We start from the raw sequence: 72,089 nt of genomic DNA, 5'->3' as shown, positions 1-72,089 counted from the left end.
GATTTTTTCAAAGGGTGATTTCTCAGTGGAAGGTGTTGGTAACCTCCCCAAAACCTTCCCAACCTTATATAAACCATCCCATGATATACGAGAAGCTTCATTGTAAAAATGCAGAGGCGTCCAAGCTTTTTTTTTGGGAGGGGGTTAAAATTTTTTTAAGGGAGGGGTAATTCGTTTTTTGGGGGGGGTAAAATGGCGCGCGAAGCGTGCCGCAAATTTATTTTACACCCCCAAAATTTTTACCCCAGGGGTAAAATTAGCTTGGGAGGGGGGGGGGGAGTAATTACCCCCCCTGAAATCTGTTGGTAGGAGTAAATTTTGTTTACCCCCCCCAAAATTTACCCCCGAGGTAAAATTTCTGGGGGGGGGGTAATTTAAATTTTATTAGATATTAAGTATTAAAAATATATTTTTTTTTTGGGGGGGGGGGTGTTTACCCCCCCAAAATTGATTGTTGGGGGTAAATACCCCCTCATAAATGGTTGGGGTATATTTGAAATGGGGGGGGGGGGTAAAATGAAAAAAATGTTGGGGGTGCCTACGACACCCCCAAATTCGTTTGGGGGGGGGGAAATCCCCACTTTACCCCCCCTCCCCTGGACGTCTATGTGAAAATGAACCATATTGATTCATCAACTAGCAAGATCCTTTAGCAATAACAATCAGCCAATTGGATTAATGTTATTAAAATTTTAGGTATTTTAGTGAAAATATTTGATATTTTAGAATTAGGCATTTCAAGATTAGGCGTTTAGATAGTTTAAAATTAGGTATTTTTAAATTAGGCATTTTTAAAATTAGACATTTTTAAAATTAGGTATTTTTAGTTAGGCATTTTTAGTTAGGCGTTTTTAAATTAGGCATTTATAAATTAGGTGTTTTTAAATTAGGTGTTTTTAACGTAGGTGTTTTTAACATTAGGTATTTTTAAACTTAGGTGTTTTTAGTTAGGCATTTTTAGTTAGGCATTTTTAAATTAGGTGTTTTGTCCCCACTCCTACGGAGTGGGGACAAAACACCTAATTTAAAAATACCTAATTTAAAAATGCCTAATTTTATAAATGTCTAATGTGACAAAACACCTAATTTATAAATACCTAATTTAAAAATGTCTAATTTAAAAATACCTAATTTTAAAAATGTCTAATGTGACAAAACACCTAACTTTAAAATTGCCTAATTTTATAAACACCTAACTATAAATACCTAAGTTTAAAAATACCTAATTTTAAAATACCTAATATAAAAAAACCTAATTTTAAGTATATCTTAAAACTGTTGTTAAATACATTAAACCGGCGGCTACACCCCCTAGAGGCCTCTAGGGGCGATTGCAGTGCGGAGGGGAATTCAATTAAGTCTTTGGGGGGAGGGGGGGATTGAGGGTTCATGACCCCCCCCTCTAGAATTTCAAAGGTTGAAGGACAAGGAAACAAATGAATTTTGATTTTTTTTTGTTTCTTCCCTAACCTAAGTAGCTCTACTGCTCTAGCATCCCTTTTTTTTCTTGGGGGGAGATAGTTAATCATCTTCATTTTCGTTCTAGTTTGATAAAGTAAGATTGAAGAAATATTAAAAAACGGAGGGTGGGGTGATTTTTTCAAAGGGTGATTTCTCAGTGGAAGGTGTTGGTAACCTCCCCAAAACCTTCCCAACCTTATATAAACCATCCCATGATATACGAGAAGCTTCATTGTAAAAATGCAGAGGCGTCCAAGCTTTTTTTTTGGGAGGGGGGTAAAATTTTTTTAAGGGAGGGGTAATTCGTTTTTTGGGGGGGGTAAAATGGCGCGCGAAGCGTGCCGCAAATTTATTTTACACCCCCAAAATTTTTACCCCAGGGGTAAAATTAGCTTGGGAGGGGGGGGGGGAGTAATTACCCCCCCTGAAATCTGTTGGCAGGAGTAAATTTTGTTTACCCCCCCCAAAATTTACCCCCGAGGTAAAATTTCTGGGGGGGGGGGTAATTTAAATTTTATTAGATATTAAGTATTAAAAATATATTTTTTTTTTTGGGGGGGGGGTGTTTACCCCCCCAAAATTGATTGTTGGGGGTAAATACCCCCTCATAAATGGTTGGGGTATATTTGAAAGGGGGGGGGGGGGGTAAAATGAAAAAAATGTTGGGGGTGCCTACGACACCCCCAAATTCGTTTGGGGGGGGGGAAATCCCCACTTTACCCCCCCCCCCTGGACGTCTATGTGAAAATGAACCATATTGATTCATCAACTAGCAAGATCCTTTAGCAATAACAATCAGCCAATTGGATTAATGTTATTAAAATTTTAGGTATTTTAGTGAAAATATTTGATATTTTAGAATTAGGCATTTCAAGATTAGGCGTTTAGATAGTTTAAAATTAGGTATTTTTAAATTAGGCATTTTTAAAATTAGACATTTTTAAAATTAGGTATTTTTAGTTAGGCATTTTTAGTTAGGCGTTTTTAAATTAGGCATTTATAAATTAGGTGTTTTTAAATTAGGTGTTTTTAACGTAGGTGTTTTTAACATTAGGTATTTTTAAACTTAGGTGTTTTTAGTTAGGCATTTTTAGTTAGGCATTTTTAAATTAGGTGTTTTGTCCCCACTCCCTAATATACAGGCATTGTCTGTCTAACTAATGTTGAAAGTCAAAACAAATTTATGAATAATATTAAATAATTCGGCTTGACCTTTCGTCTTTGTGTTTGAAAAGAATACAATGTAAAGTATTTAGTTGTGATAAATACGGGCGGTTTCCTTCAAAGTGCCTAGTCAAGCACATAATCCCTCCTTAAATGTATTATAAATTGAAAGAAAAAAGGGGAGGAGAGGGTTTTCGTGTATTTCATTTTTTTACTTTAGGGCAAGTTTGGTTATATTGTGTACAGGTTAGTACAGCAGGGTTAGGACACCCTATAGGTCCTGCAGGGGTTAAGCATAAGAAAAAAACTACCTCTCCCTTCTTTTTCTAAATCTATTTTTTTTAAATCACAGAGAAAATCAAATAAAACTAATTAAAGAAAAAAGTTGATTTTATGCAAAATTTTCATTGAGACATAATTGCACCATGTGAAAGATATCAATACATGAAGAAAAAATTAATTATTGGTATCAATGATTGGCAAAATAGTTTTTCCCTTGCACAATATCTCTTCTTGCTGATATACAAAGACAAGGTCCGATTTTGTACAGTACATATTTGTACCAATGGATTTCTTTGAGTTTTACAAATATTTTTATTTTGAATAAGGAGTATTTAAAAATATAACCAAAGAATGATTCATTTTTAGAAGCAGTATTTTAGTGTATGTATATTCTTGGATTACTGGGTATTCGTCACAGTATGTAAATGTTGATTAATGTTACCGAGATCTTGTTCGTGACAGAAAAATCTGTGATTCTCTTGTCCTAAATATTGCCACTCATTTTTAGGGGTGTTTATACTTTACTGCAGATGTATTTAAAACAAAATACCTTATGTTTTCCGCCACAACTTTTACTGATACTTAATTTATTGGTCCTAAGTAGCAGTGTCTTTATTTGACAATTTCATTGTATTACAGAGTAATATGTTTATGATAATTTGGGTTATTCATCAATGGTTCTTTGTCTTATCCCTTCAGATTCATGGTTCTTCAGATCTAAATAAGCTGACAAAATTGTTATTAGTTTAATATGTTATTGTGGTTTTGTATAAATACTGAAATAATTTTATATTCTCTTTGTGTACTTTTACCATATATTTTTTTGAACAATATGACCGACTAAATTGATTTCAATGATTTGTACAATAATTTCTTTGTAAAATATGGCCGACTAAATTAATTTCTATGATTGGTACCACATATTTATTTGTAAAATATGGACGACTAAATTAATTTCTATGATTTTTACCACACGTTTCTTTGAACAATATAGTCGACTAAATTAATTTCTATGATTTGTACAGCACATTTCTTTGTAAAATAGGGAGACTAAATTAATTTCTATGATTTGTACCATACATTTCTTTTAACAATATGGACGACTGAATTAATTTCGACGATTTGTTTTGTCAGGTTGGTGCGCGAAGTGCATTTGAATATTTTGACATCCGCTTGAGATTTTGACAACCCCCCTTTAACCAAAATCGAGATGAATGTATTTCAGACAACAAGAGGTGTGTATTTTGGTTTCGTTTTTTCTTCTGTATCCTCCCTATCCCTTTAACTAAATAGCCCCTAATTAATATTCAATACTCCGTTGGCCATTTTTGAGATCTTACATATCTTGCTACTATAGTATGTAGAGTATACCTTACTTATTCTTTTCTAAACCTTATTCATTCATATTTGCTGTAAATGGGTTTACTAGCAGAGTCCAGTTACAAAAATGATAATAGAACCAACCAACAGAATGCAAAAGTCTGAAATAATATTCTAGAGACCTCGTCCTTTTTTCTTGCTGTAATAGGTATCAATAAAAAAAATGATATGATAGTTTTAGACAGAAAATGAGGGGACGAGACATGGAACCACAAATCATCCTGGTACCCAAAGTTTTCTAAGCACTTTATCGGTCGTTAGCTGAAAAACTCTTAAGACTTTTTATTTCTTAGTTCCAACTAACAGTGTCTAAACTTTTCGACAATTAAGTTTAATCCACAGAAGGGGTAATTTATTCATCATCATTGGAATGTTATCAATTTATCGTTTCTTGTCTTCCTCTTATCCCTTAACACATATAATAGACCTACACAGTGATATATCAACCCCCCCTTCCCTTAATCATCGTTCTAGAAGAATAGAATCTATTGTGTGTAACAGAGGCTCTTTTTTTCGGCATCAAGGGTCAAATTATTAAGCTGACAGTACACACACTTTTAGCAGATGAGCACACTCTAAAAAATAGGAATAATAACCTAAAGTAACAGAAAAAGGATAATATTACTCACTTTTAGTAATCTTCTTATATAAGATATAATTAAACTATTTGACAACAGAAGGACAACTTTGCATGCCTAATCACGAAAGCAATCTACTTACAGATGAACATACGGATACGCCCTAAATATAAAAATGCTTCACCTTTAAAAATGTCCTGAATGCACTGCAATGTTTTTCGCTAAACCGATGTTGTTCTCTTAAACGGTGAAGCTCTTTGTCCAAGGGGAAGTTTGTATCTATTTTTTGAGAAGATACCTCCACTCTCTAAAGAGAAATCGCCACCCCCCCCCCCAAAAAAAATGTAATTCACATTTTTGTTTATAAAATTTGAGGGTCCCCCTTTTCCTAATGGTTCTCTAGGGGCGTAGCCGCTAGTTTTACCAAAAGCAAAACCAAAAATTAAACTGATTAATGTTTACTGGTGTCTATAAAATTTGGTTTATAAAAAGTTATGGATATGGTTAACTTTTGCCCCTGTATACTTATCCTCTGTTGTGATTAGCATCTCTATAATTATTCTTTATAACAATGATATAACTAGTTTTTATGTCCCTAGAGGCCTTTAGGGGCGTATCCGCTAGTTTTAACTGAAAATAAAACTTAAACTGACAAAATAAAGTTTACTGGTGTCTATAAAGTTTGGTTTGTAAAAAGTTATGGATATGGTTAACTTTTGCCCCTGTATACTTATTATCCGTCGAGTAGCATCTATATAACATTTATTTTAAAACAATGAAATAACTAGTTTCTAAGTTCCTAGAGGCCTTTAGGGGCATATCCTCTAGTTTTAACCATAAGTAAACTTAAACTGATAAAATAAAGTTTACTGGTGCCTATAAAATTTGGTTTGTAAAAAGTTATAGATATGGTTAACTTTTGCCCTTTCTACTTACCATCCGTCGAGTAGCATCTCTATAACATTTATTTTTATAACAATGATATAACTAGGGTTGGGCCGGATATCCGGTGTGGCCGGATATCCGGCCATTTTCAATATCCGGTATCCGGCCGGATATTGAAACTATCCGGCCGGATATCTGGATCTATAATTTTTTATACTTTACACCAAAAATCTCTGCTTTTTAAAATCTTAAATGGCTATAATTTTCTTATTATTGAAGCTAGAAGAACATTTTTCTGAATAAATTTAACTTTATGTATATTTATATAAGATTTCTGAAGAAATTTTTTTTACTACTTTAATATCTGGTAATTTGGCCGGTTATCCGGCCTGATATCCGGTAATTTGGCCGGATAACCGGATATTTGCCGGATATCCGGCATTTGAAATCAGCCGGATATCCGGTATCCGGTATCCGGCCAAAAAAGTATCCGGCCTAACCCTAGATATAACTAGTTTTTATGTTTCTAGAGGTCTTTAGCGGCGTATCCTCTTAAAACTTAGACTGATAAAATAAAGTTTACTGGTGTCTATAAAATTTGGTTTGTAAAAAGTTATGGATATGGTTAACTTTTGCCCTTTCTACTTATAATCCGTCGAGTAGCATCTCTATAACTATTCTTTATAACAATAACATAACTAGTTTCTATGCCCCTAAAGGCATCAAGGGGCACATTAGAGGAAGTTAAAGAGGGTAAGGGTTTGAAAAAGTAAAGAGAAATAATTTTAGGTTGTTATTTATCTTTAAAGTGTTGATGTACCCTCCCCCAGAATTGTTCTTAACCTTCTCTGGATATATAAATGAGAACCATTTCGATCTTAGGCTACAGAAACACAGACATAGAGATATTTTGTTACTTTTATATAAAGATGATTTGTCGTTTTTTTCCTTTGTCTTTTGATTATTCTAACCCAAATAGTTTAAGTGTTTCTTTTTCCCTAAAGCTTTCCTTCTTAGAATAAATCATCCTTGTTTGTTTGATAATAAGTTTAAAATTGTATGGACAAGAAAGTCCTGAAATTCATCATCGTAAATCATTTATAGCTATGACTTCTAACATCTAAGCCAAGTACATCTTGGTTAAAGGAATAGTTAAATCATTTATAGCTATGACTTCTAACATCTAAGCCAAGTACACCATGAAGAAAGGATTACTTAAATGATATACGTTTTAATCGTATTTAACCAAGGTTACAAGAATATTTCATAGATTTGAATTGTATAATCCTGGTACGATTTGGCACTAATAAAGTTTCATTTAGAGGTATGACTTCTAAGTTTCTTGATTTTTTAGATGGGTCGAAACCAAGGGGGCTTTTTCTCCCCTCCTACCCTTAATAAATCTTATTATCTAACTCCCTTCGAATTTGGTTTAAAGGGGTTGTTTAAAATCGTAAGGAGGCGTGCCAGGTGTTCGCATACTCCCCTGGCAAAACCCTATGTATTTAGCCTAGTTTTTCTATCAATTCCACAAATCATAAACTAAGATCCTCTCTAAATGGCATATAACCAGCCATCTAAACTAAGCTTTCCTGATGATTTAGCTAACTTTTGTATTTAGAAAACATTCTCAGTTTTGATTTATGTATTCCATTTTCCCTGCAGATGCATATTTGCTATAAAGGATGCATCATCTTTTATATTTAAGTTTAAGAAGGGTATAAAGAAACTACGTGGTAGCACCTTACAGGATGCGAAGCATCTCTATAACTGATATTATGTGTCCAGTTTAAACAAGGATGATTCTGTTCGACAGGCCTTGACACTTTTATATTTGATATTAAGGTGGTTATAAAGAAACTATGTATGTAGTAGCACCTTACAAGATGCGAGTCTGCTCTATAAATAATGCCATGAATTTGATCCATAATAGATATTCAAAAATGTCGACGAACCCCAATCTGTCCTACTTTGAGAAAGACGATTCCAGTGACGTCATATACGTTTAGGGAAGGGGGGAAGAAAATCTCTTCCCTTTTCTACTTTTTGAAGAGATTTTCTTCCCCCCTTCCCTTTTTCTTTCCCAAAACGTATATGACGTCACTGGAATCGTCACTGGGGTTCGTCCTTAATGTCGGAAGAGAAAAGACAATTTGTTTGAAATTTTTATTATAAATTTGATTGTCAATAAAATTTTGAATCAATTTAAAAATGTAATTCTTTTCATAATACTTTGAAAGTCCATAAATAATATTTTCGTCATGATTCAAAGAAATATTACAAGTATTTTTTAGCTTGTTCATTAGTCCTTTGAAAGGGGTTTGTTACGAAATCCCACATGTAATTTTTTTTTGGTAGCGAAGCTACTCGATTAGTGGTTTATGACTGTATGTATGTCCTTCTGTCTGTCTGTAATGTAACAAAGTGGCAAATTTATACTAATTTATACCCCATATCACTCCAAACCCTTGGCTTCCATTCGTTTCACCTCTTCCTTATATGTTCCTTTAAATTCTAATGCTTTAATGATGCAGAAGGGAAGGGCTAACAAAACTGAATTTAATATTAGGATTTTACATTTTTATATTCATAGAAAAAACTTGATATAATACGATACAGTACTTGATTTTTCAGTTTGGCATAGAAAAAATTCTAAACCAGCGGAAATTAATCGGTTTCAAACCCATATAAATTCCCCCCCCCCTTGTTTATTACTATTGGACGGCATTATCCTTTTTTTAAAAACTAAAATGGCTAAAGAACTAGTATTTTCATAGAAAGCTCCTACCCATTGTAATTGCTGGAAAAATCATAAAAAAAATATAAAAAAAGATTGATTTTTTTGCTATAAATATTCGTCAATTTGAATTTGTATAGCTTTTATGAGAGCGTAAACAGCGTTTTTGATTTTGATCTACTCTATAAATTAAAAGTTCGCCTCTCCGTCATTCCGTCCAAAATGTAGTAGAATATTTGATTTTTGGAGAAATGGGATTTACTCCGCAAGGATCTTAAGGGCTAAGACGAAGGCTTGTAAAATGATGTATATCCTCAATTACGATAATCAAAATTAACTCTATTATATATTAGATTTTTTGTTTGTAGACTACATGATTGTATCAACCAATCAAGATTTTTTTATATAAGTTTTTTTCAGTCAACAAATAAGAGATCTTTTACTTAAGACAAGTGTAATGACTCCTCTCTCCTTGATTGACATAGAAGCTACTCTGTAAAAGGTTTGCTAATCATTGACATTTTTACCTCTGTTTGCCCCTAGCCTATAAAAAAAAACTTGGGGGGATTTTTTTCATGTTTTGGGGGGTTGGGAGAATCCCACCCCCAAGAAAATAGCATAAAACCACCACAGGACCAGTAGGTATATTTCCTGAAGAGTAGAATCCAATCGGTTCAGTGGTTATCGAGATCTCAAAGGAAGGACGGACAGACAGACATCAAGCTATTTTGCATTATAGATGATAAAATATGATTTATCTATTCTCTAATGGATTAAAATTACATATAAATCAATTATAATAATCACAAAAACTATAGTAATATAAATCAAATTGAAACTAATACTTATAGGGTTAAATGATTTACCCCTTAGGTTTTCTACAACAATCATATCAGAGTTGTTATCATTATTATATACATATATTATAATTTTCTCATAATGTTGTAGACAGCTTTCTGCGATTATTAAAATAAAAAATCAGGACTAACAAAACTGGTAATGATTTTATGATTTTTTCTCGTATTCATTCGAATCCGGTGGATAGGAACCGGTTCTCATCCATACGAAAAAACTATGTCTAGCATCGTATTATATCCAGCTTTCTACGAATATAAAAATGTACAATCATAAGATTAAAACCAGTTTTTTAGCCGGTGCCTTCGGCACCTCGGGGCTAAAAAAACTAGTTTTAATATCATAATTGTACATTCTATATCCGCGGATAGCCGTTTATAATACGATGTAAATAATAACTATTATTTCATTATTTGTAGAAAATTGTCTGTAATACGATGCTATACATTATTTTGCTGTATAAGAACTGGTTCTAATCCAGCGGATATTAAAAGTATATTTACTACATTTAGGCCTTTATTCAGAGTTTTTTTTTACAACTCCCTGTATTAACAACAAGGCACATTTTGTATTCTATGCCTACTTCTAGCGTATTACACTATACAATGGATATATTAGTACATGGATAAATATCTATTATAACTCCTAGTAATAAAGCTGACAAGGGTCTACATCCTTCTGATACACAGATGCTATTTTTCTAAAAATTATTCGTTGTTATTAGATCTAATATATAGAATTAGAATACTACAACTTTGTAACATTTTATTCTTCATTATTAGATCTAATATATAAAATTAGCCTACTACAACTATGTCACATTTTATTCATTATTATATCTAATATATAAAATTAGCTTACTACAACTATGTCACATTTTATTCATTATTAGATCTAATATCTAAAATTAGCTAACTATGGCATGCATATAATTCAGCACAAGGTATGTTATAATAATTTAACTAAATTTTCAATCACGAATAACACAACTTGCACACTCTAACAGAGCAGGGAAAAAGGATGACAACAATGGATTTAGAATATACGTGGATATAATGACAGGGGAAAATTTTTCGTTAATTTAGGTGGCAAACAAGGATATCACTTACTGGTCAGTTCATTCATCCAGTAGAATGGGAGGGGTAGAGGTAAAGATGTAGGATGTGGAGGAACTTTATTTTAGCCAATTGCAAGTTTTAATTTAAAAGAGAAAATAAGAATCTGGTCTAAGCTCCAGGTAATAATAAATCCAGTTGACAACATTTTAAAATGGCAAAACTTTGTAATAAAATCTAACTTATTATGATAGCATAACGGACAGACTGACAGACAATATGAATCATATGTTCATTAAGAACGAAATTATAAAAAAAACCATAAAGAAGCAGTATAAACTATATATCCCCTTTTGAATAATGCAAACATAGTGAATTATAGAGTAGATACACTAACAAAAGATAAAAAACTTTACTACTTCATACTAGAGTTACTTACTTTAATAGAACTTTGGAAAAAAACCTTCTTAATTTAACAACTATAAGCTATGGGCGTAGCCATTACTCTAAATTAGAATAATATCAAGATGGATATTTATCACTTCGTATAAAAGACAGCTTTCCGCGGATATTATAAGATTAAAACCAGTTTTTTACCCCGATTGGTTCGAAGGCCCGGGCTCACATAACTGGAATAAATTTTATGATTTTATTTAATGTTCGTGAAAAATTGGTTGTAATTCAATGCTATATATGATTTTTCAATATGGCTGAGAACCGGTTCTAATCCAGCAGATACCAAACAGTATTGAAGCCAAACTGCAAATATATTTGTCTGTTCCTTTGTGCCTGGCGTAGACCAGTCTAGATATTAATAAGTCTGGGGGCAAATTTAAAATCTAATTATTAAATCACAGCTGGAAAAATTTGCTAAATTTCTGCTTTACATATCATCTAATTTTGAATGTTATACCTAAAGTTTGAAAATTTTAAGTTTTCTAAGTTCAATTATAATTTTGTTTCTGAAATATAAAATAAGTTTTCTATATTGCCATTGAACAATTTTTTAAGTTTTCAAAAAGTTATTTTACAAAGGTCATTGTTTTTTAACTTTTAGAAAAAAAAATCTGTTTTGCGTATTGAATTCATTAATCCTTCGTACGTTTTCCTAAGGCTAAATTATTTAATTATCAAGTTAAGGTCATATTGCAATTTTTAAAGAAAAAAATTTAATATTACTTTATAATTATTAAATGATTTTAAAACAAGGAGAATACGATCCATAGCAACAAAAGTTAGAAATAGAAACAAACGAAATACAATAAAACAAGGATGACAACATCCATAAAAGCGAAGCACTGAAACGGTAGGACAAACGGACATTAAACTTGTATAGTGTCAGAACTGAATAATCATAATATAAATGTATAAGAGTCAAAGCAAAATTGTAAGTAAATTTGTTTAAAAACTGCTTGATTCAGGATAATGTTTATGGACATACTTACATTTTTAGAACTTGATTTTAGAATTGCTTCGCTTGTTACATTATATTTTGTTGTCCCTGGGTCACCTCCGGGTTCCAGGGACAAATGTAATCCTTTATCACTACTTCACAGGACTACAATCTCTCACCAATGTCTCCTTCCCAGATCAGCGACGCATTAATCCCTGTTTGACAAGTATATTTAACCTTAGAATGGTGGTATTATTTTACACCGATCCTAAACCCAAATACACTTAAGAGATAGTCTTTTGTTTATAAGCCCTATTCCGAAAATGGTACTAAGACATTACTGATAACTTTATACTGTTATTTAGTCTAAGAATTTTTTATTCCTAGGTAACTAACTTTGCCAACACTTTTGGACTGAAAGTATCTACTGTGATTACTAGAGTCATGCGAACATGACTACAATATTCCGTTCTGCTGCCTGTATCCCCGTGAGGCGTGAAATTCTTTGTTAGGTACCTTTGTCAGGTAAGAAAATCACTAGACTAGCTCCGAACCGATCTTCCAGAGTATTAGCAAAGTAAAACTACCTTTAAGACGTAAACTTATTCAAAGTTCTAATCCGAAAATGTTAAATTGTCCGAATAGATAACGATCTCCAACTTTCCTGGACTTCAGAAGCATGGGGAGGATCCGGTTGTTAGTATTGTGGTAATCAACACCCAAGTTTATGTATCCCTATCCCTGTTCACATTCCTATACTTCTCTGGCTGAGTCAGACCTCCACTTGTAACCGCCACCATACTCCATCCTGCTGTGTTGAGGGCTAGTTGATTGTTGCAGGCCAAAGAGTGAATACGCTTCCTCCCGTCTGCATTCGGTTAGATACAAGCCTATAAGTCTAGGCTGGCGGTATCTATATTTCCCACGTGTTCAAGTACGTCGTTTCTTACCTAACTAAGAAACAGGACGTCCAAGCCTTTAATATATATCATATTAAATATATCCTATAATAATAATCCCATTAATCTGCCTATTTCTAACCAGTTTTAATTGTTTAATAAATGTGTATTTTTTAGAAATACTTTGTTAGATTATTGATTATTAAATTGTATCGGAGCTACTCTATACTCGTATTCCAGTCTGTCTGTACATCCCCTCATACGTCATTTTGGCGCAGTCTTGTCTACCACTCATTTTTTGAGGGGGGAAGGTTTGGATAATTAGCGTACAGACAAAATTAAATTGTAAAGTAGCTTCGATTGCAAAGTGAAATTAATATTTTCCTGATAACTAAGTTTATTCACGGAAACGGTTTACAGTAACAATTTGTTACAGAATATTTATAATAATTATTTCGTGGCAAACTGCCAAATAAAGATAAAAAGGAACCCGCCTTTTATTTTCACACTAGTATTTAATTTCACACATTTCCATATTTTCTCCTTAAAACAGGAAGAAAGGGATATTCCCAAGTTCTTAAAAAGTTTCGTGGTAGACAAATCAGTGTTAACGAACACTACACTCCAGCACCATGACCGATAAGAAAAATGATGATAAACAAAAACCGCCGCCTCCGCCGGCTCCGGCCGTCTCTGGCACCTCGCAGCAGCAACAGCAGCAGCAGGCTGACCCGCTTTCCCCTGAAAAAATCAAAGATCTCATATCGGAAGCGTTAAATGATAAGTTAAACGAATATTCGTCACATTATAGAGATCTAATAAAACAAGAATCCGAGATTATGCAGCTCGAATTAGAAACAAAATGGGCAGGGTTTAAAGACACAGAATCTCATCGCAGATTATTAGCCGACACCGACATTTTAGATCTAAAACGCAGAGTATCAAAACTCCCAGCGGACGGAAATCTTGGCCCATTGTTTGCGGAAAAAACGTTAAACGAAAGTCTTAACATGACTCATTTTAACACCATAGGTGATGATTCAATTAATGCCACTTTTTATGACCGGATATCGGTCCAGCAAAAAATAAACGTGGTTGAATGGGTCGCCAAGGATAGGATGACAGCCCCAGGTTGTATGGCCTATTCAATTGTAGGCTTTATAGGTCCGGCGGATAATGACAATTGGATGAATGTAAGAGAAACTTCTCTAACTGAATATGAAAAAACCTTGCTAGAAAGGATTCCCTTTATCCCTGATAGGATTAAATCGTTAGAACCCCTCCGTAGACCTACAAGGTCTGCACCCAATGTAGCAACAAGACCCTCTACAAGAAATACGCCAAACACAGGCACAGCCGCAACGGCAACAACTAGCGCCGCCGACGATGACTTTATTAAAGAATGCTTTATTAAGGGACAAAAATGGGATTCCGATTTTGCGAGGGATGCCCCAAGGTGGGACGGTAGGGCTGACTTTGATAACTTCTTTTCTAATATGTGGAGGGTTGCAAAGACATACAGAATCTGTGACCCAATTCTTTTTAAGGATATTTTATACCAGCGAATTTATGACTCTAGAGGGGAACGATTAGGAGACTTAATTACGCCTGAAAGAAATCAGGCCTTATCTGCTTTAAGTTATTACCTGATGATTAGGAGGCTGGTCACTCCTTTCTCGGATCCAGAAGTAGCCTCTCAGTACTTTTACAACCTAAAACAGGAGACTAATCAACCCCTTGACACCTATTTTGAAAACAAACTTAGGGTGTTCAAACTCATGAATCCTGGTCTCATACCTAAAAAGAAGTGGAAAGAATTCTATCTTAACGTTAGCAAAAATCTGCTGTATACCAACCTTGCCATAGACATGGCCAATTATGTTGAGAGCATGCAATTTTTGGACGATTACAACGCTTACTTAAATAAACTTATTAATCTCGGACAGAGATACGTTAACTGGGATGGGTCTGGCCATATTAGCAAGGAAAACCTTTCGGCTTGCTATTCTCAAGCCATGGAAATGTTCCTACCTAAAAATTCTGCGGAAACGAAAAAACAACCCATAATCAGTATTATCGAAGATAATATCCCCACTAACACGGCAATGTATAAGGAAAACTTAACCGAAGAACCTGACGAGGTTCCTTCTTGGGTAGACCATGAGGATGATCCTATCGCTTGGGATCAAATCGAGGGCGTTATAGGAGCCTTTAATGGGAGGAGTAAAAATATTAAATGCTGGCATTGTAATATCCCTGGCCATGTAGTGCAGAATTGCAACAAAAAGAAAGCTGGGGAGCCCCCAAATCCTGAGTCCCGCTTTGGTAAAACACGGAGTAAATTCACGCCTAGAAAAGCTCCAAGTAATAGTAATAAAATACCTGAGCAGTATGCGCGTAAAACTATCAACCAAATGGATCAGGAAGCCAGCGAAGAATCTGAAATAGATAAATATGTACAAGCGATTGTTAAAAATCACGTCCACTAAATGTAAAAGTGGATTTATGCGATATTAATTGTCCCTATCCCAGAAAATAAAAATTTGCTGAATGAGTTTCATATTTTGATATGAAAGATAAACAAAATATCCCATGCCAAGCTAAGCTTGCAAATTCCTTAATATCAAATATCCCTTGCCAAGCAATGCTTTGGCGCGAAAAAATAAAACAAATTATTGATATTAAGTCTGACTAAGCAACACAAAATATACTCCTCCCCCCTCCTTTCCCTATCCAAATATAGCTGATACAGGAAATTGGGGGAGATAGGGAAGTAACCTGAGGAGCATTTCACATGCACTTAATATTTCCATTTTTAAAAATCTAATAGTCTTTATCAAGAAGCTAATAAGTGAATACCTATTTTCTATTTAGTAGTATTTATTTTTAATATCGCATGACCTATCTAAAATGTAAATATCGTATATTCTGAATGTATATATAGTAGAACCTAAAACATTCTAGTTCAACTTTCAACCGCTAGGGGAACTTAAGCGAATTATCTGTATATAAACAATGATTTTTGAGTTGAACCCTCAGTATCAATTTTATCTGAGAGTTGCTCACTCTTAGCCTCTGATTTTTGTAGCTGAAATATCTCAGCAATTATGTATAATAACTTATCCATATGGATAAATATTATTGCATTTTGTACAGTGACAATAATAGAACTATATTTAATTTATTATGTATCCGAAAGATGTCGCCTAGAATGCTACCGCGGTCCGTATAAGTAAATGATAAGATTAAGAAGGGGGGGGGTCTATGGAAAATCTGTATAAATACAAGCAAATTTCCAAATCTAATTCAGTTGTCCTTCAGTTCTTTGTTGTTATCATTTACTCATTTTTGAGCTGCAATCAAGCAGCATTTAAAAATTAAAATCTTTAATCACTTAAGATGTGATTAATAAAATCTTATAACATTTTGATTAAATTATTTTCCGCTAGGATTACTAGCAGAATGAAATAAAGTTAGTTCTATTAGCTTCCGCTAGGATTACCAGTGGAATAAAAAGTCTATATAAAAGTGAATGCACATTATTAATCGAGGCCAGTTACTACCAAAGCAGTTACTACAAACCACATCCTATTTTTTTAAGCTGATTTCAGCATTAATTATACTCTAGTAAATATATAAGCTTGTTCTACCCCATAGGTGGAAAAATTAAGTATAAATACTAACAATATCAGAATAATAAACCAGTCATCATTGACCCTCTTTATTATATTAACCATATCTAATAATTTTTGAGCTATAATTTAGCGCTAACCTTAAATTATTTGTATCGTGAATCAGATACTGACTAATGACACTATATTTTGTATAAATACAGATGTAAGTCAAAAAATAAGTCAGTCTGTTTTTAATGTCTTGTTAGTTGCAAGCTGAACACTTATTTTTAAGCTACTTTGTAGCCCTTCAATCTTTTAAAACTTTTTAGTTCAGTTTTATTCCGATAGGTTTCTATCATATATCCAAGTATATAAATAAGAACCCGTATAAAAATTAAGTAGTTTCTTTAGAACTATTAACATTCTCATGCTTATTGAGACATTTCTGGAGCTGAAAAGCGCTTGATAAAAAAAAAAAAAAAAAAACTTAATGAAACCCAGAAAGCTATACAAAATTATTTTAACAATTAACCATATTATTAAAACATTTCATTATTTAAAAAATTTCGACAGACAACTATACCTGGAACACAGGAAGTCTCTGTGTGAGGATTACCATCGTCTAACCGCTGAGGTGGGGATCTTGGAAAATATGCATCTTAGGCTTCGACTAAAAATATAATTTATTTTATAATGCCTATCTGTGCAAAACTAAAAGTTCTTAATCCCGTGGGGGGGGAATTCCTGCAACACGCTTTAGTGGATACAGGAAACAACTTTAGGTCCCTTATTTCTAGAGAAATCTTAGATGATAACAAAATCACATTCACCCCCGCCAATCTTAGCGCTCTGTCTGTAGATTTAAAACCAGTAAATATCATAGGACATGTAAGTTTAAAATTCAGCTTTGATGGGTCAGATAAAATATTCGAAGAAACGTTTTACATCCCTGAAACGACGTCTAAAATTATAAATCTAGGATATGAATTTCTCAAAGTTAATCGAATTAATTTATTATTAGATAAGTTCTCCTTTGAGCTCCCCACTGGCGAGCAAATCCCCATAGAAAATTCAACAATTAATATAGTTGAAGAAAGTAAAAACATACCCTTAATTCCTACAAATAATGTTCATACGGAACAAAACTCCCTTATCCCGGGAATAAATTGGAGTAACAAGGGGGGTACTGGGACATTAAAACAAAATAAAACATGCGTAAAATTAGCAAAGAAAACAACATTCTTGCCGGGGGGGAATACAACGGTGATAACAATTCCTATTCATCAGAAAAATAGGAAGCTGTATATATCCCCAAATAATTCTAAAATGACAAGCCATAACGGCTTAATGCTTATGGAGGGTATTTATAATGTAAATGAGAAGGGAGAATGTTGGGTAAATTTTGTTAATTTAGCAGGAAAAAATATTACCTTATTGGATAACGTTAAAGTTGGGTATTGCTTTGAATTCGAATCAGATTCCCCAAATTCCTGCAATAAAAGTATTAATCAAATAAATGAATTATCAGGAACTACACTTCTTAAAAGAATTAAATTCATTAAAGAAAAATTAGATTTAGAAAATAGTGATCTTATCAAAAATAACCCAGGGATGAAGGAAAAGGTAGTAAAATTATGCCTTGATCATTTTGATATATTTTCGGCTGACGATGCCGATATCGGTAACTGTGACCTCTTACAGTATAAAATAGACTTGATCCCCGGGGCTAAACCTATTAAGGCTAGAAACATTCAGTTAAACCCATTATACGAAGCCAAATTAAAAGAACAAATTGAAAATTGGCTAAGGGGGGGCGTCATTGAGGAGGGCTACAGCGAGTGGTCCTCCCCAATCTTTGCGGTAAAGAAAAAACCGACGGCTGGGGGGGAAGGCAAGCTTAGGTTCGTTATCGACTTTCGTGCGCTTAATAGTGTAACACGAAAAATTAATTGGCCCCTTCCCCTGATTTCTAGTAATTTAGAAAAATTAGGCACTGGTAATGTATTTACCACCCTCGATTTGACTAGCGCATTCCATGCGCTAGCCATTTCGAAGGAAAGTAAACACTTGACCGCGTTCACAGCCCTTAACAGGCAGTATCTTTTCAAGAAACTGCCGTTTGGACTGTGTAACGCGCCAAGTGTTTTCTGCCACTTGATGGACAAAGTCCTAACCCTTATCCCTGGCTTATATGAATTTATAATATCTTACCTTGATGATCTTATTATATTCTCAAAGAATGTTGAGGAACATCTGAAACATCTCAGAAAACTCTTCGGAGTCCTAAAAATAGCAAAACTTAAGTTAAATCTAGCCAAATGTAAATTTTTCACATCCGAATGTACATATTTAGGTCATATAGTCAGTTCCCAAGGACTTAAAATGAACCCCGAATATTTAGAACAAATTAAAAATTGGAGCAGGCCCAGGACAGGCAAGGAACTCCAGCGTTTCCTGGGCTTCTCCAATTATTATAGGGCCTATTTCCCATCCTACGCGAAAAATTCTTGTACCCTAGATGAACACAGGAACGATAAAATTATCGAATGGACCAATTCCCTATCAAAAGATTGGGAAAATTTCATAAATATGTTCTCAAATTCTATAAGTAAAGGCTACCCCCAGTGGGATAATCCTAACCCCTTTATAGTAGACGTAGATTTTTCTACGAGTTATTTCGCTGGAATTCTCAGCCAAAATCAGGGGGGGGTAGAAAGAATTATTGGAATATGTTCCAAAAAATGTAACGGGGCAGAGAAAAATTACCCAAGTTATAAAGGCGAATTAGCATGTCTAGTATTTGTTCTTAAAACCTTTCTTCATTATTTAAGATTCAGAAACTTTATTGTGCGTACAGATTCGATTTCCTTAGTTCATTACAAAAAATGGCAAAAAGGAACAATAAATGGTGTAACTGTGAGATGGATTTACTTCATCCAAAGTTTTGACTTTACAGTAATTCATCGAAAGGGTAGGGACCATTGTAATGCCGACAATTTATCTAGAGGGCAATTTTTATGCAAAGAACATAAGGAAACCGATTGTGAAAAATGTACTAGCTCATTTACCTTGGATCCTTATGAACAGGATTGCCCATACCAAGACCAGATTTTTGAGTTACATTCGGCTTCGGAAGTCGGTGTGAACAATGTTTGGCAATCTGAAACACAAAAAGATCAAGTATTATCTGAAATTCGTAGGTGGATATTCGAAAAAAAGAAGTTGTCGAGTTTTGAAAAAGCTGAACTAACCGGCCGGAAAGAGGTCCTTTTTAAATTAATAGAACATTTATACGTTATGGAAGGACTTCTAATATTTAGACAACCTCTTAGCAATGGAACATTCATTGAAAGACCCGTCGTACCCATTGGATTATATAATAAAGTTTTCGAATTGGCACATAATAATAGTATAGGTCACAAGGGGGTTAACGAAACAACACGCAAGATAAATGAAAGATTCTTCCTTATAGGAATTAATAAGTTTGTCGAATCACGCATTAAAAATTGTATTACCTGCCTAAGAAAAATAGGGCAGGTACCTAAACACAAGCAACCTATCACCCATTCAGCCATTAGTCACGAGATTTTTGGCCAGGTGTCAGTAGACCTTATCGGTCCTTTAACCCCTAACTATTTTCAAGGACAACATGTCCGTTACATATTTATACTGGTTGACCTATTCTCTAGGTATATTATCGCTCACCCCATCAAGGACGCCACCGTGGAAAGCACGGTGAAGGTCATCCTTGAACAGGTGGTACCCATCTACGGCTTATTTCGGTCATTGAGAAGTGACAGGGGAACAAATTTTACTGGGGAAGTTTTCAAAAAGGTTATGGATGAACTAGGTATCGAAACTAAACTTATTCCCCCAAGAAACCCTAATAGTAACCCATGTGAAAGGCATAATCAAAGCATTTATGCAGGTCTAAGATCCGATGACCGATTTGAAAGTAAAGACTGGGCAAGAAAATTAGCCTTGACCACTTTTGTAATTAACTCTAGTACGTCTAGAAGAACGGGGTATACGCCATATTACCTTATGTTCGGCAGGCAACCAACTCTCAATCTCGATTTCTTTTCTCCAATCTTGCAGAAAAGGCAGGACATTGACTGCAGGTCTTACTTGAACTACCTAAAAAATTTGGAAGAAATTATTGCACAGGTTTCCAAAAAATCTAAGATTTATTTAGAGTTTCAAAATAAATCTAGGAAGGCTTCATCTCCCCTTTTCGTTAACGACGTGGTCTTTGCATTTTTTAACCTAGTCAAAATAGGGGTCAGTAAAAAATTGCAATCTTTCTATGGGGGTCCTTTTATTGTAACAAAAAAATTCTCAGAGGCCCTTTTTGAGCTCAGTCCCTTTGGATCAAATCCAATCAAAACTAACCAAGTTGTTAGTAGAGATAAAATACGGAAAATAGATTCTAAAATAGAATTATTGGGGGAAACACTTTCTTTTAACGTCTTTCCTATTGAGGAAATCGTCCCGTCTGAGGAAATAACCTTAACAATAGATAATACCGGGCAAACCGAAATAAACGATAATAAAGGTATGGAAAATGACGATTTTACCTACCTAGATAACGATGGTGACGATTTTATAGAAGGAAACCCTGAAACTAGTCAGGATTTACCCCAGGGGGAGGTGGATTGTGATGGGGGAGGGGATATAATGGAAAAAAACTCACCATTTGAGTCACAGCCCAAAGACCAAGAACCCCCTGGCGCAGATCGGTCATCCGGTCCTCAAATTCACGTCGAAAATAGTTTCTTGGAAGAAACCGTCCCGTCCGAGGCTTCTTTCTTCGCACAAAGACCCAAACAATCCAGCCCTGAAAAGGTTATTAACGTTAACAAACAAAGCATAGTACCCAAGTATATATTAGAAGAAGAAAGAAAAACTAGGTCACAAGGGGGGGATAACCGCATACATGTCCAAATCGGACTGCATAACCCAATTAAAAGGAAGAAATAAAAATGTATATAAATGTATTATATAAAACCAAGGTGGCAAATGTATATAGCTTAATCTACGTATGTATAATAACGAAAATAAACAAAAAAAAAATATATGTTAAAACTAACTAATTAACATATTTCAGAGAAAAACGAGAAGCATAAAAATAAAATGCAGCATCATTTGGCAAAGGCACCAGGAGCTCGAGGTAAATTTATTTTGGGATTCTTGGGGCTTTTTATTATTTTGGCAAAATCAAATGCGTCCGAAATAATACAAATAGATGCGACTCAATGTGTAGCAAACGAAAATCCGCGTTTGAAAATCTCTGAATGCGCTGCGTTTCTTAATATTACTAATATTGAACAAAAACAATTTCACCTGCTGCAAAAGGTTGAAAGAAAAATTATACCTGGAATTCGTTGTCACCTCCGAACCAGTACTCATTACTGGTATTGTGGCAGATATAGCCACATACATCTCGCTGCTCCAGCACTTGTAGAGATACCGAACCTCGTAACTTATGAAGACTGTTACACCATGTCCAAAACTAAAATATTTAACTTTGAAGGGAAATCAGTCTCAGTGTATGAACACCAGATGTCATACACGCGTTTCCTGGTAAACGGGACACTTACTTACCCCAACAACATCCTTAACGGCATCGACCCCGCCTGCGAGGGGAATGGCGTAAACATTAACGGCATTTTTATCCCTGGGACATTTGAGGAAAAACAAGTAGGGGTCCAGGCTGAGCCTGTTGAATTGTTACAAACAAAAGCGGGCTGTTACCTGGGCAGTCACTGGGTGGGAAACAATTGTTTAGATCACAATCTGAGAATAGGCTACGATAGAATTATCTCAGATGATAAAACTGATAGCGCACAAAAATTCACTTCTCCTTGGCGAACGGTAGACATCTTTAATATTTCATTGTTTACATTTGAAGGAGAACAGGGTGCCCAAAAATATCTAGTGATCGATCCCCAAATTACTCTAGCACTAGAACTTAGAGATAAAAAACATTTTGAAAGTCTAATTCCCGAATTATTTTATTACAAAACTAATATTGACAACTTAATGGTATGGTTCACAAATTCTATAAAACCATATTTCCCACTCTTAAATGCTAAAGAAAAAGATGACATGTTACCACTAGAGATTTTCTATTCCTACCAACAATATAACAAATTAATTGTCCCCGAAACTCGCTGTTTACAGAACCATTTTCTGTCTAAAAGCAGTATTCAGACTCATCGTAAAAAACTAGTTAGGGCGCTCGGTGAGCTGGATTTAGTAATACAGTGCGATAGTCTTAAAATTAATGTTTCTTTGGGAGAAAATTTACCCTGTTTTGTGGATCATTTTTCGGTTTCAATCAATAATAAGACTATGGGAATATCACCATTTTCACGCAGATTGGTTAATACCACCCATTTAACCCCGACTAAATGTGCCGAAAATCCAATTTTCTTACATTTGTACCAAGGGAAATTCCTTGGTAATCAAGGGCAGGGTATGCAAATACTAAATGTAAATCAATATCTTATGGATAAACCGATTAGCTTATTTCTATATCATTCTTGGCAAAGCCTAGAAAAAACTAATTTCTCAGAAAGTGCAGAGGAATTATACCTCAGCCAACTTGCCGCAGACTCCAATAATTTTGAAGTAAAAATAACTGACTCCTGGTTTATTCAAACGTATCATAAGGTGGTTGATTTCCTATCCAGTACTTGGTATCATATAGTACTTGTAGTAGCAGCCATCCTTACAGGAATAGGGTCGTTATTATGCGTCGCTTTTATAATTTACATATTAGCCTGCACCAAAATTCACGCGTACAAAGAAGGAGGTACGAGTGAAACACACGAATTGCGGGATTTTACAAATAATGGGGAAAACTAATCCCCTCAAAAACGGACGACCTGTATCAAGCATATATACCTATAAAATTGTCGTCCCTAAAGGTCGTCTTTGTAAAAATATTTCCTTATTCGGTATAAGGAATTAATGACCCTTAATTTTAAGTTTATTATTTTTGTTTTAGGATATCCCAGGCGGAATTTTTCAAGGGGTTTTCACCACTCCCATGGGGCCGGTCACTCTTCATACCGTCGAGAATATGAAGAGGCACCCTTTTACAATGAAGAGGACTATTACTATGACAGCAATCATGGCTATCCCCAGGGCGGCCCTGAGGAAGCCTACTATGAACCTGATGAAAACAGGTATCAGCCGCGTGTAAAACCGCCGCGCAACCCTGAAAACCTCAGTGAACTGCAATGTGTCTCAAAGTCAATCCACGTTTACCGCACCGCGAGAAAAGATGTTCCAAAGGAACTCCTAGACTTGCAAGAAAAATTGCGGCAGGCTAAAAACTTAGAAGCCAACGAATATTCCGATAAAGCCAGGCCTAGAACCAGGCCTCTAATGGAACAAAATAGGGGAGGGGAACCGCAAAAAAATCGGGTGGAATCGCCGCCAAAACGTAGTGCCTCACCTGAATTGGAGGTAGTCGCCGTAAAATCTGCCCCAAAAGCGGTAGAAAAACGTCCGCCAACACCAACAGGCAGCGGCGGCCCAGTAGCCAAAAAGGCTAAGGTGGAAATTCAACCGCCTCCATTACCCCCTAAAAAGAAAGAGACATTAGCAGAAAACAAAAGTGAGCCTAAGGCTTTTTGGGTGACCGCTGAGGAATGGAAAAAAGTCCTATCCTCCACTGTAAAAGAAGCAATGGAGGAAGCTCTTCTCCCCTTCCAGAGAAGTCTGGAAACTAAAATTGCTAGCAATGCTTCATTTGTTGAGAAAGCATATATACAACATGGCAAGCGCCTTATTGAAATTTCCGCAGAATTACTGCGGAACCGCAAAACTTTGCGCGACAAAATTCGCACCGTCTCTGAGGACTCGACCGTTGAGTTAAAATCACGAATGACCACGGTTATTGAGGCCACTAGTCGACTGTTGGACCAAAACTCTGACAGGGTAATTAAATATATTAATACTCGTTGTAATGTAATGAATGTACCTGGGCAGAATGTGGCACCCATAGAGGCATCTCTTCCCGCTGGGGACGTACCCCGGCCAGATGATGATGGAGTTGAGCTGATCTCCCATTATGGCGGTTCTGAGTGCTCTGATGAGTACAGGCCCACCGATAGAGAAGGCAATCCAGAGGTCCTGGATCCTGCAGAGGAAAACAGTGACACAGAGCTCGATGCTCAAATCAGTGAGCTCTTTCCATCTGGAATTGATCTGCCTGTTAATCCGCAGGCTGGCGCTGCCTCTGAAGATCCAGTAGCCACGGCTCCCTGTGAGGGCATGTTAGCCCTCCAGAATGCTGTTGCTCCAGAGCCTCCAGCAGCTCCAGAAAATCCTACTCCCGCTGAACCCAATCCTGTGGATATCGTAGAGAGGGCTATGGCCGCAATCGAAGAACCTGCGAGTACCACATCAACCCGCAGAAGCCGGCGTGCAGGTCAACTGTGAGGGAATATTTCATATTCCCTCAGAGGGGGCAAGTGTGGTAATCAACACCCAAGTTTATGTATCCCTATCCCTGTTCACATTCCTATACTTCTCTGGCTGAGTCAGACCTCCACTTGTAACCGCCACCATACTCCATCCTGCTGTGTTGAGGGCTAGTTGATTGTTGCAGGCCAAAGAGTGAATACGCTTCCTCCCGTCTGCATTCGGTTAGATACAAGCCTATAAGTCTAGGCTGGCGGTATCTATATTTCCCACGTGTTCAAGTACGTCGTTTCTTACCTAACTAAGAAACAGGACGTCCAAGCCTTTAATATATATCATATTAAATATATCCTATAATAATAATCCCATTAATCTGCCTATTTCTAACCAGTTTTAATTGTTTAATAAATGTGTATTTTTTAGAAATACTTTGTTAGATTATTGATTATTAAATTGTATCGGAGCTACTCTATACTCGTATTCCAGTCTGTCTGTACATCCCCTCATACGTCAGTATCGGCCGTCAGATAGCAAGCTATCATCAACCGTTGGTAGCTGAGCCACCACCGTATCTCCCTATGTTATCCCTATTTAGCCCCGTAGTGACTTGCGACTTATGCTGATACACGCGCTATAGGAGTTCTCTTCAGAACAAAACTTGGAGATAACTATCCGTCCGGATGCCTAAGCTTTTAGGCCCCAAGAAGGCCTTACCCTTAATTTTATCTCAATTGACCAACATCAAAATGATATTCTATAATTTATTTAACAAAGTATTATGAATTTATCTAACAAAACTTTTTATTTTTTAGGTATGTTTTAAATGAAAAATCCTAAGTTTGAGCCGCCAGGACCCTCCAGAAAATTCCAAAGCAAGAGAAGGGAGTCTTCCCTTAAATTTTAGAATTTTTGAAAAGGGTCAGTGTGATATAGTAATTCCGTATAACGACTGACTGTTTCTCTCTTCCAGGTTTACTTTTATAGGCCTGAAGCCTAAGGAGAAAAGAGAGACAAAAAGGATGATTTTGATTTTTATGTTGATTTTTATGTTTTATCAGGAATTGGCGACCTAATTTTTAAGATTTTGCATTTAATGGTGTGTGTATATCTCAACTAAATCACAATATTCATTTCATAAATTAGCAAGATCACATCTTATTTTATTTTACATCAAGAATACATTAAACTATTGGTTTCAAATTAGTTTTCCAGTAATGATTTTACAATATCCTCTTTAATTTTTACAAATTTTCATTCTTTTAATTTAGTTTTTTCACGAAACCTCTAATTTTATGATTCTTGTGTTGTTTTACTAATGTTAATTTGTACTGACAATATTTGCTAATAATTTTTTAGCTGTACTATGACCATTCTATTAAAAAGGGTTATTGTCTCTAACATTACATTTTAGGGTCTTCGTTTTATAAAATCTTATTTCCCCATTTTAATAAATAGGTCTTTATACATGCTTTTTTACTTAAAAATTATATTAAATTGTTTTAGATTTGTCTAATTTTGATAATATTTTTATAGTCTTTTATTTTCATTAGAAAAAATACATAATTTAAAGTATGGGTTGGATTTTTCCCTAGTAAAGCTACTCTACAAGTTATTCATAGAATCGGTTTAGGGGAAAAAGACGATCCATGTACCCCCCTCAAAAAGAAAAGCTCGATTATAACACGTTTCAGGAGGCTAAAAATGACCCGTGTTTCATACAGCCTTGTTTTTTGAGGTGTTTTAAATCATAGGATATTATTTGTTTACTATTTTAATAATTTTTTTTGTGTTTTTTGGCACAGACGAATTTTTTATATAATATTATGGCTTTAAGACATGATTTTAAGTTATTTTTCAATTAATATCTTTATGTACTACATTAAAAGTTGAAGGCTCTTAAAAACTTATACCAAAACATTAATGTCGTCTTACCTACATTGGTGAGCGCACTAATTTATGGATGCCGCGCTAAAATTTGAGTAGTTCTTATTTACCGCATGGCGACACTGTATAGGTTTTAGACTACAAGCTAAAAACATTTTTTAAACATAAAATAAGGAAATATACGAGTTAAAAGTTGCTTTTTTATGCTCACTTTAAAGTGAGAAATAGTAATAAGAAAAGCTAGATCATTTGTTGCTATAATTTGTCATTTTCCCTAAAAATTGGTGATAAATTTTAATAAGAGCCTTCGTGATATGATAAATATGAAAATCTTAGTTTAATATAAACATTGTGAATATTTTAGATTTATCTTGCTTTATGTCGGGTGTTGCCATGGTGAAAATGTGCTTAGTTTTGAAATGATAAAGAATTGACTAAAGAAGGAATAAGCACACTATTACTGGTAAACTAAATTTTGTTTATGTTTTTTAAAGCTATAATTTAATGTCTTTTCATGCGTCGACTATTTAGCAAGTTAAACCAAGAGGTTTTCATAGACAATGGACATTCGGCTTCGAAACCGATTAATATCCGCTGTATTTGAACCAGCTCTCACCCATTCTAAAAGTCATGAAATGCATCGTATTACAGACAACTTCCCACGAATATTAAAAAAATTAATACCTTCAGCCCCTAGAGTTCAACAAAACTGGTTTTATACTTATATATTTTCATTTTAATGTAAGAGAAAACCTGTCTATAACATGATGCGATAAATTATTCTTACATCATTATATTATTTGTCTATATATTTTTTATCTCTTAGATATTAATCCACTCCTATCGGGAAGAGTTAAAAAATAGAAAGACATTCCATTAATTAATTATCTTTTATACAAATTTGGTCATTTTATTACTGTTTTATTCGAAAGTTCGTTTTTTAAGGTCATTAATCTTATGCTACGTTTTTATTATATAATATTTAGTCCTTCCTTTATCTCTCACTAAACAGATGTTTTTTAGACTAAATTTTATATGTATTTTTAAAGAAACAATATTTTTAAAATGTTGTTTTCCATAAAATTGCAATCATATTCCTGCATTATGACCTGAACATAATTATTTATCAATGATTGAATTTTATGTGTTTTAAAAATTGGATTTATTCTTTTTTGATTAGATCTAAAAATTGAATTTCTTATTTTTTCAGGCCCTTTTGCAGTAGTTTGGCTGTTTTTTGTTCTTGATTGTAGTCGTAGTTTGGGCTCTCAATTTTTGGTAAGTATCAAATTTGTAACTTTTTTATTTTTGACCTTTAAAACACTAGTTTTACTATATTGAACTAATGTCAAGTGGACAAATATGATAGCCTCGTCATATTCATCTCCTTTCTACTAGTTGTACATTATATAACATTATGTGTGTTGAAAAAAAATATAAGGTCCACATCAACTTCTTGGGAAATTGTTTTAAAGAGCAGCTGGGTTGTTTCAGTTTATTTGTTATGGGCCAAATATTTTTCCAACAATTACTTTTGTTATTTTATTTTATTTCCATATCTAGTTATAGAGTAGTTTTATTTAAACTGTTATAGTTCTTTTTACGCGTTAGCAAAAGCTACATATTTTATTGATTTTATCCTATTTTATAAAGTAGTAAGCCTTTTTTGTCTGTAGCAAAAGATCTCGCTAACCGCTGAACCGATATGGTTCACCTTTACAATGAAGCTTCTTATGTGTCTATGGAAGGTTGTAAACTATTATGGGTGAAAAGACCTCACACATTAATTGCCCCTAGAGGCTTCTAAGGGCGTAACCGCTAGTAGGTATATGAAGTATTTTACATTTATCTCATAGTCGGTTCTAATTTTGTAAAAATTACTTAGATCCTTTCAGATATAAATAATAAACTCTTAAAAAGTCCTTTTATAAAAAAATAGCTAAAAACCCGACTATACAGTCAAAAAGACCCTAAAGTTAGTTGCTATTGCATAAATTTCAAGCAATATCATATTCCCAGTTTGTTCTCACTTATTAGTTTCAATCTCTCGATGTCATGAGTCATCAGAAAGTTCCCAAAATAGGCATTAAATATTGAGAGATTGTCATAGAGTCTTAATTCTTTTATTATTAATACAAGTATAAGTTTCCCTGGTAGCCATACTGTTTTATATTTAGGAGGAATCCAGTCAAATCACCCCACGAAGACTGAGAGAAGGCTTCCCTAACAAGACTAAAGTTTAATAATTTAAAATATGTCAAGGTAAAGTCACGCAACCTATTTCTTCACCACAGAGCAAAAATTAAGTGTCGGAAATAATGTTAATTACTTACAAAACTTAAATTTATACTAAAATGTAATTGTTTAATGCAAAAGCCATTTTTATTTTCAAATTCATTTTTAGCAAAGAATATTTAATTTTGTAGAAAATAAAAATGAGAAAAATATTATCCAATCTATATATGTGATTAACCTATGACGCGCAAAAGGTTCAAATCTCTATATTCGTTGTATCAGTCTAACGTCGCCCGTCGGCCATCTTACTAAAAGCAAGGGAAAACAGTTTACATAAAAACTTAAAGAAAATTGTTATTTTTTAGTACAGAATACGCATTTAAATCAATTCAAAGCATTTATAAAAACAATTTGAACTTTTTTATTTCCAATTTTAGTAGTTTTCAACAACTTATTTTGTTTCTTTTAAGAAAAGATTGGTTAAATTAACTATCGTGAAAAAGTTTTCAAAATGTAATATTAAACTGTCTCTGCGGAGATACAAGGTAAAACAAATATTAAAATAGTCAGTTCATTTACCCAGCGAAGCCGTACATGCAAAGATTTCATTTAAACCAAAATTGAAGATATGATTCCATTGAATTCACTGTTCCTATTTAATTGTAAAGAACCAATAAATGGGTACCGTAACAGCCTCCAAGTTAACTTTAAAAGCATTGTAGTCCATTAAAAGTTTGGGCTTAATTTGATATTATCAAGGCCTGGAATTAGCTGAACCTAAGAAGAGTGGATCTGCCCTCCCCATCTCTAGTGGAGAACTTTGTTGGTGCCCCTCGTGATGGATCAGAAGGAAAGCCTGAGCACGAAGAACCATAGGTAAAATGTTGTTGATTGGTTAGCTACCTAATGAAATTTGGAATCAAAGTTATAGTGTAGATTGCGGCCTATCCAAATATCACCTAATTATGTAATTAAGTTTTTCATTCTTTGACTAATGAACCATTGGATTGTTTTAATGAAATGCACTATTCTGAAAAGCCCTAAATCGAAAAAAGACTTTAAAAAGAAATTAACAAAGCAATGCAAACTTTAGTATTTTATTTATGTATTATACTTTATTGTTTTATTTGTAGTTCATTTATAACAACCTAATTTTGTTATTTTATTTTAGGTTGTTTAGAACCGCTGTATTCCACCTGAATAAACGAGTATTGAAAGCTTCCCTGACTGCTCCACTGTCAGCTGTTCATTCTGGGACACCTGCCGCACTGCTACATCTCCAACTAGTGGGTTGTGGTACACATACAAAGTAAGTATATCATTGCATGTAATGGGTAAATTATGAATGGGAAATATATATTATTTGAGTGTTTTTCACCTAAATTTTTCAGCTCTCTGTTGAGTTTCCTATCCCTATTTCCCTGATGGTTGAAAAAAAGAAAGTTTTTTAATATTCTTTACAGGGGAGAAAAAGGTTGATTGAAGATATCGAAACTTTTAAATGCCGTCTTCTTTTTTGAATATTTTTGTTAGGTAGAGATAAAAATGGACCATTTCAAAATATTTGAAGTCTTTAGTAGTTTAGTCTTTAACAGTCATTCGTTGGTTTTTTGTCTCAAGTATGAGACTGATATGGTTCTCCATTTTCGGATCCTAGGAAATTGATGATTACTAGCTGTTTTTTCTGGTGTTATCCTATAATAAAAGAGTTAGAAACCTGAAATAAAATTATTAATTATTATTATTGTTTCAATCAAAGTAGTAGAGTGTGTATCTATCATAGCTTCACTTTTTTTAAAAACATGGATATCTAGATTTAATTTAGGAGGTGGTGTGGTAGTGTTGTGGTCCAAAAAGCTGTTTTTTCTTCCAATTTTTAAAGATTATTGAGCAAAGAAAAAAAACGCTTTTTCAGATTTATGCACCGCACACCGATGACAACGTGATTAGACACCTTGCCAAATTTTTTTACTTTATTCCTGGAATAAGAGCAACATTCTCTTCCACTTTTAAATTATAGCTTTTTTAATAATATAAGTAATAAATATATTGAGTATTAGACCGATACTTAAAAGATTGATTATTCTAAAGTTGTATAGCTATTTTAATATCTTTTAATTGTTCTTATTTTTCAGTTGATTTGCCGTTTTCTTAATGGGGAGGTTTTTAATGCAACCATCTCGCAATCAGTGAGCAAAATTTACTCAAGATAGCGGTTATGAGGTAATGATATTATCATTTAGTCTTATTTTAGATAGGTGTTAATTTAAAATATTTTTATTTGTTCGTAGTTTATGATATTATATAAGTTTTGATAAAAAAAAATGGTTTATATATTTATAATGGATTTTATGATGAGAAAAAAAGTATTCTGAACAAGAGTAGAACCAGAGGATAGTGCTAATAATTAGATCCTAAGATTTTTAGATGTAATTTATAAGTTTGAATGTCTTTTGGCTTATTTTCTGTGTGCTTTTCTTTTTTAAATAATCTTATTTACAGCTTATATTTTGTAGAATATTTTTTAGCTTGATTTAATATTTATTTTTTCTGTTTATTCAGTCATATCTACTCGGCTCCCAGTTTTAATACAACAACTGTGGTTCCAACATTGCATTGCTGATCAAGTAACTGGTGAAAGACCGCCCTATATTTGATTGCAGACGGAGTAGCCTGTACACTGATTTTCTAGGTAAGTGTTCCTTTTGCTTCTATTTTGGTCCTTTAGGGCCTATGGTGCTCCCATCCCTTTTTATAGGATTGTGAAGCTAAAAAAAGACCCCTTAATTATTGTTTGGGGGATAAGATACATGCATGCTTATTCTTATTTTAGGTGAAGCAAAAAGATTAGGCTTTGATTAATGTAAACAGAATATGTGACTGATATATTTATAATTAGATAGTTATTTGCTTAGCAAAATAACTTCTCCCCCTTTGCAAAAAAAATTTCGCTCAATTGGAGGGGTTTTAAAATAAGTTAGAGATAAATTTGAGAGTGATTTTTATTAGCTGCTTTATTTTTCAGTTCATTTTGTTGGGAGTTGGGAGGGTGGTTTATATTTTAAAAACTTAAATTTATTTTGTTAATATCATTCTGTATAAAACATATAAGGCATTATTTTCTGTCTTTCTATAGAGTAATTGACATAAGAGACATTGGCCTTTTGACTTATAGATTTAAGACAAGAGTGAAAGAAAGTGATAAAGAGAGGGGTCGAGAGAAAGAGAGAAAGAATTAATATCGCTTTTTTGTTTTATACTGATAGCTTTGGTGTTTTGTTTTTATTAAGGAGTGTCGTGTAAGGTGAAAAATCAAGGTGTGTGTAAAAAAAATATTGATAAGTAAAGTTTTAGTTTATTTATGTTGATTTTATTTTTATGTTGTGTGAAATGTGCATGTGCCATCCAGCTTGTTTGATATTTTCTTAATTTATAGTTTTTTGTAAGTTTGTTTTAATAGTGTTGTTTTATTTCAGCTGTTAGCTTTTTAGCTATCCAGGCTAGTGTATGTGTGTAACCGATTTGGTTAGAAGAAAAATAGGCAGCTGATTTCTGCTTTCTCATTTAATTTTTTCTCAGCTAAGTGTGCAGGTGTGTGCTTGTCGCTGTTTAGTCTGGTAGAGTGTACTCTACAGCTAAATAGGCTGTGTGTGTGTGTGCCTAGGCGGCATTAGTTTTGTGTGTCGCTTAGGGGCTTGGTAAAGTGTACTCTACAACTAGCTAGGCTGTGTGTGTGTGTGTGCCTAGGTGGCACTGGTTGTGCGTGTAGTTTAGTGGCCTAGCAAAGTGTACTCTACAGCTAACTAGGCTGTGTGTGTGTGTGCCTATTGTTAGATGTTGAATAATGTATTTTAGAGCTATATAGCCTGCGTGTGTGTTCCGCCTAAGTGGCTTGGGAAACAGCTGAGTTGTGGTGTGTAAAATTGCTGCTTTAAAACATTATATGTGTAGTTTCCCATTTGTTTTTAAATGACCTTATATTTTTTGTTCATTTTAAAAGTTTAAAATTTTATGGCTTAGCAATTGTAACTTTTTATGTATAAATTTACAAGAAAGAAGATTTATAAGTGAAGTAAATATTTTAAATGTAGCAAAACAAGGATGACAACATCTAAAAATAGCGAAACACAAAAAGGTCATTGATGGTAATATTTACAAGTAGATTTGTAGTGTATTTATTAATTGATTTATTGGGTAGAATAAACACTAAAACTTGTTTTTATTTATATAATGTTGTCGGTCAAAGTAACTTACATAAAGGATGCTCATAACTATGGGAAGAATTATTTTGATCATGATATCTTAAAGAGTTTTAAGACTGGTCCAAAAATACCAAAAATATGGGGGAAAATGTAAAAAATATAGAAATAGCCAAAAACCTGCAAAAAGGAAGTCTGATCGTCATGTCTGTTTTCTTTAAACAACAGGAAATTTTATTTTGCAACTAAAAAAAATCTGGAAATCGTACCATAAACACTGAGGATATGTAAAGAAATGAAAAAATTACAAAAATAGCTTAAAACCTATTCTATTACGCAAAAATTTTGATTGTTTTTATGCGCACGAAAACGAATTTTTCCAATAATTGTCTATTATTTTGCCAAAAATTGACAGAAAAATTATTCGGCGTTTTTATCTTCCTATTTTAAAGAGAATAAGAAAAAAAATTTATTTTTAAGGCAAATCGATTTAAAAACTGCTTTCAAGAAATGTTAGAAAGTAATTTAAGATTAAGTTGTCCTAAATCTTAGAAATTGTTATTAATTTATCTTAGGCTTGCGTGTGTGTGTTTAAATATTGCAAGTTGTACTTTCAAAATACGCATTATTTAATTTAAAAACTAAAATAATTTTGATGAGGTCTGTTTTCTATCTTGACATGTGTCAACTTTTTTCAACACTATATTTATGCATTTACACAAAAGTTTTAATTATATTATTTCGGAGCAAAGCATTTCCTTAATTTACTATCTATCAGTTTAATAATATTAGAACCCTCAGAAAAGTTTTTATCATATAAAGTTTTTCAAATTTTACTATAAAAATTCAATTTACTTTCCATAAACAACTAATTTCAAAAAATAAACTGCATTTAGAAATATTCTTTGTTTAGGCCAAAAATATACAAAAAAAACTCGCCATTTTATCTACACATCCTAAGAAATACATGTTTCAAAGCATAAAGGCCCTATTCTTTACACAATGATACAACTATTGGCTGCGCCCCTATAAGAATATTCTTAGGGAAAAGCTTAAACTCATATTTAGGTTCTTAAAACCTTTTACAATGCCATAGATGCTTAGTGCTGTAAAAAGTATGAACAATATTTTAATTAGCTTATAGAAGAACGAAAGGTTGTTAATAGTTAATCATTTTAGCTTGCCACAATGCTATCTCTTATTTTAACATCGACTACAGCTATGATTTTTATCTCTAACACTACCCAACTATTGTAAAAATTTGGACAGGATTTGCTATAAGACTACTGATATCAATGTGTGAAAAATTAGGAAAAAGTATAAAATTAAGATATTTTTTACAAATCTGAATACAATGTAAACAAGGAGTTTGATACTTTTGCTTGTGATATTTTTCTACCGGGCGCGCGTGACCCCCGTTGTCAAAATCCTTAGCTCAAAAATGTAATGATTTACATTAAAATTATGTATTTTGATGGTGTTGTAGAGTTAGCAACAGTAAGGTGTTTACTGTTTAAGACCAGTGAGTTTCTTCAGGTTAATGCTGTAACAGGTTATGAGATCCGTAGCTTCTTATTAGGTATTTCTGGTATTATGGCTGTTGGTGAATATTCCAGTCCAAGTCAGGTGGAATCTTGCTAGGATACTGTGGATACACATCTGATAAACGTCTGATGACTTGTGTTGTATGATGCAAGGCTGGTTTCTTGACGTATTTGACTGTAGATCTACTGATTTTCAAGCTCAAGAGCAATGGTTGGCTGATTGTTTTTATCAGAATCAGCTACTTTGTTAGGAGCTAGTAGATGATGAATCTGAAACTCAAACTTGGGCATATTTATCCGCTTAGGTATTGACAAGGCTACGACATTTGGTTTTGTGAAAAAAAATCAGCAAGAAATCAGTTGCAAAAATATAAAAACTTGTATTCAAATTGGTCTTAAATATCTTTGCAAAAAGGAATTAAAAATAGAAAAACTTTTGTAGATTTTATTTGTTTTAACTTTTATTGGGTTTTAAATCTTAAATGTCATATTTTAATTTCGTATTATTGACAAAACTACCCCTCTATCTATAAAAGATGAAAATCAGAGATAGTGTAGCATGCTAATGTCCTTTTTATCAAAGCTAGGGTTATGTTTTTAAAATCGGTTTACAGTTAAGGAAAAAAAATAACTGTCAAACAGTTTACTTTTTGTTTAACAATAGAAATCCACGTAGGAGATTTAAATTTGAGTCTTTGTCAGACAGTTTTAATTAAAATATTTCGCCTTTATTATTTAACAATTTTAACTATATATATGGGAGAGAAATGGGCCAATTTAACTTACTTGGACATTCCTGTTTTTTGAGTTTGTGGTACTGGAAATTAAATAATAATGTTGTTCATTCTTATACTTTTTCTAATTTGCATAAAAAAAGCAATTAATTGCAAATCCTTTGCATCTAGAAAAAATTTCATATTTGGGTAATTAAGTAGAAAATTTCGTTTTTTAGTGAAATAAGAATTCTTTTTTCCCTATCTTTGGGATTATTCTTGAGATATTAAGGTTTGATAATCCGATGAGAAGTCCTTTATTTTAATACTAGAAATCCTTTATCTTGCCATGCATAATCAAAAGGCCTTTATTTAAACATTTTCAGTTACATGCTACAAAAAAAAATTAACATTTTATAGGTTCAGGGATAGCAGGATATGTAAAAATTGCTTTGAATCCAATTATTTCCCGATGGATTTTAACCGGTTCTCAGCCATATTAAAGCTAGTATATAGCATCGAATTGTACATAATTTTCAACCAATACTTAATTAAAAATTAATTTAGCAATTTTTCATTTTAATGTCAGCGGGAAACTGTCTATAATACGATGCGACGAATAATATTTTTTCCTAGAGTACTATATGAAGTTCGAGGATACTTGGAGATTATTTATTTTGTATTTTTTAGGAAAAAGTATAGGCAGAAAATATTTAAAAATTGCAAGATTATCAATTTAGAGATAGGATAGAGATAACTTTTTAGGGGTTAATTAGCGCTCGCCTAAACTACAAAAATTCCTGCTGGGGACATACAATAAAAGAACTGAAACCTAAAATCATAGTAAAGCCTAAAAAAAAAAAGATAAAATCTTTAAGTCTAAAGTGAAACTTAAATCAAACTTATACCAGATAGAGAGCCTAATCAGTTCAGTCTTATAATGTTGTATAATTTGTAGTTGAAAATTCAAGATAATCAATTTAATGTATTTAAAAGTTTGTAAAAAGTTGAATTAAATGTGTGTTTTGGAGCGATTTTTAACACACATGTCTAAAAATCAACACATGTGTTCAGAACTAGGTCATAAACCTCAGAATTTATAAATTCATTTTCATAAAAATTATTAGCTAAAATTAGGCTTATTTTCAGGGATCTTAAGGGATAAGACAATGGACGATATTTTGTTGGAAATTTAAGACACATTAACTCATAATTAATGAAAATTGGATTTAATTATACAAGGATCTAAAGGGATAAGACAATAGATGATAAATTTGTTGGACTATTTTGCTACATAAACACATAATTTATGGAAATTGGATTTAGTTAGACTTTTCTTATGGAAATTTTTATTTCTTTTGGGATTAAGTTCATGCTTATTTAATAAGGTCTTGTAATTTTGGATGACACATTTCTGTTAGTAAGTTTTTGCCAATTATTATTTCAAAAGTACGGTGTCATTCTAATTTATTATTGTGTGGTGTTTTCTGATTATTACAAAAAAATTTAATAGCTTATTTATTTATTTGTTACTAATTCTTGTATTTTATTTTTAGGTATCATGCCTGTTCAATATCCTGTGGTTGGAGGATCGAGTTTTTGTTGAAGAAACAGTAGAACTGAAATTGGTTATTTGTGAAATTCCTCCCTTGGGACCTCCGCAGATTTTACCGGTTTTTGTCTGCAGATTTGTATCTTTTACCCTGCTGACTGAAAGAAATGTATCTCCGAAGTTAAGGAACCTGTTTTGACTTGGAGATGGGGAGTGGTGCTCGAGCTTAGCCAGCCACATATTTCCAAAAAGAGTGAAAGGCTTGAGGATACTAATGGAGGTATAGGCAGGTAGGAATTTATTGTTTTTTAAGCAAGAAAATTTATCTCTAGGTTATATGTTTTCTGCAGTTTTGTGGGGAGTTATTTTATAATTTTGATTGTATGTTGCAGCTTGCTACATAACTAGATATGTCTGTACTTGATAAATACTAGAGAGCATATTTCTCTAAAACTAGAATTGTCGTCTGTAAGCTTTTTAATATTCTATTGAATTTATTTATTTTATTAAGCACACATAATTGCCCTACTTTATTATTATAATAATGTCTATTCTTGTTCAAACTTTTTATTATTTTTTCTTGTCTTTTATAATTAAAGTAATGTATATAGAGCAATAAATAGTATATGTAACAACCACCCCTTCTCAAAGACCTTTTACACAACTTTTGGTTGGGTCTTTGACATAAGCTGAATCATTCTAAAATGTAAATACAGCCGGGTGCTGGCAAAAGAACCAAGAGCAAATTGCAAACTAATGTTAATACAAGGACGCCCAAGCTTTTTACTTAGCATGGGGGTACAATGAGGATTTCTATATGTTCAAGGGGAGTAATGTAAGGTATTTAAAAAAACTTGAGGGGTGTAAGGGACAAATACACCATTACCCCTTTTCTTGGACATCTATGTTTCACCTATAATGATTTCTGCATTTTGCCTAGTTAATTTTGTTTTTGTATAGTTTAAATACTGTTCATTTGTTAAAAATTATTTTGAAAATTATCTATTGATCTCTTGAACCTGACAATAACCCAATAATTGAAATAAGGACATAGTTAATTTGTCACCCCCACAAGGGAGAGCTCAACCATTTATGGAAAAATAATCGAAAACAACGTAAATACAGGCAAAAATTAAATTTGGGAACATCTGCTATATATTAGTTCTACATTTGTCGCTAGATGTCACTAAAAACTTGATAATTTTGATTTGCTACAAAGTATATATATCATTTGGAAAAAATGTCTTATTAATCACAAATAACTAGGTTTAAAAATGCAGTATTGTAAATCGGAAAAGATGATTATGAATATAATGGCAGTTTTAGTTACTTCATATAAGTTTAGACAGAAATGACAATTTTTCACAAAATTGTCCCTTTCTTTTTCAAAAAGCAGTAAAAAGCATTAAACAGCTATACTTAGAAAGCAAAATTTAATGGAATTATTTTTCGTCTGCAACGCTCTAGGTCTTTGCAATTGGAAATCAAATAATATGCTCTTTATACATTTATACTATAAATTTATTAATGAAACTCTGTGTCTCATTGTATAGTTCTAAGAATGGGATCTGGAGATTCTTAAAACGTTTGGATAATGGCTATTTTATACCTTATCTTTTTAGCTAGATAAACCCTAATATAATTTAAGACATTAATTATTTTATTTAGGGTTTTAATTAAACGGTTGCTTGATTTAATTGGCTTAAACTCCGGCTTTGTTTCAAGCTTATTCATATCAATCCTGTTAGTTCCTCGTTCAGTCAGGGCAATGAGTAATAATCTCCCATCTGACATACTAATGTATGCACTGATAAAAAATAATAAGCCAAATAGCGCAAGAGTACTACCAATCACCATACTTGTTAATAGAACTAACATGATTGTCATGAATTTATTTTGAGAAGGAAAGTCTTCTAGATATTGGAGCCATGATAAAGCCTTTGTGTTTCTGGCCCCATTTTTCATGCACAATGCACTTTTAAAATCTGATTTTTCTTTAATTCTATTATTTTCAGATATGTCAGTGTTGTAAGAGGACTGTACAGTTTTGCAGTAGTCAATTTTCTGCTCATCTAAATCCTCAGGGTAATTTTCTTTGCTTTCTATTTTACTGATGTTTGTCTGTTCGTCTATTTCCTCTTTTTGCCTCAAATTATTTTCTAAATCGACTTTGTCTATTTGTACCTCTGGGCATAGCAATTGTTGAGACAAATTAACAGAAATTTTATTGCTAGATAATTTTTCAATTTTTTGACTTATTTTTTGATCCGTCGCGTAATTAGTGGATTTGCCAATATAATCCAATTTTGTGTTAGTCACATTTTCTTTTATATTGATAATTATTGGCGGATTAATTTTATCTATTGGATTATTAACAATAGAGTTTTCTATTATTTTAAAATCATTGTTTATAGACGAACAGTTTGATGTTGAAGTATTAGATGTTTGACTTTCCATTAATATATTTTCTATTAGCTTATTAGTATTATTACTATTTACACTATTTTGGGTATTATTATTGACATTATTTTGGGTAGTCGAACATTCTAGTACTTCAACATTCTTAATTTTTATATTTTCATTTTGATAATCAATATCTGAATTTTTCAGGTTTATCTGAATGGACAAAGAGATGTTGAATTTGGGACCAGTTTGATTTAATGGTGAGGTTTTCTCTAGAATAGGGGTGCCGGGTATGTCCCAAGAATCCGTAACTTGTGGTATTTTTACCTGTAATTGTATGTTTTTGCTTTCTTGAGAAATACTCGGCTGCCCTACTAGTTTTTTTCCATTGTTGGCGGGAGTTTGCACTCCGACAATGGATGGTATAGTCTTGATACACCATAATTTAAGCAGCGTGGGCATTGTTCTTTGGAGAGAGTGACATTAGGGAAAGTGAAACACTCCCCACTACCATGGGTGTCAGAATTACACAATAAACAAACTATACTGTTAGCTTTTTCTTTATTCTTTTTATACCACCATTCCATATTTGCTTTTTTAACTGCTTCATCTGGATGTTTTAAACAGTATCTAGAATAGTGAGGCTTTTGGCAATGTTCACATTTGGGTTTAGGTTGAAGTGAAACCTCTTGGGTAGGGTTTTTTTCCTTTTCTACCTGGTTTACATTTGCATTTTTTTGTCTGTCTATCTTTCTTTTTCTCTCAATTGCTGAGTTATAGAAGCTTCTATTATTACTAAACCAGCTTAAGATTGTCTCTTTAGAGAAGTTAGGAACATTTGTGGATGTCAAAAATGCAGATTGTAATAATGGTGGTATTAAATAGGTACATATTTTTTCCCTAAGTTTGGCCATTTGATTTTCATGACTATTGCCTGTTTTTTGCAACATGGCTGCCAAATATATTATTATTTTATTTGGTCTGTCTTCATCTTCAGCAGTGAATCTATAAGTGTAGAATTGTTTCTCATAGTCATGCGGGTTGAGTAATTCTGCACCTATGGTAGTTAGGATCGATTTTACAAAATCCTGAGCACTAAGGGCATTAGGATCTATTTCTAGCATATCTAGTTTATTCCTTGATTCTGTATTAAAGTAGTGAATAAGAATATTGTTGTAGGAACTATGAGTAAAGGGGATCTCATATTCCTCCAAATATTTAAAAGTGCTAAAAAAAGTGTAAGGGTTAGTTTTTTCTCCATATTGGGGTGGGATTTTACCCAATATTTTGACTTGTCTGTGAATACGTTCGTGTTGACAACTGCCCCACACTAAATTATTTGGTATTAGATTAATTATTTTTGCTGTATTTAGGTCAGTGGTAGATGTGTTTGCCTGTAACAGCTTCTGGAGGACGTGTATTTGTGACTGGGAGAACATATTTCCAAGTAAGTTATTGTCTTGAGATGTCTCTCTATGTCTATTATCTCTATTTGTCCTTGGAGTTCTTCTATCTGACTCTGTGTCTGAAGAACTTATACTAGAACTAGGACCACTACTGTCGTCGTGTCTATTCATTCTCCTTGGCATAGAGAAATTCTGTCTGTCTTTATGCCTGTCTTCTCTGTCACTATCATCTCTTTTATTTTGTCTTTCTTTATTTGACTTAGTTTTGTCTTTATCGTGTTTATAACGATTTTCATGTCTATCATGATGTTGTTCATGGCGTCTCTGGTCCTCATTGCCATGTGGGTTAAGTGGATCATACATTCTGTCAGGCCTTTTTTTAGAATGTTTTTTATTTTTTTGTCTGTCAAAATCCTCACTATAATAGCTAGATTCTGACTCATAACCCGAAAAATCTGAAGTTGGTTTAACTACTTTTTTATTTTGGGGTTTATTTCCATTATTTTCTTGTTGTATTACTTGAATATTTGGCTCATGTTCATGTATGGGTGGAATGTCTTGTACATGTATTTGAGGCCTATGTAATATGCGATTTTGTCGCCTATTGCCTAAGACAAGCATTGCTGTTGTTGAGTGAATTTCCGGCCTAACATGAACACTAGGTATTTCCTCCAGTCTTAAATAATGATTTACTGCATTATTTAATCCAGGTTCATATTCTGGATTATAAGGTGGAGGATTTAATATTTCATCTTCTAATTGATCAATAATAATATCATCCATTTTAGGTTATTGCTGTACTACACATGGAATGAGGCCTAAATCAAAGATAAATGGAGCACCATTGTGCGTGGCCTATGCTCTGGATAGAAGAGATAAATGGCAATAATGATGATGACATGTTGAATGATTGTTTGTCAATGAAGAGCTGTGCTTTTATGGATGTTTTACTGGTAAGACTTATTTAGTGGCCTTGAGCCAATATCCCACCTAAAAGAAAAAAAGTTAAATCTTACCTGGGTTAATCCGTAGGTAACGGAACCAATTTTATGGGTCACCTCCGGGTTCCAGGGACAAATGTAATCCTTTATCACTACTTCACAGGACTACAATCTCTCACCAATGTCTCCTTCCCAGATCAGCGACGCATTAATCCCTGTTTGACAAGTATATTTAACCTTAGAATGGTGGTATTATTTTACACCGATCCTAAACCCAAATACACTTAAGAGATAGTCTTTTGTTTATAAGCCCTATTCCGAAAATGGTACTAAGACATTACTGATAACTTTATACTGTTATTTAGTCTAAGAATTTTTTATTCCTAGGTAACTAACTTTGCCAACACTTTTGGACTGAAAGTATCTACTGTGATTACTAGAGTCATGCGAACATGACTACAATATTCCGTTCTGCTGCCTGTATCCCCGTGAGGCGTGAAATTCTTTGTTAGGTACCTTTGTCAGGTAAGAAAATCACTAGACTAGCTCCGAACCGATCTTCCAGAGTATTAGCAAAGTAAAACTACCTTTAAGACGTAAACTTATTCAAAGTTCTAATCCGAAAATGTTAAATTGTCCGAATAGATAACGATCTCCAACTTTCCTGGACTTCAGAAGCATGGGGAGGATCCGGTTGTTAGTATCGGCCGTCAGATAGCAAGCTATCATCAACCGTTGGTAGCTGAGCCACCACCGTATCTCCCTATGTTATCCCTATTTAGCCCCGTAGTGACTTGCGACTTATGCTGATACACGCGCTATAGGAGTTCTATTCAGAACAAAACTTGGAGATAACTATCCGTCCGGATGCCTAAGCTTTTAGGCCCCAAGAAGGCCTTACCCTTAATTTTATCTCAATTGACCAACATCAAAATGATATTCTATAATTTATTTAACAAAGTATTATGAATTTATCTAACAAAACTTTTTATTTTTTAGGTATGTTTTAAATGAAAAATCCTAAGTTTGAGCCGCCAGGACCCTCCAGAAAATTCCAAAGCAAGAGAAGGGAGTCTTCCCTTAAATTTTAGAATTTTTGAAAAGGGTCAGTGTGATATAGTAATTCCGTATAACGACTGACTGTTTCTCTCTTCCAGGTTTACTTTTATAGGCCTGAAGCCTAAGGAGAAAAGAGAGACAAAAAGGATGATTTTGATTTTTATGTTGATTTTTATGTTTTATCAGGAATTGGCGACCTAATTTTTAAGATTTTGCATTTAATGGTGTGTGTATATCTCAACTAAATCACAATATTCATTTCATAAATTAGCAAGATCACATCTTATTTTATTTTACATCAAGAATACATTAAACTATTGGTTTCAAATTAGTTTTCCAGTAATGATTTTACAATATCCTCTTTAATTTTTACAAATTTTCATTCTTTTAATTTAGTTTTTTCACGAAACCTCTAATTTTATGATTCTTGTGTTGTTTTACTAATGTTAATTTGTACTGACAATATTTGCTAATAATTTTTTAGCTGTACTATGACCATTCTATTAAAAAGGGTTATTGTCTCTAACATTACATTTTAGGGTCTTCGTTTTATAAAATCTTATTTCCCCATTTTAATAAATAGGTCTTTATACATGCTTTTTTACTTAAAAATTATATTAAATTGTTTTAGATTTGTCTAATTTTGATAATATTTTTATAGTCTTTTATTTTCATTAGAAAAAATACATAATTTAAAGTATGGGTTGGATTTTTCCCTAGTAAAGCTACTCTACAAGTTATTCATAGAATCGGTTTAGGGGAAAAAGACGATCCATCCCAGGAATCAATAAACCAAAAATCAGATCGATCGGATGATTAGATCACATAAAAATTTGTTGTTAAAAAAGTAAAAAATGCACATGTTTAAAATAGACGTACAGACATTTTTGGTGATGATTATAGAGTTGCTAAATCGTACCTAACTACTAAAGGAATCACCATACAAAATTTGAAATCGATAGGACAATTCTAACATGCCTAAATTAACGAAAAAAGCTATCCGTTACAGACCGTAATTATAGAAAAGCTTCGCTTTTAAAAACAGTCGCTGTTGACTTATTGTAAAAATAAATAACTAAATTGAAATGTACTCGAATTTCGAGTTTCGCATATAGACATATAGCTCCATATAGAAAAGCTTCGCCAAACACAAATAGCCGTTTAGAAACCTAAATTGTTGAAGTTTTATTAATTATTTCACATGTTTAAAGATGTACAAGTTAAAATAATGGCATATAGAAAAAGAAATGTGTAAAACTCGTGAATGATTCTATAGAATTATGATAATGAAATATCAACTATGACGGATCACTAAGATTTCTTCAGAGCACTTCATACATTTTTAAAAAGACATTTAAAAGATTTTGAGAAAAGGGAATGTAATAGATCAAAATTATTGGTTGAAAAGTAATGACACTATCGGCTAAACATATAAAGCCAGACTGCAGAAAACTAAAGAATCTAAAATTATACATACAACATTAAAAAGTTAATAAACATTAAGGTAAAAGACTAGAGGGGACAAGATCTATATGTAACGCTGCCCACAGGGCGGGGGCCCTTTCCAGATTTTGTATTAGGTCTTTGAAATCAGCTAGTAGCGTCAGATATAAAAAAAAACAGCCTAGTCATTACAAAAAGCAATTTGCTAGGAGACGAAAATGGTCTCCAGCACTTGGACCAGGTAGGTGTCTGGATTATACATCTTTAATTATACATTTATTTATTAAATAATGCGTAGTAATTTTAGCATTAGAAAGAAAATCTAGCGAAATTTTTTTGGATTCAATAGTCCCTGTTTAATTAATAAAAACCCGTGTTATGTGAAATGAAAAATGAGAGATTTTTGTTTAAATTAGGCTAATAGGTCAAGGATTCAAATCAACAAATACTAGAAACTTTCAGGCAGTGAAGGGACATTGGACTGTAAATTACACTGATACCCAAAGCTTTTATGAAATTGTCCTGTTATATTGCTAAATGTATAAAATAAATGGAAAATTAACAAATATTTTGATTTATAGCTAGATTCATAATGGATAGATAAAAAGATAGATAATACGATAGGGAGACTAGTATAAAGCTAGCTATCAGTAAATAGTAATATTATCCATAGATGAAATAGATAGATCAGGGTCTAAAGGGATAAGACAATGGACGATAAATATGTACATCCCAATTGATGATACACAATATCACTCCTTCTGTAGATTACAATTAGCGGTTGAAACGTTTGAACATTCAACTTAATGAACCAAAAATCTAAATATTCTAAAGCTTAAAGTTGTTAGGCCAACTAAAAAATCCGTTATTTTAAAACTTTGGGAACTAGTGTAATAAACAGTCCCTTGCCCCCCCCCCTCTCACTCTCTCTCTGTAGATAGATAGCTAAATATATAGATTTATGAATATTATTCTTAGTATGCTCCATTACATAATTGCCTATTATAATATTGTAAAAATTCTAGTCAGGAACCAACCAGGAATACATGGATACGTCATTTGAAGATAAATTAATATATTAATGGTATGCGAATTTTATTGGGTAGGAAGGGGTTATTGGGCCGCTAATGAAATAGTCCCTAAATTTTATAATAACGTTATCGCATGTTATGAGTGTCAAAACGTTTCAACCACCAATTGTAATCTACTAAAGGGTAATTTTGTGTATTCATCATTGGGGGTATACCTAAATTTATCACTTATTCAAAATTAGATAATCTTCCGATTACATTTCCCTGTATCCCTTGGATGAACAGAGATTAGACACTACTAAACAAAAGTGTTCATTTTTTTACACACAAATATGGGCCATTCAATAGCAAAGATGACAAAGATAATAGGTGGTAGTTATTAATCGCATCGAATTATAGACAACTTTTTGCGGATATCAGATGAAAATTATAAGATTAAAACCAGTTTTCTTAACCAAGTGGGGTCGAAGGCGTGGGCTAATAGAAATGATTTTAATTTTATGAGTTTTATGTTAAGTTTTGTTGAGAATTGTCTCTAATACGATGCTATACATAATTTTGAAGTATGAGTACTGAGAATCGGTTCTAAACCAGCGGATATTAGATTGATTATGAAACTAAAATCAATAACGCCCAAATATTACAGACAGTATTATAGAGAAGCATAACTTCTAAGTTACTTATACATATTACTGGATGGAATAAAAATAAATTTTTTTGTTACATGATGTGCACACGGAATGTCTATGAATATATGCAACCATAACACTAATAAAATACATCACAAGGTTAAAACAGGGATCTAAGGGGATAAGAAAATGTCCGATAAATTGATGTACATCCCCAATTATGATACACAAAATCCCTTGTTCTGTAGATTACAATTAGTGGTGAAACGTTTGGACACTCCACTAAATGAACAAACCAATCAAATGAAAGTGCCCGAAATTTTTAAGTCAACAAATAAGACTTTATAAAACTTTGGGGACTAGAGTATTAAACAGCTCATTGTCCCCTCCCTTCCTCCATGAGGTTAAAACTCTTCTGTTTATTCGCTACTTTCCAATCCAAAGTATTTAATTAATGTTTTCTTATTCGTTGGCTTAACATCTTTGGGAACTTTCATAAAGGTTGATTGGTTGGTTCATTAAGTTGATTGTCCAAACGTTTCCCCATAACGGGAGATATCAGTTAGTTCAGAAGTTATTGAGATTTTAAGCTTCAGACAAAAACCTTACTATTTTATAAAGTACTAGCGGTTTCGCCCCTAGCTTCTGGGGACTTTGTCCCAAGAAGTTTGATCAACCTAATTTTTCGTATTTTTAGATTTAAAAAAAAAATTGAGGGGGGGTTAGTCGACCGCCTTTTTAAATTTTAGGTTCAAAGGGAATTTTTATGGGGGGGGGTATTTTTCATTTTTTTGGGGGGGGGGTTGGGGGGGATGTCCCACCCCCCAAGAAAACAGCTTAAAACCATCACAGGACCAGTAGGTATATTGTCTGAAGAGTAGAGCCCAATCGGTTCAGTGGTTACTGAGATCTTAAGCTTCAGACGGACAGAGTCAGACAGACATCGTTCTACTTTGTATCATAGATGGATAAAACCACCTAAATTAAATGAGTAAGGTGCTTGTTTATTTACTTGTCTAAAAGTTAAAAATGGCTTTTTTATGTGTGTTATAAGGTTAAAGCATATTTTTAAAGAAATGTACTCTAAATGATTCCAAAATTTTAATCTGTCCACTAGGGCCAGCTCTAAAAAGATATAACTTTTTATCAATAAAATAAGGTCAATTTTTGTTACATTTTTTACATACATTTCCTAAATGTAGTTTAAATCTGTGCAAATAAGAACCGTATGATAAATATCCATGGCAAATTTGATTCTGCACACCCATCAAACAACCAACTTAGTTATATAATCAGCACAAAAACTTAACACTTTTTTGTATCGTGAATAAAAAGTAAACAAGTATTAAATAAAGTTCGGTGATGTGGAAAAAATGATAAACCTATTGATGTTATAGAAGTAAATAAAGTTGTTAAATATGATTTTGTTTTTATTTTTATCAGGAATTACTAGAGCCTACTATAAATGATCTGGGAGGGGGGGGGGGGGGTTAATACAGCCTCCAATAGATCTATATTATAGATGTATATTCAGACAACTACCTCCCTTTCTTTTTCAAAGACCTCTTTCTTCTGCTTCTAGATTATTTTCTGCTACTTGGTTGTGTTAATATAAGCGACACCATTGGTTGATTTTCAATGACCAAATAGAAGGGTTGCACAAGGTGGTTGCGTTGGGGAGATAGAATTATTTAACCCTTTCTTCCACTAGTGTTTTAATCTAATCAGACTCCCCCCCCCCCTCTCTTATGATTTAACAAGGGAATAAATAATACTGGCGGTTACCCTCATATCGCATATGGACCGTAGACTTTATTTCTAATGTAAGGTAAGGTTAAGTAAAGGTTACAATAGCCCAGCAGGGACATTAACCTAAACGAAGAGAGCCCCAAGTGCTACGGGATAGAAATGTGTATTTTTTTCTATAAAAAAATAATAGCAAGGAGGGAAAACTAATTGTTGCCCACCCAAAATAGTCCGAGTAAAAGCACTATTGCCGTTGCTTAGAACTCATTTCCAATTTTATAACTTTAGCAATAAATGTATAAATATAAGTAACTGTTGTGACGTGAGGCACAAGTTATTGTCTTCTGGTTAATTATTACCTTGTAGCCAGACTTTAAAAATTCATTGAAATTTTTTGACAAGAGAGTCTCCAGTAGAATCATAATCTTTTTATAAACAGTAAATCAAGTGTATTAATAACTAATGATTATGTTCAACACTTTTATAAATCATGCATAGCAGAAAAGAGGCTTTGAAAACCTTAGGTCCGTTTCAAACTTATTTGAAAATAATTTATTATCCCATTCAGCTGATTTTTAAAAATATGATTCAACCTGGTCAAATGTAATCATAACCTAAAAATGTATCATACGAAATTATGCAAAATATTACTTATAAATTACATTTTGCTTAAAAGTTCTGACACAAAACTCGACAAAAAAAAGGAATTTGAACGTATTTTGCAACTGGTTCGCCACTACTAGTTGTTATGCCATCAATATACCTAATAAATATTATTAAATCATATATATTATATTCATAACATAGCTAGTTTTTCTGCAATATACAGATAAGTAAATGTTAAAAAATTCTTAAGTTTTGTATTTTAAAAAAATCATTATTGATATAAAATGTATGGTTTTTGTGAGTCTATTCTGTAAATTCTAAATCATTACTAAATAAGTTTTGAAATTTTTTTTTAAATTGGAAAAATAAGATTTCATCTAACAATTTAATTGTCTAACGGACAACAAAAAAAATAAAAATAAAAGATGTATAAAGAAAAACTAAAAGACTAAGCAGTATTCCACCCACAAAACTTTTCCCTTTACCCCCAGACTCCTCATATACATAAAGCCCGTGACATTGGCTCGTTTATTATAAACTCATTTTAACCTATGTCGTGTTTTATACAGGCTCTACACACCATAAAATCGTCTTCTCCCAGGGAGAGAAAGGACACTGGCATTTAAATTAATTTTCTGTCTGCATTTCCTATTTCAAGAAGGTGGAGGGGCTCTTTAATTATTTTTATTTCAGGTAAATATCTCGAAAACTGTTTGATTTTCTTTCACCAATAGTTGCATATTTGTGCTATTTGAAAAGTAAGATAATCTGCAACTTTACCTTAAATGCGACTAATTGAATGCCTAAAAAATATGGGGTGGGCTTTTTAGGCCTTACCCTCTCCCCTCATACTTTAGAAAAAAAAGGTCGTCAAATTATTAATTGTAGAATTTCTCTCTTAAAGACTTGATTTATCTTCTATTGTCTTATCCCTGTAGCTATGGCCTATTTAGATTTATGACATAATATGGTAGAATAGCATTGTCATAATACACTTTAAGTCATAAGTGATACAATGCATGGCTGTCACAAAAGATCTCAAGAACTGTTGGACTAATTTTGTCAGACATAGAGAAAGAAAGAAAGATAGATAGAACAAAAGGTAGGTCATGGATAAAAGTTAATGGATAGATTTATAGATATACAAATAAAAGGAATATAAATAATAGTTTCTACGCTCCTAGCATGTGGATCTTAGAAGTCGAAAGGATATAGAAACTAGAAAAATCACCTAAAACCATCTCAAGACATAATTCTAAAATTAGGATAGCCTAAAGCCATCCCAGTACCTATGAAAGATTTTGAGAATTTAATCGGTTCATTGATTATTTAAATCTCAAGCTACAGACAATAAATTTTACTACTTAAGAAATTCAATGTAGAAGTTTTGATAAATCCTGAAAAATCTAAATTAATTGTGTTCATAAATTGAACAAAACTTTAGGACAGACACAAAACGATCAATAACAAATAATCCCAATCTTTGATAGCAACGGAATTGAAAAGAAATTGATTAAATCCTGTAAGTTCAATACTTAATTTTTTTAATATTTTTTTGGTGCTTGTCTTTAATGGTTATTTAACATGTTTTATGGTTATTATAGTTATATCATTTAACTTTTTTTTATAAACTTTTCCTCAATTTACCAGCTATAAAATATTTTGATTATAAATTCGGCGGTATGTCAGCGCTAAGGGGGATAAATTGGTCAGAAAAAATCACCGTTTTCAAATATGTTTTTAGATTTAAAGAAAAAATATATGTGGTAAAGACGTTTAACATGATTTTTAGTCATACCAGGGCTCGGCAGCCTTACATTGAAACCCGTTTAAATGCAACAAATAAAAAATTCTGAAAAGACGAATTGTCTGTTTAGGAAAAAGTTTGGCTGAATTTTAATGTTATAATAATACTATTTCACTGAAGCTTAGCGCGGCTGCCGAGCACTGGTTTATACACTTTTACTCTATTGCTTTTAGTGCAATAGAAAATAAAATTATCAGTATTTAAGGATCAAACTTTGGGTCTAAGGTTAGGTAAGAAAGTTAAATGGGCACGAATTTTACATCAAAATATGAACATCAAAAAAAGAGTTTAGTTTTATTAATATTCAATATTTTTGTATCGAAATCATACGAATTTTAAAATAAAAAATAAAAATTATAAAAATGATAAAATCTAATTAGCTTGTGATGTAAAACAATAATCTAATATTCTAGTATTGCTACACAGGGGCGTCCAAGCTTTTTTTTTGCTTATGGCACCCCCAATTCGTTTGGGGGGGGGGGTAATTCCCGCTTTACCCCCCCCCCCCCTTGGACGTCTATGCTGTTACAAATCTGACTAAATCCCGTTTTTTAAAGATGTTTCTGAGCCATACTCAAATCCAATATACGCAAAAGTCGAAATCTATTCAAAAACTAATTTCTAAAACTATATAATGGAAACTATCTTCTAAACAAGGGGGCAAATGTTATAACGGCCTAACTATTCCGAATGACATCAATCGGGATACTTCGGCCAAAACTTTATAAATTTGGAGACACTTTCCCCAGCTGCCAAATAATGGATTTAGAGAGAATCAACCCCCCCCCCCCACTTACGCACGCCCCTCAAGAGTTGAAAAGGTTAGGTAGAGAATTAATGTTGAATTTATTGAAGGAATTTAGATAAAGTTTGATAAGAAATAATTCGTGATAAGTTGATACAACATACTTTATACAATACAGGTGTCATTACAAAAATGACATTTTTTAAAATTAGCGCATCAATATTAACACTGCTAAATGTCTCCTTTTTCTATTTCCTGACCAAATCCTATTATTTAAAGAATTAAGGGGTTTTTGTCAGAAATTTAACTATTCGATTTACAGATTCACTTTCAAGGAATCTTAATATAAGTCTCGGGATGGACTTAGACTACTTAGATTTAGGCTTCAGGATGGTTTAAGGCTATTTTTCTAATATTTAGATATTTGTGGAAAATTGTCTGTAATACAAGGCTTTACATGATTTTTCACTATGGCTGAGAACCGGTTTTAATCCAGTGGATATCAATCGGTTTCGAAGCCATGCTGGAAAACAAAAGTTGTATATTTTTATGCTTAAATAAAGAACTATCTGATTTTTTGTACGTTAACCACTTAACACCAACTTTTTTTCTGCTATATTGCTATCATATAAAATATATGTTAATGGTGCTTACATTTTTTTGAATAAAACTTTTACACTTGTATGGTATATTATATGTTTAGTTGATTTGGGTTGGATGTTTCAATTATATTATAAGCAAATGTAGCTTTAATTCGTTTACTGATTCAGTTTTTAAAAATGTAGTTTGAAAATGAAACTGAAGGATGTAATTTTGATAAATTTTCCAAAAAAGACACAATATTTTCAAATGCAAGAATAAAATAGATGAGTTTCTCTGCTATTTCTTTATATTATAACTATGAATAATTACGATGTCTTTCTGTTTGTTAGTCTCTGTTATTATAAAAACAAATTGATTGTATTAATTACCCTAAACGCATAATTTATGGTTAATTTAATCGTTTTAGCCGTTTCTAGTTTTTTTTCCAGAGATTTTAATTTTTAATTAGCTCGGATTTAACTCGCAGATGCGACTCTTATGCCGTTAGTGATACATAACACTAACAGGACCTATATTAAGATACATTAAAGCAAGTTCAGGTATCAAAATTTATGAACATCCCCAACGATGATTGCCCTCCTGTAGATTAACATTATTGGTCATAAAGTTTGGACACAAATAGTGTGTAACTAACTAATTAATATATCAAGAAATCACCTAAAGTTTTGAGCCAACGATTAAGAAAACATGGATATATAACTATGGGAACTAGTGCTATTTACAGTCCAACATCCCCTCGTTCCTGGGTAAATTAAAACGCTAGAAAAATTTGAAATACCACAAACAATATGTAATGATGAAAAATTTGTTGGTAAATTGTTTAATGACTGATGCATAAGTGCTATTATGCTTCTTTAAATATAGGTTCATACACAAAACTAAAAAAAAGGAGTAAAAAAGATAGCTATGTTTATATTTACATTTAATTTTTCTAAATATATTCTTATTATTAAAAGAGGCTTATGAAAGATGGTACATCAAAAAAAAACCTAAAACCTACCTATGGCCATATGAAGATTGAAATATGTTTCGTTAACTTGAAAGGAAATAAATATTATTATTAACACGAGGAATTAATTAATAATACAAAATATTTGTAGCATAACAGATCTATAGTTTAGATATATAAACATACAACTACCTGCCTTCGACACAATAAAAACTGTCCCGAATTTGTATTAATTTTGAGGAACACGACTCCAGTTACGTCATATTTTTCTTTCCAGAAAAAAATATGACGTCACTGGAGTCGTGTTCCTCAAAATTAATACAAATTCGGGACAGTTTTTATTGTGTCCCTGCCTTCCTTTTTCAAAGAGCTCTTTCGCCTGCTTCTAAATTATTTTCTGCTACTTGGCTGTATTAATATAAGCGACACCATTGGTTGATTTTCAATGACCCAATAGAAAGGTTGCACAAGGCGGTTGCGATGGTGGGGAGATACATTTATTTAACCCTTTATTTCTCTAGTGTTTTACTCTAATTGTAGCATGACTGATAGACAATCAAGACATGTAGTGGTAAATGGCTACTTTATGGAAAAAAGCATCTTTAAAAAAATAATCAGTCTTCATCAATAATAGTTGAGAAGATCACATTTGCACCATAGGGTTACAGACTGACTGACGAACATACAAAGTGAAGCATAGCGTAGCCTCGCTACAAAAAAACAATATAGAATAAACATTTTCGTGAAAGACATTCAATTTTCCTAAACTAATATTTCTAATGTTTTGTTGGAACGTCTGTTTGCTGAAGTCATCGCATAACTAACCATTTTTAAGGGTCTATTGTCATGTTAGCCACTTTTTTTGCATTCTTTCACGCAATACTGCTACTTTTGACATATTTCAAAGTTATTTATCTCATCGTATTATAGACAACTTCCCGCGGATTTTAAAATGAAAACTTGTAAGATTAACACCAGTTCGTGGAAAATTGTCTGCAATATAATGCTATACATGATTTTTCAGTAAGGTTGAGAACCGGTTCTAATCCAGCGAATTTTAATTGGGTTTTAAGCCATTCTAAAAAACAATTTAAAAAATTGCATTTTATGGTTGTTTGATTGGTCGGTTAGTAATGCACTCATTTGGTGATTAAAATAATTATGCAAGACATACAAGTAATAAAAATCTAAAAAGACTTTCTACATTTTGTTGTTGTTATTTTGCAACGGTAAAAACAGCTGTTTCAGTAAAACATTTATAGGTGATACTGTAAGTTTTTGATTTCATAATATTTCTCTAAAAAATAGTCTAATAAATTATGCATTTTGATAAAGTTTTAAATACGTTTCTTTAAAACTATTGATTTCTTTTAATTCTACTACATTAAATGAATATTCTGTATGAAAGATTTTTGAAAGATGGATTAATATTACTTGGATCTTACACCAGATTTTCATGCTCCCTAATACAGTAAAAATTGTAGCTGGGTACAATAACGATTCCCCCCATCCACCCCCTTAGCCACGTCCCCTCCCCTCCTACTGGATGCAAGAACTGACCAATAAGTTATGTCCATGTTAGCCACCTAAATTGACGATAATTTTTCCTATTTCATAATATCCACGTATATTCTAAATCCATTATTGCTAGGATGACTAGCAAGCTTGGTGATTGCTCTCAATTGGCGAGCTCACATTTGTGTTTGCTGTGTTGGAGTGTCAACAATTTATCTCGACATTTCTTGTTGAGTCTTTCAAATAAAAAATAAAATTAAAAACTAACAAAAATAGTATTAGCTAAAAGATATGATATCTGTTAGTGGGTGTATTGAATCCTTGTACATTTTTTACACCTTCCTTTAGATTTAATTGTAGCTTTTTAAACTTGACATCCTCTTTGGCTGTTTTTGGAGGGATGTAGAGAGTGAACATCTATGGGGTTGTATTGTATAAAACCCCTTGTGAACGACTCTTATCTAAACATTACTGAATGTTTAATTTTCTTCTTTTTTTACGGTATTCCTGTTTACTGTTCTTTAACTGATTGTAGTTTTGTGCTTTTAATGAGCAAAATTGTAAGTAGTTTATAAAAATCTATGAAAGAAATGTCGACAACGCACACAAAAGCTAAGGCTTTTGGCTTGTCATCTTGCACAGGGTATCATCGCCATTTTTTTTGAATGAATACACAACATAGTTCCCATTGTGCTTAGATGCCTTTTTTGGCAGTCTAGCTTCTCAACAATTTGATTTGTAAGCCTGCACCGTTTAAACGCATTGGTTGTTCATACTATTTTTAATTTGTTTTTATATCTGTAAGCTACACTTATCATGAATGTGCCATCCCTTTTTTTAGCTAATTTACAAAAATCAGAATCAATATATGTCGAGTTATATTAACTTGAATAAATCATTATTTTTTTTTATAAAATCTCTAAAATCTTTATGTTTATTTTACACTAAGGCAAGCTAATTTGATGTTTAAAAGCATAACTGCCTCATTTTTGACAACATGTTGTTATATAAAATATATTACATATAAGATAAAACACAACAAGACGTTCAATTAAAACAAAACCAAAAAGTGGATATACAACATTCATTTTAATTATTTTTCATCCAGGATGTTACTTTCCAATACCCCAGTAATTGTATTTTTAAAATCAATTTTTGAAAATATTCATCTATATTATTAACTAATAGATATAAACAGATTTCTAATACTAAATTTTTGTTAGCCTGAACCAATATAAAAAAATAAGTAGAGCCAAGGCATTTCTTTTTACATTAAGGTATAACATTACATCATTATTAAACTCTTATTAATCTCATTGATGTAATAACTAATCTAACAAAATTTTTGGATCATGGAAAGAAAACAAAGTAGCGGGTTTCGTTCTATTTCACAGGAGCGTTTCTTCCATTTCTAGCCCTTGCTAGGGGCTCTAATCCTGCTGGGCAATCATTAATATTTACATAATCTAACCTAACCTAAAATAACCTATTAAAAGCTACTGCAAATATACGAGAAAACCCGCTACTTTGTTTTCTTCATGATATTATTGGTTACAACGCAAGCACACCTAAAATATTTGAGATAATACCCATGTCTGAAGATTATCAGTCTAATATCTACGGTAATAATCAAATAGTCCTAGTAAAAATATACTTTTTCTATAGGATTGAGTCGAAAAAACTGTATTCTTATTATTTGTCATAAATTATACAGAATTATTCTATAAATAAAGTATGTTTTTTCTAAAAATGGATTTATTATTTAATATTACTTGGATCTTAAAACAAATTATAATGCCTTCTAATAAAGTATAAAAAAACTCGTAGCTGGCTAGAGTAATGAGCTTCCCATCTACCCCCATTACTGAATCCCTTTCCCTCCTACTGGATGAGTGAACTGACCAATTAATTATGTTAATGTTAGCAACCTAAATTGACGACAAGTTTTCTCCTGTCATAATATACAAGTATATATCACACCATTTCGCTCAAATGTTATTTCAGCTTCGTTCAAACTAGCAGTGTCTAAACTTTTCAATTAATCATTATTTAATTTTACAGATTTATTATCATATTCCTTAACATCCCTCGTAAGAAATAACAATTGCTTTCATAATTACTGGGCCAACAAAATTCGTTGCAACCCTATAGAAGAAGGTGCTTCATCTTAATACATTTTCATACAAATGGTTCACTACACAACATAGTAATTTATAAACATGGAATCTTATAGCAAGAATAAAGGGCAAATTATTTACATTAGTAGCGCAGCAATAACAACTTAACAAAATAGTTTTATAGATAACCAGTAATTTAGATATATGTTTTGTAATATTGATACCATATCAAAGATAACATCGGAAATATAACAGTCGGGAATCAACACAGCAGTTTACTACTAAACGAAAAGGGTCTTGAGGCAGGAGTCTTCTGTATTAAACCAATACAGCTATGCTTTAACATTCAATTTATAAATTATTATTTCACATAACTATATGTTGCTACGCTTGGGTCCATAATATGAAATTATATGGGCGTATATTGGTGATGACGTACAGGTCACACTTATAGAGTTGCTGTGCTTTAAAACAAGGATGACAACATCCATAAAAGCGAAGCACTGAAACGGTAGGACAAACGGACATTAACACTTGTACAGTGTCAGAACTGAATAATCATGATATATAAATGTATAAGAGTCAAAGCAAAATTGTAAGTAAATTTGTTGAAAAACTGCTTGATTCAGGATAATGTTTATGGACATACTAACATTTTTAGGACTTGATTATAGAGTTGCTTTGCTGATTATATTATACTTTGTTGTCCCAGGAATCAATATACCAAAAATCAGATCAATCGGATGATTAGATCACATAAAAATTTGTTGTTAAAAAAGTAAAAAAATCAACATGTTTAAAATGGACGTACGGACATTTTAGTGATGATTATAGAGTTGCTACGCTTTCTAAATCGTACCAAACTATTAAAGGAATCACCATGCAAAATTTGAAATCGATAGGACAATTCTAACATGCCTAAATTAACGAAAAAAGCTATCCGTTACGGACGGACGGACGTACGGACGGACGGACGTACGGACGGACCGACCCTAATTATAGAAAAGCTTCGCTTTTAAAAAATAAGGTTCAAATTATGTAATATAAATGTTCATATTATGTTTGTACTGTACGTAATATCATGGGGCTAGAAGGACAGATAAATTTGGTTACAGATATACAGTTTACCAAGATTATATACAATTATCTTATTATATAAAGTAGCATAGACGTCCAAGGGGGGGGGGTAATGGGGCGATTACCCCCCCAAACAATTTTGGGGTGCCGTAGGAACTCCGAAATTTTTTTTCATTTAACCCCCCCCCCCCTATTTAAAATTTACCCCTACCCCCCCCAAAATAAAAAATCTCTAATAAAAAAAAATTTTGCGCGCTTTGCGCACATTTTTAATACTATATATTTAATAAAATTTAAATTACCCCCCCCAAAAATTTTACCCCGGGGGTAAATTTTTTTTGGGGGGGGTAAACTAAATTTACCCCTGCCAACAGATTTCAGGGGGGGTAATTACCCCCCCCCCCCAAGCGAATTTTACCCCCGGGGTAAAAATTTTGAGGGGGGGTAATAAAAATTTGCGGCGCGCTTCGCACGCCATTTTACCCCCCCCCCAAAAACGAATTACCCCCCCTTCAAAAATTTTTACCCCCCCCAAAATAAAAAGCTTGTAAAAAAGTAGTTACTATCATACAAACTAGCGGCTGCGCCCCCTAGAAGCCTCTAGGGGCACTGCACTGGTAGGAGAAGGAAAAGTCGACCTCATCCTATTTTAAATTTGAGTTTTAAAAGAGTTATAACATTTTTTTGTGGGAGAAGGTGGTGAAGACAACCTCTCGAAAAATAGTTTAAAACCTTCCCAGGACCTATAAGAAGCTTCACTGTAAAGGAGAATAATATTGGTTCAGCGGTTAGCGAGATCCTTCGGGACAGACAAAAAACGCTTACTACTTTATATAATAGGACTAGCGGATTCGCCCCTAGCCTCTAGGGGCTTTGCCCCAAGAGGTGATAAAAAAAAATTATGGCGAAAATCGTAATGAAAATCTCCATGGAAATCTCCTTCAAAAAAAAAAAAAAAAAAATTGGGGGGGGGATTTTTTGGTTTTTTGGGGGGTTGGGGGTGTCCCACCCCCCAAGAAAATAGCTTAAAACCACCACAGGACCAATAGGTAGATACCCTGAAGAGTAGAATCCAATCGGTTCAGTGGTTAGATCTTAAGGGAAAGATAGACATCGTTCTACTTTGTATTATAGATTACTCCCATAATCACTGATCCTCCTCCCGCCACATCTTTTAGAGTAGCTTTTCGTTTGTTTGTTTACTTTAGGTCAGGGTAGGTTTTAATGGGTGCTGGATTGCCCTGCAGAGTTAAGGCACCTAAGAGGTTAAACATAGAAAAAAAATATCTGCTCACATCTTTTTAAATATTGAGGTAACTATATCTATATTCTGAACATAATCTATTAAATGAATGAAAAAAGTGTATGTTTAAAATATAAATGTATTTTTAAAGATGCTTTTTCACTTTTTAAACATTGCTTGTACTTTGAAACATGCTACGTATCTATAGATTTGGATATATTATTACTTGGATTTTACACTAGATTTTCATATACTCTAATAAAGAAAAACTCGTAGTTGACTAAATTAACGATACCCCACATCCTTCCTTTGTACCCTATACCTTCCGTCCTACTGGATGAACGCATTGACCAAAAAATGACGCCTATTTAACAACCATAATTGTTGACAATGTTTCTCCTGTCATAATATATGTATCACAATATATTCTCTATTCATTCACGTATTATACTTCAAATAATATTGCCAGCCAATGCAATGTTTGATAGTATTGAAGCCATCTTGTGATCATTTGGCTGAACAATTCACTTTGTCCGTCATAATGTCTGAAGAAAATTAAGATTTTAATGAGCATTTAATGCATCCTTCCTTCTGCTTGGCTGTTCTACTTACTTTAACTTATTTGCTTTGCTTCTTATGGATGTTTAAAAGATAATAACACTGTTATGTGGAGCATGGAGGGTACATTGTTATACCTAAAAAGGCCATTATCTATTGCACATTAGTATATCTCTAAAATTAATATTTTCTTTCTAACCTACCATAGAACAGGCTTAGGTAACTTTTCTTGGTGCCAAGGATGTTGGAGGTAAACTTCAGATAATCTTTTTCAAATTTTTTTTATTCAATATAAAATACAAGTAAATTATTATAGAACATAAAATTAATAATATTAATAATACTTTAATACCTGTAACACGAAATATGAGTCTAGCCATCGCCCAAAATTAGTTTTGTTTCTTATTCTATTGTCATGAAAATTTAATTTAGATTAGAAAATATAAATGTTCAATGACAAATTTTAATATTTATTAAAGTAAAAATAACTGCATTAAAAATGGTTAAATAAACAGTTTTATTTGAAAAAGTTCAGGTTTAGTTAAATTTTTTAAACAGCATTTATCATATTTCTTTCCTCTCAAAAAGTAGTATTGGCTTCGCTCCTAGCCTCTAGAGGCCCTGTTTTCGATAAGGGAGTTAAAAAGCAGAAAAAAGTCTATATCAATATAAAATTATATTATGAAAAGAAGTAGACTAAGACCCTTCCATTTAATTTTAAAGCTTCCATAAATGGGTTAAAAGGTTGGCAAGATCATAAGCGGCTAACAAACAAAAAACTTTACAACAAATGAACAAACTGTTACTTCAGAATATAAAATGATCAAATTTAATGGTAATTCTAAACTAATGGAGCACCCTTTTAAAATCGTGTATGCATTTCTCTTATTGTGTTTCATTATTAAAGTTGTGTAAAAAGCATGTTAGCACATAAAAAGCAGTCTAGAAACCTGTGTTTAAAACTTATTAAGATGCGCACAGATAAATTTAATATTTGTTGCACTACTAATCTAGTTAGGTGCAAGAATTTAATATTTCCATGGATATTGACTTTGTTAAATCTAGGGAAAAAAGGAAAAAACACTGAAACGTTGCATTTTTTCTCTAAATTTCAGTTAAGACTCTTGTCCCCTATTCCTTTTTTAAAAAGTCTGTTCATAAAAAAAACAATATAAGTTTTCTTAAAAAAATGCCTTTGTACTTAAAATAAGGACCAATACGTTAAGATTTCTAGGATGTCTAGTGACCGTCTCTGTGTGTGTGCATTCAGTTAGCTAACCGCTAAAAATATTTAGTTCTTTTTTACACTGAAGCTTATCATAAGTCCAAGTTATTTTTAAAATTTTTTTGTTGGTACTTTCATGCTCCCATGAGAAATCTACCTTTATCTTTTCATTTAAAAAATCTAAAATAAAATATGGAGGGACTACTTCCCCTTTCTTAAATGCCCCAAGAGGACTCAAGGGGTAAAACACCATATCATTCCTTTTAAATTTCTTTTTCTAATCAAAGCTTTCCTGAAGTTAATACTATAGTTCGTTTATCTATCCCTAAAATCCTAATTATTTTGCTCTATAATTAACCCACATATATTTGGGCAATTAGATATAGCAAACTTTCTCAACAAAAGTTTTAACTTTTAACTATGGTTTATAATAAACATCTCTGCAAGATTTTTAAATGTTCAAATTTCAAAGGTTTTCTTAGTTTTAAATATAAAATAAAATAGCTTAGGCCCATCATAAAATTTGTGTAAAGCAAGCTTCTTTTAAATTAGAAAATCAGTTGGTTTGCTTGTTGGCGAGCTCTTACCAGGCAATCGAAGAAAACCTTACTACTTCATACGAAATTAGATTTATAAAATCTATAACAGCTTTACATTCATGCATATGCCAACAGCTTTTCTAAATTGTTTTATTTTTCAAAAAACCATCAGATTCTTAGCTGTTTCCTTAATATATAAAAATGCTTTATCTATCAATCTTAATATTTTTTTATACATGAAAAAAGTTAACCTTCACAAGAGTTGAAAGAAAGACTGCTTAACAAATATTCTTTTGAATTTGACAAGCACGGCGCATTCTATCTCTATTTTGCAAACTTTTTAATGAATAATAATATTATTTTATTTCAATCGACATATCTTTAGATGCTATTTTCATGATAGTTCGAATCTTGTCCTTGATTTGCGAGACAGCTATAAATAGTTGAACATTAAATTGTGCTTAATGATTGCGTTTATAGAGTTGCTACGCTTTCTTTTATTTTACCTTATTTACAGGAATCAACAGAGGTTAAAAATGACAGGACAATTTTAACATGTTTAAATTAAAGGAGAGAGCTCTTCCTTACGGATGGACGGACGGACGGGCAAGGAAGCTCTTTATAGTGCTTATTAAAGGTAATATATTTACAAACTTTTGACCGAAGCATCCCGAATGACGTGATATTAGAATAATAGCCTAATCTATTATGACGTCTTTGAGATACTTCGGCCAAAAGTTTTTAAATGTATCCCCTTTTTTATAGGCACTATGAAGATCTTCACGTACGGGCTGAAAACAATGTAAGAAAGGTACAGTCCTGCCTGTAATATGTATAGGTTTGAATATTAGGGGTGTATCCGTTTTATTTGTGGTATATTCACATTACAGTTTTTAAATATAATTTTTTGTTCGGTAAAAGTCTGAAAGATCACAAATTGATGAAAATATAACATCAATGAAATGTAAAATCAAGAGTTGTTCAAACTGAACCCTATGACTTTTCTGCCAGTTAAACAGATCTAAAGTATAGATGTGTATACAGACAACTACCTCCCTTCCTTTTTCAAAGACAAACAGAAAGAAAATTTTTAGAAGATTCGCTATAAAAAAATGCAAATATCATATTTTAAAAACTGTCTCTTTGTTTATACTGCATTAACTTTGGACTAGGTTTAAATTACACGTCGTTACGTTTCTTTGCCTAATATGATCACTTCAATTTATCTATATTTCTCATACACACATATATGCTTTACAGGGATCTGAAGGGATAAGATAATGGCCGATAAATTGATGTACATCTTCAATGATGATACACAATAATACCCCTTCTGCAGTGTAAGATTTGTTGTTAAAACGTTTCAACACTCAGTTTATTAAACCAACCAATCAAAATTCGCCAAAGACCTAAAAGTTGTTAAGCCAACGGATATGAAAACGTTAATGTATCACTTTTGGGACTAGTGTAATGAACAGCCCATTGCCTCTCTCTCTCTTTATATACGCTTCATAACAGGTAAATTTTTGTCCAATTTTGTACAGTAAATATTATGGACATACAAGTTTTACTCGTGTTTTCAAGCTTTATTAAAAAAGTGTACAGAACGATTTTTAAAATTCATACATTTAACTTTTATTAGAAGCATTATTTTAGTGGCTATTTAGACTTGTACTGTTTAAATAAGAGTACATTCTCGGACTGCTAAGCTTATCTCATCTTATTTGTGTGTATTATGGTATACAGCATTTTTAGTAGTGAAGTATTTTTCTAAAAATTTGTTCATTTCCAATCTTCACTTTTATATTTGTTTAAGAGTCTTAAAGGATAAGACAATGGATGGTGTACAACCCCGTTATAATTTACAATATTACCCTTTTGGTAGTTTAAAATTATTAACTGAAAAGTTAGGATACTGCTAGTTTGCATAAAGATTTGATACAAAGTCCCCAAAATTAACAAATAAGCAAATATACTACCATTTAAAAATAGACATAAGAATAGTTATTTCTTTCATCGTAATACAAACCGCTCTTTGCGGATATAGAATGTACAATTATAAGATTAAAACCAGTTTTTTTAGCCCCGAGGTGCCGAAGGCACGGTCTATAAAAACTGGTTTTAATCTTATGATTGTACATTTTTATATTCGTAAAAAGCTGGATATAATACGATGCTAGACATAGTTTTTTTTCGTATGGATGAGAACCGGTTCCTATCCACCGAATTCGAATGAATACGAGAATAGTTATTTCTTTCATCGTATTATAAACCGCTTTCCGCGGATATAGAATGTACAATTATAAGATTAAAACTAGTTTTTTTAGCCCCGAGTTGCCGAAGGCATGGGCTAAAAAATCTAGTTTTAATCTTATGATTGTACATTTCTATATTCGTAGAAAGCTGGATATAATACGATGATAGATATAGTTTTTTCGTATGGATGAGAACCGGTTCCTATCCACCGGATTCGAATGAATACGAGAAACTTTGTTACTATGCATATTTGCTCCGAAGTTTATTTTTGATTCAATTTCCTTTTTCCAATAATACATAGTAATTTTATTCAGGAAGAAAGTGGACATTAGACTGTAATTTACACAAGTTTTTAAACAAGCGTCATCTTATTATTTAGGTTTTTGTTCAATTCTGATTGGATGGTTTCAAAAATGCATGGTTTTAATCTACAGAAGGGATTATTTTATTTATCAGCAATGGGGATGTATGGTCCATTATCCATGAATAACATGTAAGTACAAACCTAAATTTATGCAAATTATTGGTTAATATCCATTTGTACAAAAACAATTAATGTTCCAACCAATTTTAGATCATTTGTCACCAATAGGTATATGCTTAAAGCCGACTTATTGCCCAGAGATAAAGGGATATGTCAATTAGAATGGATTTATTATTACTTGGATTTTACACCAGATTTCTCTGGTGATTCCTCTAGTATATAATAGTTATATGATTGTCTTACTCATCCCTCCCCTATACCCCATCACCTCCTCTACTACTGGATGAACAAACTGGCCAATAAATGAGCTCCTAAATTGACTATAAATTTTCTCCTGTCAATATATCCACGTATATCCTAAATCCATTTGGATATGTCAATTACAGATGGACAGTGTTCCCTAAATTTAATACAAAATAAGGTTTGTTTAGCTTTTATTAGAGTTAGCTTTACTTGACTTCATTAACCGCATAAAAACTTTGATCAAAATAGAAATAGTGCATTATAGATATATTCATTTGTTCTTCAAACCCAATTAAATTAATTGTTGTTTAGCCCCTGCATCTAGGACAGAATAGGGGAGGTTAAAGAAAATGGCAGAAAACCACCTACAGATATTGTTAAAGCTTCCCCTAAAAGTACAACCTATTCGGTCCAGAAATCTTTCTCTTTAACAATACTTAAATTTTTTACTTATAAATAAAAAAAAAACTAGGGGCTCTGTATTTGAAGTGGAAGAAAAGAGCAGAAACAGCCTGAGACCTATAAGCTTCTTTGAAATGGAGAACTCAATCGGTTCATACAAACAAAACTTTTCTACTTTATGCTGTATCAAGTATGATTTTATATTCTTCTATTTACTTTTTCCTGTTTCCCTGTTCAGAAGTGATAAAATGGGATGATCCCATATAAATTGATCCAAACTGCAACTTGAATAAAAACCTTCAATAGACAAGTGCATTGATATTGATTATGTTTTTTGCATGGTTTTACAACACAAACATAACTTATTAGCAAAGCTACTCTATAAATTCCTTGTCTTGCTATCAGTACGTCTGGCTTTCTGCCTGTCTGTCCGCCATTCATTCTGTTTATGTCGATATTAAAAATAATCCTTTTGATTACAGAACTAAATCTATAAAGGACAAATATTTTCATCAAATAAAACATGACATTTTGCTTAATTAAATTGTTAAACTGCTTTATTTTACATCTAAATTTTAAATAGCAAAGAAAAATTCTTCTTTCTTGTCAATTCACGTAATCTTTATTGAATAAGAAAAAAAGTGTTTTGCACGATTAGTGTCAAGAAAAGGGACACCGTTCCTTTCTGGGATAGAGGATAATTTGTTATTAAAGGAAGACGATTATGTCAAATAAATTTGTATCTGACAAACAATTAAAGTAAAAGAATAGAGAGGGCATGCTCTATAAGTAACTCTGCCCAATGGTTCTTTGAAATCAACTAAAGGCGTCGGAAAAATAAACACATTTGAGTCTCTACAAAAATAAATAATCTATTATCAAATTCAAACAAATTGAGAATTTCGACAACTTACAATGTTAATAGCGTATATTGAGAAAAAAATTTAATTTTATCAAAATGGTGACCATTCAACCATGAGGTCATTTTTTACTGACTTTTATAGAATATCATATGATAGTCTCGTTTACCAATAAATATGGGTCCTCGGAGGGTTTGGCCATTTTAGGTTGGCTATAAGTTAGGACCAAAACAAAGTTTTCCTAAAAGTTGAGGAATCATTGGACAACTATTTTTTGATATTACTAAACACATCCAAATTTTAATAATACATTAATATTTTTAAAATTTATTAATAAAATCATTATGATTTTATTCAACTATTTCTTTTTCATAAAAATTGTCTGGAGATCACAGAATCTTTTATAGTAAAAGAGGGATCAAAATAGCGGAATTTCAGGTGATTTTCCTCAAATTACCTAGCGAGCACAGAACCCCTTCCTCCTATTTATTTTAAAAATAAAATTAATTTTTTTCCTTTATGCATAACTTTTATGAAAACTTCAACCCCCCCTTTTTTCAACGAGTCTCAAAATAACGGGGGAAAGGGGGCTTATGCTCAACTTTGCACATTGAGGGAAACTGCCGAATTTTCGTTGTCACAATTTCATTTTTTCCATCAATATTATTCCGAGAAATTGTGCAAAATATTTTGGGTTAGGCCGACGGGGGTGTTTGTCAAGGTTATTGCAATAAAAAGTTCGAAGCTATTATTCTTATAATAAAACAGGATGTATTTCTGTATATCTGGGGTAAAAGATCTCGCTAAATGCTGCACCAATATGGTTGTGTTTTCTTAGTTAATGGGGAGGTTCATAAATATTGTTGGGAAGGTTACCAAGAGGGACGTCCAAGCTTTTTATTTTGAAAAAAGGTAAGTATTTAAGCAGTTTTGAAACAAATTAAAAATTTTGTTTTGACCTTTAGATTTATAGTCTGCCCATTCAGTTCTGACACCCTACATGTGTTAATGTTTGTTTGTCCTACCATTCAGGGCTTCCCTTTTATAAATGTTGTCATCCATGTATTTGCCAATATTTACGTCGATTATTGATATGTTTTTAATAAAAATAGTTTTGGCTGAAATAATTTTGACATATTCACACTCTACCGGCAATATTTACATTCATTTACGAAGAAAACAAAAGTTAATTGTTTCCAAAGAATTGAAACCTTAGAGTAAATTATCCTTACACTTTTGTTTTATCTTCTGTATATAAAAATAGTTGATTTTTAATTTTAATTCAGTTATGCTTACCAAATATTGTATTTGGTTATATAAGCAAAATTATTAGTAAATAAACCAGAGAAAACTGATGGTTGTGGTGGAGGGTGCATTACCCCCCCCCCCTCTCCCCCAACCGTTGAGGGTATCGAGAAATGGCCCCTAGAAAAATCTTTTTAAAATATCTTACTTTGGCAAAAAAAAGGTTTTTTTTATAGAAAGTCGTTTGAGATTTATCACAAGAAAGTACCTAAACATACATTTTGCTTCAAAAAAGCATAAATTAGATTTAATTTGTCCTTGGAAAGCAAACCCACAGACGTAAAGATCAAAGCCAGATTTATATGAATAATAAAAGAAATGTAACACCAGCGTTCTTACAAAGCAACGTATTTAATTTTTAGCTGCTTCATTTCTGCTTGAATTTTCTTTGTTTTGTTTTGTAGGAATCTACAGTATCTAAGCAGCATTCATCCACTCTCTTTATTCAATCCTCTTCCTTCATACTGGATTAACCAATAAATGATGTCCATGTTAGCAACTTAAAATGACGAAAGTTTATCCATAATGTCCACGTATATTTTATATAAGTTTTCGAATACATCATTAGATTTTTTATACGTTTTACAGAATTACAATATATTGTTATTTTTTAGTTTAGCTGAATAAAAAGAACATTGTAATACTAGCCTTGACATCTTCAACTAATATAACAAGGACATAATTATGCTTCGCAGCGATCAGCAGAAAGAAAAATAAATAAGTTATACAGTAGCTGCGTTGCTGACCAAAGAAATCATTCTTGCGGCTGTTAATAAAGACAGTTGATGATAAATTCTTGTACCATTTAATGATGATAAACAAAATTAACAATTCTGTAAATAAAATTTTTCAATTGTAAAGAATAGACTCTACTAGTCTTGTTCGAACAAGTCAATCACAATGCAATAAAAGTACCCAAAGTTTTTAGCCAACGAATAAGATAACGCGGTTATAAAACATTGGGTATCAGTGTTTTGTATAGTCCTATGTTCTAGTAATTGAATTTAAAGTTAAGATAAATGCTAGAGTATCTTTGATCTAACAACCATGTTAAAACAAGAAAGAGCTTAAAGTCCCATGAAAAAGTAAGGCACCAGATATAAAAATAGACTGCTCTTCAAAATAAGAAATTTAGATATTAAAATCCCAAGTGAAGGGTTGGTACAAAACAATTTACTTACAATTTGTTTAGACATATAACTTTGCATATATTCTGTTTATTCAGTTCTAACACTCTACAGAATTACAAAACAAAATTATGTTTGATGTTATCCAAGATCTCTAAAACAATAACGTATAAATATTTTAGTTTGAATACTCTAGGATAATTCTATTATTGCAACTTTCAAGTGCTGTCGGATTACAAATGCCTATTTAAACCCATTATTTTCAGTCTGCTGATTTTTGGGGGGTCTCGTCTCGTCTCATCTGCCCCCCATGGCCCTACCCCCCCTTCTCCCCATCCCCGGAAAATTAGAATTAAAAGATAAATAGTTGAGCTCGTTTTGATTTTATACAGTTTTTACCAAGGATCTTAAGACATAAGACCAATTGAGTTTTGATTGGTTGGTTCATTAAGTTCAATGTCCAAACGTTTCAACCACGAATTGTAATCTACAGCAGGGGTAATTTTTAACATCATCATTGAGGAGGTACATCCACAATGATGATACAACAATTATTGGTTAAAAAGTTTGCGCACAGACAGTTTGAAACAAAAAATCAAGATTTAAGTACCCAAAGTCTTTGAATCTAATGAATCAGAAAAATTGTTACAATACTTTGAGTAACAGCTGAATTTACAGACCAATGTCTCTTCCTCCCTGATTTTGTAAATTATTTTGCTGTTTTGACTAAATCAGTCTCAGATGTTTCTGTATCAGAGTTTACTGTTTTTAATAGCATGTAAGCTTGAAATTGTCAGGACAAAATTTATATTTTTTAGACATTTTTTAATTCGTTTACCCATGATTAATTCCCAAATAAAAGGGGGAGGTAGAAAAGGCAAGTGGGGCTAAATATGTAACAAATTAAAGATACCTTTTTTGGGTCGAGAATAATCATCACAGCAAAGCTTAATACGCAGTCTCTCAGGGATTAAAAGGAACAGAAAAATTGTGTTAAGGTTATTGAATCTAACTTAACTTATTCCAGGGATAAGAAAATTGACTATAAATTGTGTTACATACCCAATGATGATAAATAAAATTGTTTCTTTTGCAGATAAGAATTATAAGTTGAAAAATTTAGTTATGAAAATTAAATTAAAGTACCAAAAGTTTTTGAGCCAATGAATAAAATAACATGCTTATAAAAGTTCGGGTACCAGTGTAATTTATATAGGGATATAAGTTATATAGGGAATATGGATGACGACTAATAGCTAAACCTTCAGGTTTTTACGGACAACCAATCTTTAATTGCCAGACTTTTGTCTAATAAACCTAATACTCCTTATCAACAAGTTGCCCTCGTTGTAGGACAAGGCATTTCTCCATCTGTAACAGTTATTGTCTCGATTCTGATACAATCTTTAGGTTATGAGGTTGTTTTAGCCAAGAGTTTTAGTCATATCATTTCAGTAAGAAATGCCATTCATAAGAATAAGGGTGGGGATTAATGTATCTTCCATTTATATATTCCTGTATGCCTGAAGTATGTAATACGAAGATGTGACCTCGTTCCAAACAAATGAATTTACTAAAGATGTTCAGACAAAATAACATAATACTTATCTATCGCATCTTATTATAGACAGTTTTCTGCAGATAGTAAAATGAAAAGATTTACAGGATCAAATTATATTTATTGGCATCCTCTCCCCCTCGAGTGCCACATCAAGGCCTCTAGGGGAGTAGTCGCTTTTACAATTGTCTAATTGTTTTGCTAAATCTTACTAACCATCAATTACACTTGTTTTATATCAGACCGACAAAGATAAATTATAGAGCAGCCTTGGTTTTTTTCCAATGTTATTTTTTTTGCTATATTTGAGAAACATTTTTACTATTGGTTGTAGTTGTTTTGCTAAATCTTACTAACCATTACTCATATTAGGTCAACTGAATTTGAGTTGCCGATTGTGTACATAGTTTCCTCGGTGTTTCCTCATCCTATCTCAATATTTACTACTAGTTAGCTAAAAAAGCTTCAAACTTCCAATAAAAAATAAAAATTTTAATTTTTCAAATTTTATTTTTTTGGTAGTTTGAAGTTATTTTAGCTAGTAGTAAATATTGAGATAGGATGAGGAAACACCGAGGATATAGTGTACAAATTCGGCAGTTCAAATTCAGCTGACCTCATATTACCCATATTCAGGGATACCAAGGGATAAGACAATCAATAATAAATAAGATTACCCCTAATTTAGATTAGAATTATTGGTTTAAAAGTTTAGACACTACCTTTTTGGAATCAACCAATCAACATTCGTTTTGGCCAACAAATAAAATACTGAGGTCATAACTTTGGGTACCAGTATAATTTACAGTCCAATGTCCCCTCCTTGCATGTATATGTAGGTCTACTAAGAGGTTGAAGCTACACACTTTGATAGTAATTTGTCCCAGTTAATGCATTTTTAAATTCGTTAGCTTAAAAACGTAGGTGCTTTGTGCTTTCCTCCAACTTGAATGTTAAGCACTGAAAATTTAAAGTAAGAGATGGGTTTTTACGCTCTACAAGGCATTTTAATGGAAAACGCCAGTTACTTTCATCAAATATTGTTTGGAGGGTTCAAACTAGAAAAGTCTAAACTTTTCAACCAATAATTTCAATCTATTTTTCAATGCATGGCAGACTATAGTTTACGTTTTTAATCCCTTTACATTTTCTATTCTTTAGAATTATGTATGAAGTATATTCAATTAAATCAACTCAAATTTCCTTATACGCTTAATCCCAACTATTAAATTATATATCTTTATTGGTGAGGTATTTGAATTGATTAGGGTTAAATGGAGTGGATAGTAATCATTTATATTCATTAACGTTAAATGTAAAATCTCCAATATTAAACTTTGGATTACTAGCTTTTCTGTGATTGTATTTTTAAATGGGGAACTAAATTTGTATGATATTTTTTAATAATAAAAACAGAAGCAAATGCGCACGAAAGGGGTAAACGTGGTTGTATCCACCCCCTTGGCAAAATTAAAGGGGCTGGATACATTCCCCTTAACATCAACCACCTACAACCCTCTAAACTTCCCTTTACGAGTGTCTACACTACACCCCTTAAAATAGCCAAGGTGAGTGTCAACCTCTCCCATTAAATTCCTAAAAAATCACTTTGGTGAGTCATGTTGGAGGGGGGACACAACCCCCTCTTTTTGTCTTTATTACACCCCTTTACATCTAATTAATTTTAGTTTAAGGGAGTTGTCAAAATTTTCCAAACCTTGTGCACCCCACTGAACAGAAATACATACAATCTTAGATATCTAATTAAAAAATATTTGTAGGTGATTATTCGCTTTGTTTCATACACAACTATTTCAAAGTCCCGACTGTTTAATATTCAACATTAACACAGAATTTAAATTATATCTAATTACATTAATTACAAAAAGGATTTTTCTTTCATTTTCCGACAAAAGCAACACAGTATCTATGGATGCAGGGATAGGCCTATGCAAAAAAGTATAACCAAAAAGTATTACCTTTTTTTAAAAGAAAATTTCCAATGAGATCATTTTACAAATGGTATTTTCAATAAATGAAAGTAAAAATATTTCCATTATGGCTTTGAAACTGATTAATATTCGCTAGATTAGAATCAGTCCTTAGCCATACTGAAATATCATGTATAGCATCGTATTGCAGACAATTTTCCACAAATATTTTTAGAAATCGGAAAATAATGCCAGTTTTGCAAGCCCGGGCCATCGTCCCTTATGGTCCTACAAAACTGGTTCTAATCTTAACATTTTTCAATTTAATATCAGCAGAAAGCTCTCTATAACTACGAAGCTATAAATAACTATTATTATAAGCCTATTTAATTAAATAGAATAAGAGTAGAAGGAAATAAAATAACTAAAGATTTAAAATCTTTAAACGTTTATCGTTTGCAAATATTTGTTTGCAAGGTTTGTATATTACAGTCTCAACGACAAAAAAATGAGTACCAAAAGGTGCAACACTTTCATTGCCAGTGAAGTATTACTTACATATGTAATTTGATGACTGTTTATACATGATAAAAACAAAATTTCTATCCTTTTTTATGAAGTAGTAAGTTATAGTATGAACAGTTATCCTGTCCAAAAAGCAGGGATCGGCAGCTGCGCGTAAGCATCAGTGAAATCGTCATTTTAGCACTATAAAACTCAGCTGGATGTATAAAACTGCTCTTTAGCAGACAATCCTTCTTTCTGAAATTTCTTTTTTTGCTCACAAGCAGATTTAAAACTGAGGCTTATGCGCGGCTGAGGTGCGGCTGCCGAACCCTGCCAAAAAGCTTGCTCGATAGTTCTAAAATATTGAAAAAATCTCAGTATTTGTCCTGGACAGACAAATCATCCTAAAATAAAGTGTACCCATAAAAATTCTAAGCTTTTCCTGCAAAAATATTTTTTTAAAACTGAAATTTCCAATTGCAAATGAGATAATTATAAAAATTGACTATGAAGCTTTGTATAGTTTGCTATTATAATGTTCATTAAATGACCCTGACAAGATTTGTTGTACTGCGTTAATATATAACAAGGATGGCAACATCCATAAGTAGCGAAGATCAAAAATGATAAAGGGATGTCGGGAAAAAAATTTATATAGAGCAGTGTCATACAATGGACATTAAACTTGATGAAATAGGGAAATTACGAATCCTTTAAAACCACGAAACCTTTAAAATCATGATAACTTAAAAATCTAGGAATCGATATAGCACCGCAATTAATAGACAAATCTTAATGAAACTTGATGGAAATATGTAGAAGATTAACAGATTCAATCCCTAAAAAATTTCAGCCCTTTGTCTTGAAAAGTTGAGAAAATCACGAAAACGTAAAAATCTAGGAATCGA

The 72,089-nt window shown here is 32.5% G+C and overlaps 1 protein-coding gene and 1 long non-coding RNA gene across 2 annotated transcripts; one reads left to right on the top strand and one right to left on the bottom strand.

Moving 5' to 3' along the window:
- Positions 1-17,124: 17,124 nt before the first annotated feature.
- On the bottom strand, positions 17,125-23,899 carry LOC145314008 (uncharacterized). Its single transcript, XM_080153731.1, has 5 exons — positions 23,769-23,899; positions 20,997-21,815; positions 20,345-20,440; positions 19,372-19,463; positions 17,125-18,586 (listed from the first exon to the last, which is right to left on the bottom strand). The coding sequence occupies exons 2-5, from the start codon at positions 21,045-21,047 to the stop codon at positions 18,511-18,513; spliced, it is 315 nt and encodes a 104-aa protein (XP_080009857.1). The 5' UTR covers positions 21,048-21,815; positions 23,769-23,899; the 3' UTR covers positions 17,125-18,510.
- Positions 23,900-27,768: 3,869 nt separating this feature from the next.
- LOC145314007 (uncharacterized) lies at positions 27,769-43,416 on the top strand. The gene is made up of 13 exons (XR_013877593.1): positions 27,769-27,901; positions 28,801-28,885; positions 29,618-29,734; positions 30,030-30,167; positions 30,994-31,081; positions 31,421-31,550; positions 36,871-37,156; positions 38,882-38,951; positions 39,477-39,529; positions 40,643-40,716; positions 41,464-41,628; positions 42,004-42,141; positions 42,616-43,416. It is a non-coding gene; the product is annotated as an uncharacterized LOC145314007 (long non-coding RNA).
- The last annotated feature ends 28,673 nt before the right edge of the window (positions 43,417-72,089 follow it).

This window comes from Acartia tonsa, chromosome 3 (assembly GCF_053477335.1).
Source record: "Acartia tonsa isolate MP-2025a chromosome 3, ASM5347733v1, whole genome shotgun sequence".
Classification (NCBI taxonomy): Eukaryota; Metazoa; Arthropoda; class Copepoda; order Calanoida; family Acartiidae; genus Acartia; species Acartia tonsa.
This window is presented reverse-complemented; position numbering and strand designations above follow the sequence as displayed.

Excerpts from the sequence above, each read along its gene's own strand:
- LOC145314008 (XM_080153731.1), bottom strand. The coding sequence starts at position 21,047 with ATGACCGATCTGCGCCAGGGGGTTCTTGGTCTTTGGGCTGTGACTCAA. Across the intron at positions 20,441-20,996 it reads TTTGGGCTGTGACTCAAATG|GTAGTTCAAGTAAGACCTGC; the intron begins GTGAGTTTTTTT and ends CAAATTTTTTAG. Across the intron at positions 19,464-20,344 it reads GGTTGCCTGCCGAACATAAG|ATTGCCAAACATTGTTCACA; the intron begins GTAATATGGCGT and ends TTTGTGTTTCAG.